This window comes from Rhinoraja longicauda, chromosome 14 (genome assembly GCF_053455715.1).
Source record: "Rhinoraja longicauda isolate Sanriku21f chromosome 14, sRhiLon1.1, whole genome shotgun sequence".
Classification (NCBI taxonomy): domain Eukaryota; kingdom Metazoa; phylum Chordata; class Chondrichthyes; order Rajiformes; family Arhynchobatidae; genus Rhinoraja; species Rhinoraja longicauda.
Genome location: NC_135966.1, coordinates 40,442,465 through 40,514,553, shown reverse-complemented (window position 1 = coordinate 40,514,553; position 72,089 = coordinate 40,442,465). Strand labels below are relative to the sequence as shown.

The 72,089-nt window shown below is 42.6% G+C and overlaps 1 protein-coding gene across 1 annotated transcript; it reads right to left on the bottom strand.

Annotated features, from left to right (window-relative positions):
• Positions 1–25,800: 25,800 nt before the first annotated feature.
• On the bottom strand, positions 25,801–70,284 carry LOC144600216 (NEDD4 family-interacting protein 1-like). Its single transcript, XM_078411745.1, has 8 exons — positions 70,104–70,284; positions 64,534–64,624; positions 51,352–51,482; positions 45,917–46,004; positions 38,553–38,677; positions 35,559–35,625; positions 29,958–30,063; positions 25,801–27,301 (listed from the first exon to the last, which is right to left on the bottom strand). The coding sequence occupies exons 1-7, from the start codon at positions 70,131–70,133 to the stop codon at positions 29,960–29,962; spliced, it is 636 nt and encodes a 211-aa protein (XP_078267871.1). The 5' UTR covers positions 70,134–70,284; the 3' UTR covers positions 25,801–27,301; positions 29,958–29,959.
• Between the last annotated feature and the right edge of the window lie 1,805 nt (positions 70,285–72,089).

The following is a 72,089-nucleotide window of genomic DNA, read 5'->3' as shown; positions in this document are numbered from 1 at the left end:
CCATGTGGGAGCTCCAACACAGGACCATGTGGGAGCTCCAACACAGGGACCATATGGGAGCTCCAACACAGGGACCATGTGGGAGCTCCAACACAGGGACCGCGTGGGAGCTCCAACACAGGACCATGTGGGAGCTCCAACACAGGGACCGCGTGGGAGCTTTCATGTGGAGACAGGAAAGATGTGGAGGCTTTGGAGAGGGTGTAGAAGATGTTAACCAGAATTCTGGCATGATTAGGGGTATTAGCAACAAGGAGAGGTTGTACACATGTGGTTTGATTTCTCTGGAATGCTGGAGGTTGAGGGGAGACCTGATAGAAGTATGTAAAATATTGACAGGCATAGATAGGGGAGACAGTCTGTATCTTTTTTGCAGGTTGGAAATTACAAAGACGAGAAGGGATAGCATTGGGGCAAGAGGGGAAAAGTTTAAAGGAGTGTGTTTTTTGGAGTGCGGGTTAAGTTTTCTACACAGATGGTGGTAGGTGCCTGGGGTGGTGATGGAGGCAGATATAATAGTGGCATTTAAGCGGCTTTCAGACAGACATCTCTGGATATGCAGGGAACAAAGGGATAGGAATCACGTGCAAGCGTATGAGATTAGTTTATCTTGGCAACATGTTCATCACAAACATGTGGGCCAAAGGGCCTGTTCCTGTGCTGTGCTTTTCTATGTGCAACAGGTAGTGGAAAGGGAAAATTAACCAGAGTGCAGAATATAGTGTTAGTGTTACAATGTTACACAGGGCGGCACAGTGGTGGACCTGCTGCCTCACAGTGCTAGAGACCTGTGTTCGATCCCGATTACGGGTGCTGCTAGCTGTACAGAATTTGTACGTTCTCCCCGTGACCATGTGGGTTTTTCCTGGGTTTCTTCCCACACTCCAAAGATGTGCAGGTTTGTAGGTTAATTGGCCTCAGTAAAGATTGTAAATTGTCCCTAGTGTGTAGGATAGCACTCGAGTATGGGAATCGCTGGTCAGGCGCGGACTCGATGGGCCGAAGGGCCTGTTTCAGTGCTGTACCTCTAAAACTAAACTAAGCTACAAATCCAAAGTAACAGATCTTGCCAGGAAGAGAAGGCGATATGAACTTAGTGATACAGCAGAACAATATCAGGACAGCATGTCCAGGGAGCTGAGTATCACTCAAATCTTGGCCGCTCGCTGTGTGGAGTTTGCATATTCTCCATGTGACTATGTGGCTTTCCTCCGAGCCTCTGGTTTCCTTTCACATCCGAGAAACATGCTGGTATGTTAAATAGTGGCAGTATATTGCCCTTTAGTGCAATTAAGTGGCAAAGTAAATCAAAAGGAGAAGTTGACAAGCATGTTAGAGAAAATAATTTGCAGGAGCTGCCAGGGTATAAGATGGGAGGGAATTGCCTCAGTAGGATTGTTCTAGCATCGGCATTATTATCATATCATATCATATATATACAGCCGGAAACAGGCCCTTTCGGCCCACCAAGTCCGTGCCGCCCAGCGATCCCCGTACATTAACACTATCCTACACCCACTAGGGATAATTTTTTACATTTACCCAGCCAATTAACCTACATACCTGTACGTCTTTGGAGTGTTCGATGGGCTGCACCTCATTCTTCTCTGTCAGATTGTACATGACTTTAAATGTGGTGCAGGAACATGGAGATTTGCAGTGTACATACACAAAGCTTTACAGGTGAATGGTCATGTAAAAAGTTGTTAAAATTCAACGTGCAGGATTTAATTAGCAGTGGATGGTACAAAAAGAATAAAAAAGGGATGTTTGGTTCTAGTGATCACATTTTTAAGAAGGATCTCAAGGTTTTGAAGTCAGCGTGGAAGAGATTTATTAGGAAGGAACCGGGCATGAGGCACCTTCGTGACAAGAAGATCCTGGAGAAATTAGAGTTATTCACCTCAACGGCAGTAATGTTTAAGAGGGGATTTGATGGAGGTGTTCAAAATGATGAATGGGTTTGTTCGCAAAGAACAAGGAACTGCTCAAGGTGGGCAGATTTAAGGGGTATGGCTAAAGGTGCAGAGGTGACACACGGAAACAATTTTCCTGTGCGGCATTTTTATGATCTGGAATTCTCTGTCCAAAATTGTAATGGAAACAGAGTCATTGAGGAGAATTTAATCAATAAAAAGAAAATCAAATACAAAATTATTGGAATGTATCAGGGGGAGTGGGGATTCATTGGAGAGTTGTCGCAGAGGGCAGGGAAATGGCCACAGGACTGAATGATGTTCTGTGCTGTATTACCTTAGTGAACACTCTCGTGAACAGGAAGCTCAAGTAACTGCATTCCCATCCAGCTTTAAAGAGGGTGAGATTGATTCCATCTTTGCGACTGCCACTCTCACTGTGATCAGGTGGTTCAGGACAGGTTGCACATTTACCAGCCGCCTTTCCTGATCTCCGGGGCTCAGTTCCAAGCAAGTGGCTGAACTTTCAGTGAACTCCTAACAAGCAGGTTCGATATGAATAATGAGCAATTCATGTAACATTTGCCCTTAAAACTAATAAGAGAAAGAGTTTGTGCCAGACACGATTCATTGGGAGCAACCTTCGAAGGTTGCGGGCTCAAGGCCCATTCTAAAGGCAGGAGCACAAAGCTGAAGGCAGCATAGGAGCTCTACATCAAGGGAAAGCTGTGCGTTCAGAAATGTTGGCTTTCTGATGAAGCATTAAAGCAAGGCCCTCTATGCCCTTTCAGTTGTGTAGAGTAAATTGCTTGCACAATTTCAAAAGATCAGAAGAATTCTTCCCAGTGTTTTGGCAAATGATGAACACTCAACTGACATAACCACAGCAGATGTCTAATCATTTACAACCGTCATACGTGGTAGGTATGCACTGTAAAGAATCACACGAGGCATGCAAGCATGTGGTATCACCTACAGTACCTTGTTGTGCCAGCCACTGCTGTTTAGGGGCCGTCGAGAACAGGGTGGGCCGTTAGAAAGCGAGATGGGCCATTGGAGAGTGAGGTGGGCTATCGAGAGTTACAACATCATGACAGCATGTCCTAGGAGCTGAGTATCATTCTAACCTTAGCTGCTCTCTTTGTGGAGTTTGCATGCTCTCTCTGTGATCGAAACTCCAACCGCAGGGCCTGTGGATTTTAACATCGTGACGCCCGCGGTCTCTGGTAAGAAGAGGACGACTCGGGAGCTCCATGCCGCGGAGAGAGTTTCAACCGCCCCGACGCGGGAGTTTCAATCACCCAGACGGGGGCTTCGATCGTCGGCTGCGGGGGCTTTGATCGCCCCGACTGCGGATGGTTCGACTCCCCCAACCACGGGAGAACAAAGAGGAAGAAGATTTGAACTTTATTGCCTTCCATCACAGTGAGGAATGTGGAACCCACTGTGATGGATGCTTATGTTAACTTTTATGTGGTTGTGTGTCTTGTTGCTTTTCACTTAGTATGGCAGTATGGTAACTCAAATTTCACTGTACCTTAATTGGTACATGTGACAATAAACTGACCTTGAAACCTTGACCTTGAGGTGAGGACTCTATTCCTTGGAGCACAGAAGGATGAGGGATGATCTTATAGACGTGTACAAAATTATGAGAGGAATAGATCAGGTAAACACACTCCTGGCCAGAGTAGAGGGATCGAGATCCATTGGACATAGGTTTAAAGTGAGGGGGGAAAGATTTAATAGGAACCTAAGGGGTAACCTTTTTACACAAAGGGTAGTTGGTGCATAGAACGAGTTGCCAGAGGAGGTAGTTGAGGCAGGTACTATCGCAACGTTTAAGAGACATTTAAACAGGTACATAGATAAGATACGTTTAGAGGGATATGGGCCAAACATAGGCAGGTGGGACTAGTGTAAATGGAACATTTTGGTCAGTTTGGGCAAGTTGGGCTGAAGGGCCTGTTTCCATGCTGTATGATTCAATGACTATCGACAGACAATGCTTGGGATGGTGATCAAGAACAGGACACATAAGACGAGCCAGTTTGTGTTACTGTATTGGTTCTCTGATACACCCATTGTGGGCAGGGTGTGAATGAGGTAGCACAAGAGATGGCCAACTAGGTAACCGACAGCCTGTAGAAGCAGTTAGCCCATCCGAAGGAAGAGCTCCTGGGTGGGACAAGTGACAAATGTGACAGAAACAGTCTTGCAGTGGAGAACAAACAGTAGTAGTACAGCACAGGAACAGACCCTTTGGCCCACATTGTCTGTGCTGAACATGATACCAAGATAAACTAATCTCATCTGTCTGCACTTGATCCATATTCCTGCATTTCCATGTGCCTGTGTAAAAGCTTCCTATACACCACTATTGTATCTGCCTCCACCACCACCCATTGCAGTGCATTTTTGACTCTCTATGCGAGAAAGTGGAGATCAGAGATCAGATTGATTCCTGGGATGGCAGGACTTTCATATGAAGAAAGACTGGATAGACTCGGCTTGTACTCGCTGGAATTTAGAAGATTGAGGGGGGATCTTATAGAAACTTACAAAATTCTTAAGGGGTTGAACAGGCTAGATGCAGGAAGATTGTTCCCGATGTTGGGGAAGTCCAGAACAAGGGGTCACAGTTTAAGGATAAGGGGGAAGTCTTTTAGGACCGAGATGAGAAAGATTTTCTTTTCACACAGAGAGTGGTGAATCTGTGGAATTCTCTGCCACAGAAGGTAGTTGAGGCCAGTTCATTGGCTATATTTAAGAGGGAGTTAGATGTGGCCCTTGTGGCTAAAGGGATCAGGGGGTATGGAGAGAAGGCAGGTACGGGATACTGAGTTGGATGATCAGCCATGATCATATTGAATTGCGGTGCAGGCTCGAAGGGCCAAATGGCCTACTCCTGCACCTATTTTCTATGTTTCTATGTTTCTATTAAGGAAATCAATATGATGATTACATTTATAATTGTTGAATGTGTATTTATATGCATATATCCAACCTGTATATGTATGTAAATAGTTAATTAATGAAATTATGGTATTTTGCAGATAGTTGTACGGAGTGGTACTTTTACAAAGACGTGTGAGATATATTGTATATGTGGATGTATGTACCTTTGAGAACAATGTGCATCATATGGAATGATTGTTGCTATTTCGTTGACAGCCACTGCTCTATGTTGAGTGCTGACTACCTTCAATAAATGGTGCTCGAATCCTTGCCACCCCTCATACTGAATAGCAACACAATAGAGTTTTAGGACATTACAGATATTAGTGGGAGCTTGCCATACCTTTACATTTCCTAAATTATAGCAGGGCCTGCACTTCATCAGTATTCCATTCGTTGTAAAGTACTTATCGATGTCCTGAGGTCTGAGAAACATTAAGACACAGAGCATTGAAATGGGCCTTTCAGCCCGTTTAATCCTTATTGACAAAGACTGACACAAAATGCTGGAGTAACTCAACGGGATAGGCAGCATCTCTGGATAGAAGGAATAGGTGACATTTCGGGTTGTGACCCTTCTTACTGACCTCCAACCACCCATTTACAATAATCCTACACTAATCCGTTTCTTGAAGGTTGGTATTTCTTTGTTAATTTATTAGTCATGTTTTGGCCTCTTTCTATGCAGCTCTGCTGATGTGATGAAAGTTCTCTTTAACTATAATGATAGATTGAGTTCAACCAGTCTTGACCCTCTCGTTATTGGTACGCATATTCAAAATCTATTTTAAACTGGTTTCTGTTGAATTAGTCAATCCGTAAATCGGGAAGTTTTAACATGCGTGACTGGAGCATGGGAGAGCATTCTCCAGAGCTATGTGTTAATCAGAAGCATTTTAAGTATATACTGGATGTAATAAAGTGGTAAGTTTTAAAATCCTATTTATATTGTCCTTCATTTCCATGAGCAAAGAAATTTGAGCTTAAGTTTGGAATATCAAAACTATTATCAGAATGACTGGGAAAAAAATGATGAGAGAGCTGTGGTCTTCAAAGTGTTAATCCCATATTGTGACATGCAAAAAGCATTATTTTAATGGAAGGAGGTTGCTGTGCATTTAATATATGCACAAGTTTGAACAGAGAGACAGCGAGAGAGTTTGTTCCATTGCTTCCCCTGACAGTCCCTCACAGAAGTGTTATCACATTACATGTATTGTATAAATAGGAAGCCTGATTTCCGTTGGCAGATATAAAATGCAGGTATCTTTTTACAAAGCTTCTACTTCAGTCACCCCTCATGCCTTTTGCAGTGCCTCCGAAATCCCACACTCTAATCCCCAACTAACAAAGATCTGTTTCTTTGCTTTGCAGAAACCACACTGCCAAGGTTGTGTGTGCCTCGGCCTGTAGGCCAGGAGCAGCCTGTTTACAATTTCCCTGTTCCTGTTTTTAATGTTGCTCTAAGAGTAGTCACAAAGGGCCAGTTTTGTCCGTCAGGAACAAGGGAGCTATTAGAGACAGACTGAGGAAGGAAGGAAGGGAGATCCAAGGGGAAATGCCCTGGAGGGATTAATGTATACTGGCATTCCCTGAGGGGCCGTGTGTTATAGTTTGTTTTCTTACCTTTTTTTTTTCTTCCAATCATGTAGTCTATTATTTTCCCCTGCATTATTTCTTTTCTTTTTTTTTTCTCTGTCATGTGTGGGAGATAAACAAGGTTTTCTCATTTCCACATGATCTTTTCCTCTTTTTTTTCACTCAAAGGCCTTGGTTCCTTGCTGCAGAACATTCCCAGCAGCTGTCCTGATGCCTCGTGGTGTTCATGTGCAATGAGGGCGATGCGCTCTTCAACCGCAGAAGCCCATCACGTCCGAGGACAATCGTACCTCCAACCCCCGTCCCCAGACAATGACGTACCACATGTGCTTCCAGCAGGTGTCTTCAAATAGGCGGGAACAGAGGGAGCCTTGGATGGATTTCTCCGAAACCGGTGGTGCTGCGGACAGTAGAAGACTCTGCCAAAAACAGCTCCCTGTAGGCCTAAGTTTGAACTTGGATTCTTCCTAGTCGGTCTGGTTTCTTGCCCACTGGATTAACCCGATGAGGCATCAAAGGGGCCCTTGTCATGTTACTTTTAATCTTATTCCCATTTGCAAAAATTCCAATTTGTCTATTTTTTCATACTGCGTTTCTGTATTTCTTTAACCTTGTCAGTGTATTTCCTTCTTCCCAAAATTCCCAAGTTTCCATTTATCCACAGTCCAAAACCATTCTTTGTGTGTGTGTGGGAGTTTAGAGTATATTCTTTAGAAATTTATTGACCATGGAAACACAAAACACAAATATCATCCGACATGATTCCCAATGCACCTTTCAGCAGGATACTGATTGTCAATAGAGAACTGCGATTAGGATTTATTTCTTTCATCCTACTCGAACGCTGGGGAAACAGGCAATTGGAAAATAGAAAAAATGTAGCAAACTTCCCAAGTGGCTCATTAATACTTTTATTTTTCATTTAAGATTTCTTTTCCCCCCCTACCACATGTTTCATTATTTTCCATTCAGCCACGCCTAAGGCCAAAGGAGCATCTTGATCTCCTGTTTAATCCCTGCTTGACAGCTCTTCAACAGCGAGAGCTCTCCAGAGCCAGCCCCCCACACTAGATGTTCTTTCAGTGGGTGTTTGACAGAAAGCCAACACCATTTGGTAAACGCATCCAAGCTCCCTGCAATAAAACCCTTCCTTCCTGCAACCCAGAAATGCTTCAAAATAGAAAATGGAAATAAGTTATGAACAATCTTCAGTAATTTCACTGAGTTGGTACACAGATGTATAAGTCAACAGCACTGTGCAAAGAACAAGTGGAATAAAGTTAGATTTAACTGTGAGCTGTCAAAGGATTAAATTAGAACTTTTTTTTAAATTCAAGGAATGTACAGTTTCTCATTTTGAAAAGTATTTAAGAACAAACCCTGTGACACTGCATACCCCTTTTTTGGGGCCTCTCAAATTATTTCACTTCCTCGCAAAGATCAATAAAATTGTAGTTGCTGTAATCTTTTGGGCGATCTCCTAAATTTGCTCTTTCCTGTGAACTCCATTTTGAAACTCGACAATTCTGCCGTGCCTCTAGGAGGCGCGCTGTGAGGAATTTCCCATTATAAAACCATCTCCTTGTTTGCTACGTTAGAACAGTGACTACACTTCAAAAGTACTTCTCTGGCCGTGAAGTGCTTTAGGACTTCCTGAGGTCACAAAAAGGTGGTGTGTAAACACCAGTCTTTTTATCCATCACACAGACACCTCTGCACTGCAGATTACCACCACTAGATGGAGGTTTATATACTCCAGATCTCCACACCTCTACCCAGAAGGACACAAAGTACTGGAATAACTCAACGAGTCAGGCAGCATCCCTGGAGAACATGGATAGGTGATGTTTCGGGTCCTTCTTTGGTCCCAACCTGAACGGTGCCTATCCATGTTCTCCAGGGCTGCTGCCTGACCCGCTGAGTTACTTCAGCCCTTTGTGTCCTTTTGTATAAACCAGCATCTGCAGTTCCTTGTTTTTACCTATAACCAGCCCTGAGATAAATTCATCATGTCCCCACTTCTCAATGTTGACTGCATGGCAGGGAGACCCCCTGTTCTTTTTAAAGCTCCCTCTAAGTTCACCCCACTTCTTTGTAGATACAAGGAACTGCAGATGCTGATTTACAGAAAAAGTCACAAAGTGCTGGAGTAACTTTCCAAACTTTTCTTCTGTATGCCCCCTGACTGCAAATGTCACCTATCTATCTTCTCCAGATGTTTCTCCAGATCTTCTTCAGATGCTGCCTGACCTGCTGAGTTACTTCAGCACTTTTTCTTTAACTTTCTTTACCGGAAAGTGTCCATGTCTTCTTTTGCTACAATTCCAGTGACCACTTTTCACAAGCGAGCTTTGACTTTAAGTTTTGACAAGCCATTCAACTCTGTAGGTATCATTTCTTAATCTGCTATTGCCCTGAACTGACGTAAATCACCACACTCCAGTATTCAACGAGAGCCACTGAATGCAGGTGATAGGGAATGGAAGACACAAAATGCTGGAGTAACTCAGCGGGACAGGCAGCTTCTCTCGAAAGAAGGAATGGGTGACGTTTCGGGTCGAGACCCTTCTTCAGAATGGTGATTGATAATTATCTCTTCCTTGCTGTCAGGAAGTGATGCAACTTCGCTGTCAAGAAAGTTGGAAAATTCCATGGGTTGCTGATTCGTGCTTATTCAATACACAATAAGGCTGTTGGCTGAATTTCAAAAAGCTAAACATTCACAGCCAATCTTCAAATCCCAAGCTGAGACTTTGTCTCTTTGTCTCTCCAGAGATGCTGCCTGTCCCGCTGAGTTACTCTAGCATTTTGTGTTTATCTTCAGTATGGTTACCAACTTGCTCACTTCGAAATACGGGGCAAGGAGATGTCACCGCCCTGCGCCCCACGTAACCTCACCCAGTCAGCGTCCATGTGCTCCCGCTCCACCAATGGCGGCCGCCCGGGCCGGGAGGCGGGTTGTTATGCAACCTCCGTTAGGTGGCACCTGGGCCGACCTAGACTGTCCGCAGCTAAAATGTCAGAAACCTAGAGTGTCAGGACATAAACTGTCAGGACCTACAGCGTCGGGGCCTACAGCGTCGGGGCCTACAGCGTCGGGGCCTACAGCGTCGGGGCCTACAGTGCCCCCTGGGCCTAATACGGTATTAGGCCCGGGGGGCACTGTGGGCCCGGACGATGTAGGCCCCGACACTGTAGGCCCCAGCGCTGTAGGTCCCGACTGTTTGGGTCTCAATACTCTAGGTTTCCAACATTTTAGCTCCGGCCAGTCTAGACCCTGAGGCTCGGGTGCCGCCTAATGGAGGTTGTGTAGCAAACCGCCTCCTGGCCCGGGCGGCCACCTTTGGTGGAGCGGGAGCACATGGCCACTGGCAGGGTGAGGTCACGTGGGGCGCGGGGCGATGACATCACCCTTTGTCCCTTATTTGGCAGTGAGGAAGTTGGCAACACTACTAATACGGGACAAGTGCGGTCCCGTACGGGACAAATCAATTTAGCCCAAAATACGGGATCTCCTGGGTGGGACGAATAAAGGAATATATTATTACAGGACAGTTGGCAACCCTAATCTTCGGTGTAAACCAGCATCTGCAGTTCCTTACTACACGATTCCAATTAGACTGATTTCATTTACACATCAGCTTGTCCCCAATATTATTACAATTGAAGGTTAATAGGCCTTTGTAAATCTCCCCTAGTGTGTAGTGATTGGATGCGAAAGTGGGATAACATAGAATGACTGTGATCGATGGTCGGTCTGGATTCAGTGGGCTGAAGGGCCTGTTCCCATGCTGTATCTATTTATCATTCAATCAATACCCCTCTAATATTGTTCATTTCCATACAGTGTATTAATTTATATATTATTTTGAAATCTGCTATCATTTCTAACACAACCATTCAAACATAAATGGAGCTGGAAAAGTTAGTAACATCTTTACAATGGAATGAGTGGTACAATAGCTCTGGTATTTTCTTTTCTGGGGAATTTCAATTCCATTTGGTAATGGAAGGCTGTCTCCACTTTACGGGAATATTGGATAGGTAGTGAGGTGGTGATTGGAGCTAGTCTTTTAGCTCTAGAACTGTATTCCGGAGTCATTCTGTGCACTGTTTCATTTGCATATCGATGGAAATTAACTTGAATGGAAGTAAGTCTGCAAAACAGCAATGTGAAAGCTACTAAGTTCAAAACTGCACAATCCGTTACTATACTGACAAAAATAAAGAGCCTTAAATTTACACTGCGCCTTTTATGATCCTGGATATTCCGCAACATTGCAAACTATGAAGACATTTTTAAGTATGGTCACTGCCGTAGAAAGAGGAATAAATGCTGTAAAGATCCTACAGGTCATACAACATCTGCTTCAGGTCTCGGACACTTCGTCAGAGTGGTTCTGATGAAGGGTCGGTGACCTGAAATCCTGTTTCTCTTCCCACAGGTGCTACCTGACCTGCTGTGTTTATAGCGTCTTCTGTTTTCATAGAACATAGTACAGCACAAAAATGGGCCCTTCAGCCCACAGTGTCTATGCCGAACATGATGCTAAGATAAACTAATCTCATCTGTGCACATGGCCCATTTCCCTGCATAGCCTCTTAAACGCCACTATTGTATCCACCTCCACCACTACCCACATCAACGCGTTCCAGGCACCAACCACCCTGTATAAAAACGGGGCACTCGAACCATCCGTTGACGGGACGATCTTGGCTCCCGTAGCTGACGGTCAGGCCTTCCGCATCGGGGTGATCAAGCTCCCACATCAGGGGGATCTCAGCTCCCCCACACCAGGCGATCGGACCCCGGGTTGGAGCTGGCCGAACCTCCTGCGACTTTGGAGCTTCCCGACATCAGTCTCTACCCGAGACTGCGAGCTCCACGATGTTGGAATCCACAGGCCATGGTTGGAGCGTCGATCCCAGGCAAGGGATCACGGGCTCCGATGGTAAGTCCACGGCCCCACGGTGGGGCTCAAAGTCAGTCTCGAGCAAGGCCGCCAGCTCCATGATGTTAGGCCGCAGAGCGACCGGAGATACGATCCGGAAAACAATCACATCTCCGGCAAGGTAAGAGATTGAAAAAAGTTTCTCCCTCCCCCCTCCTCCACCCCCCCCCACATAAAACAAACCAGAGAACATTAACACATACTTTTTAAAACACACTAAAAGTAACTTAAAGACGAAAAGACAGAATACAGAATACAGAGCTTTATTGTCATTCGATACCGAGATACCAAACAAAATTACATTTCCAGCAGTCACAGAACACAAAAAAAAAAAGAACACAAGACACATGACCCCAACACAAACATCCATCACAGTGACTCCAAACACCCCCTCACGGCAATGGAAGGCAACAAAACTTCCCCTCTCTTCCCCCATGCCCACGGACAGACAGACCATTGGCAAGGCTGCCATCGCTGGTGGTGCCACCTGGTGGAATACCCCTCTCACCTCAAAGCTATGTCTTTGATATTCCCTGGAGAAAAGATTCAGACTGTCTACCTTATCTGTGCCTCTTGTAATTTTATATACTGGCATTAGGTTGCCCCTCAACCTCGAGCGTTCCAGAGAAAACAATCCGAAGCTGTCTAACCTCTCCCGATAGCTAATACACTCAAATCCATACATTATTTGGTAAACCTCTTTAGCATTTCATTTCAGACTTCTAACATGAGCAAATTCTTTTATTTTTATTTGCTGTACTGAGTGCAGTCTCCAACTTTCAAGGGGCATATCTCCAAAAGCAATAAGATGATAATGATCAAATAATGTATTTTCATGATGTTGAACAAATATTGGTCATGGCTCATGGATATCCACTCTGTTCTGGTGGATGGCCACACGCAGAAGCAATAGATCGGGGGTGGGGGGGGGCACAGTGTTGCAGCTGGGAGAGATGTTGTCTCACAGTGCTAGCTGCTCCCACCCTATGGAACTCACTACCCCAAACCGTTAGAGACTCCCCCACACTCACCACATTCAAAACATCGCTGAAGTCTCACCTGTTCAGTACTGCCTTCAACCACTGAAGGTCACCTCACCTTCTGTCTCCTTTCTCTGTTCATTTATTTATTTACTTATTTATCTATTTATTCATTTCCCTATGTTCTCAAAATCTCTGTAAAGCGTCTTTGAGTATATGAAAAGCGCTATATAAATAAAATGCATTATTATTATTATTATTAGAGACCTGGGTTTGATCCTAACCTCGGGTCCTGTCTATGTGGAGATTGCACGTTGGAGGTGCTCCAGTTTCCTCTCTCATCCCAATAATGTGTCTGTAGGTTAATTGACCTCCATAAATTGCCCCAAGTGTGGAGCAGGAGGTGGAAGCAAAAGGGGGATAACATAGAAACAGTGTGAAGGGGTAATCAATGGTCGGCACGGACCCAGTGGACCAAAGGGCTGGTTTTCATGTTGTTTCTTTCAATCAAGCAATTAATGTATGACATAGCATTTGCACAACATGTTACATGTCCAGTGCAACAGGGGAGGTACACCACAGAAAGTGTACAGAAGAATATATTGTACTGCAGCAGCGCTCAGCATTGTGGAGCTCAAAATGGTAAGTTACAGTGTTGGTATAGAACAGCGCCAGCACATTACAGTATTGGAACAACACACCCAAGAAGTGCATGGAAATTATACTGATCTGTACAATATTCAAAGAGTATGGGATTAATCCGATTTGGCCCCAGTTGAGAGTATTGAAATCAATAATGATCAATAATTGAGGTAAGAATATTGACTGAGAAAGAATGGAACAGCAATCTGCCTTTTTTTATGTATAATTTGTTGTAATTTGAATAAAGTTTAACTTTTATGCTGTCTGAATAGTATTGCATTTTCAGGTCTTGGATTACAGGATCGCAGAATCAGAAAGACTTTTGCACAGAAGGAAGGCGTTCAGCTGGCATGTCCATGCTGGCCTAAAATGGACTTGGGTCCCATTTCTTGGCCCGTTGCCCAATTTATAGCTCATCAAGTGCCCGTCCAGGTATGACTTAAACGTGGCTTGGCTTTCACTTTCTCAGGCACTTTCAGACTGCGAGTTCTCCACACATTGGGTAAAATAATGATCTCTCAAATCCTACTACCATTTAACTTAAACAAAGGTACAAAATTCTGGCGTAATTCAGCGGGTCAGGCAACATGTCTGGAGGATTTGGGCAATGTGTCAGGTCGGGACCCTTTATCAGTATGAAATGCTGCCTGACCCATTGATTTACTCCAGCACTTTGTTTTTTTTAGATAGACACATAAAGCTGGAGTAACTCAGCAGGACAGACAGTATCTCTGGATAGAAAGAATGGGTGACATTTTACCCTTCTTCAGACTGAAAGTCAGGGTAAGTGTCCACTGACAATTGAATAGCGCTAAATGGCCGGAACTGTACCCACTACTCAAGTTGTGGCCTAACTCTTGTTTAATATGATTCTAAAATAACCTCTCCAGCCATTCCATCGTATGCTTCAATCAATAAAGGCACATGGTGAAAGGCAGCATTTCATTTTATGAAGGCTTTTGACCAGAAAGAAAGTAAAAGCCCAGGATGTCATTGCATCAGAGAGAGTGCAGAGGAGATTCCCTGGGACATTGCCTAGATCAGAATCAGAATAACCTTTATTGTCATCCAAAAAAGCAAGTCTTTTGGACGGAATTCCGTTACCCACAGTCCAACAATAAGAGCAATAAAAATAAGCAATTACGCACACAGTCACAAACCAACACAAAACAAAAAAAGAAACATCCATCACAGTGAGTCTCCTCCAGTCACCTCCTCACTGTGATGGAAGACCAGAATGACTTTTCTCTTCCCCTGCCGTCTTCTCCCACGGTCAAGCTGTTCAAGTTGCCATGTCGGGGCTCCCGACATTGAAGCCCCCGCCGGGCGGAGAAAAAACCAGCGGCCTATTTTAGGCCGCGCCGGACGGTGAAAGGTCCGCGGCGGGCCGACCCAAGCCCCACGATTCGGGGCGGGCGAAGACGCTGCCGGAGCTTGCAGGACATTGATTACAGGAAGAGATTGGAAAACTGGGCTTGTTTTCCATCGAGCGAATGGGGAAGAGAGGTGTCCTGCTGGAAGTATAAAAGACTTTGAAAGGCATGTATGGGGCAGATAGTCAAAATCTTCTTCCTCTGGTATTGGTATCAAAAACAAGTGGATATAGATTTAAGGTGAGTGAAAGGAGTTTTAAAAGGGACCGGAAAGGCAAGTATTTTTCCACAGAATGGAATCTCAATGTGCTGCCAGAAGAGGTGATGGAATCAGATACAATTACTATGCTGAGGAGCCATTTAGACAGACGTGTAAATAGGCGAGGAATAGAACGATATGAAATGTTCAAAGAATGTTCAAAAAGCAAAACTAAATGTGATTTTATTCTGAGTTTAAAGCAGTTAGTCACATAATTTTGGGGCAGAATCCAAATGTCGTAGTTCCCATTTTTATTCAGTGGAAGTATAACAGGGATATTACTGTGCTCTGCTGTTTGACTATTATAAAAATCTATGGGTTAACCTTAAAACAACAGATAGCAAAGAATGAATTGAAACATTTTACCTTAATCCAGGGCTTTAAATAACATGAAATATGAAGCAAAGCTAACGTGCTTTTGAAACATTAAGATTAGCTTTTGACCTTGAAATTAAATACAGCTGTGTTAGAATATTGAATAATATTCAATAAATACATTTGATTTTATAATTCATATTGCCTGTGCTGAAGTTTAATTCTTTATCAGTTTTTCTGAGGTAAATTGAAAACTGTGCAGTTCCGTTAATATATATGGTTTATGGAACCAAAGCAGAGAATCCTCTGGGAAGCAGACGGTTACAACGGCCCTTCCAAATGCACTCACAGCACTTCACTGCAAAGCCAGCTTTTTATCCCCTGGTACATCCTGATCTTATGCTGTTACAAAAGGCAATCTGTTCAAGAAACTGTGGTAAGTCCACTTGGAGAAGGGGCTCGTGTTTCCAGTCGTGACGTGCGTGTGTGTGTGTGTGTGTGTGTGTGGGGGGGGGGGGGGGGGGGGGTATCAGGGACTTGCTTCCATGTCCTGATTTTTAACTCTTTTCTGCCTAGTGTGAACATAGCAAGGGAGGGATTCTCATTTGATCCCTACAAAGCCCTCCTTTCACCGACTGGCGGCATCTACAACACACAATGCCTCAGGAAAGCCACCAGCATTCACAAAGACTCTTCACACCCCTGCAATAGTCTGTTAGAACTTCTACCATCGGGCAGATGCTACAAGGCCTTCTAAGCCCGCACCTCCAGACTCAGGAACAGCTTCATCCCCAGGGCCGTAGCTGCTCTGAACTGGTCCTGCTGAGTCGGATGGTCACATCGCACAGTGAACCGGCACAGACCTACTTGCACTTTATTCTGTTTTAAAACTTTCTAATTTTGTTTCACTGGGTTGTCTAAATTTATGCTGATTAATTTATTGCATCGTATGGAAGTCGCATTTCCAATCTCGTTGTATCCCTGTACAATGACAATAAAGATATATTGTATTGTATTGTATTGTATTGACTGCAAAGGTCTGTTCCCAAGTGTCCTGAGCTAATTGAGATTGCCTGCTTCTCCACTCCTATTTGTTCCTGCTGGCCAGACAATCAAATGGAAGTCAGGCAAGAAGGTGAATAAATGAGGCCTGAAGATCCACTGTGGTCTACAAATCCCTGGCCTCGGTCAAGGTCCATAACTGTTCATCTCCACAGTGCTTGCCCTCTATGAATCTTTGTATTTAGAGCTGCAGAATTTATTGGCACTCTGTCTGAAGCTAAGACAAGGGATCAAAGAAGTCTGTTATGTCTGCTGGAGAGCTACTGAGCAGAGGGTAACTAATTACTACTTCTACCTGGACTACAGAGTGTTAGATGGTTTTCTACAGTTCCGTGCCACTGATACGTATTTAAAGTTTGGTAACTGTTAATTAATGGACTGAGAAAAGCTTGCTGTCAAAGAACTGATTTAAAGGGTTAAATGTTATTCTGCCCTGATCTAAATTAAAACTAATGACCGTAAAGCGACAATCTGATGTGAATCCAGCAGACCTTGGAGCTAACATAGACACAAAGTGCTGGAGTAACTCAGCGGGTCAGGCAGCATCTCGTGGGGAAAAGGATAGGTGACGTTTCAGGTTGGGACCATTCTTCAGACTGACCCGACCCGAAACATCACCTATCCTTTTTCTCCAGAGATACTGCCTGACTGGCTGAGTTACTCCAGTCACTTGTGTCTTTCTTTGGCATTAACCAGCATCTGCAGTTTTTTTGTTTCTAGTCTTTGTAGCTTACTTCTCTGAAATACAATTAGGAAGTTAGCGGGAAGACAGCAGTAATCATTAACCAGTGTCAGTTGTCCCTCATCCGATAGACAATAGGTTTGTATAAAAGGAAGACTTGGTGCTTTCATAATGTCAGGGCACCCAAAAGTGTTTAACACCAATGGAATAGTTTTGAAGAGTGACAGCTAATTGGTGCAACATAAACAGCATTGAAATGAAAGGGAGACACTTGGAATTGCAGATGCTGGATTCTTGAGCAAAACACAAAGAAGCATGACCCTTCTTGGCAAGGTTTCTAGTTTTAGATGATTGAATGATAAACAGTCAAGATACTGGGAGAATGTACCTGACCATCCCCGAGTGGTGTCATGAGATATTTTATGCTAAAAACAACGGACAAAGACTAATTTTAATGTTTCATACAAATGATAGCATCTCCTAGGATTGCATTGAAGCATCCAGTGATTGGGTTGCTTGAGTGGAACTTATTTGAACTGAATTTGAACCCACAGCCTCTAACTAAAAAATTAAGAATGATATCTCACAGATGGCAATATCACATAGTAGCAACAAATTTTGTTATTGAACCATTTTGTATTATGGTTTCATCCAACACATGGAAAATGGTCCTTGGGCAGCATGGAGCCTGAAAGTCAATGGTTCTAAAAGAGAAGCTACCGGCCTCACCAATTGCATTCCAGTTGCCAATGAGTCAATAAAACCTAGGCTGGTGCTCCAATATGAGAATGGGGGAGTGCTGCATTATTGTATGGTCCTCTTGTGTGAGACTTGATACTAAGGACCTCTCTGATCCTGCAGCTCCCAAGGCATTTTTACAGAGCAGAACGCTTGAGACATCCATAGTGTCCTGGCTATTATATCCCTTAATTGATTTTTTAAAAAAGTAATATTTATTATCACATCACTAATTGTGCAAGGATGCTTGCAAACTGGCTGGTGCTCATTGACCTTGCCTGTCTCTGGATGGTAAATAGTTAATATGTGCCAAAAGCAACAGATTATTGTGAATCATAGTGCATTGTAATCATATTACTTCGACCCCCGGCCTCTAGTAATAATAGCTGCCAAACACAAGTCAGATTTTGATATAATGTGGGGCATGAAACCCCAACAAATGGTGAAGTGGGTCACAGGTTGATGATCAGACCAGACTCAGGAAGTGAGTGGGTAACAAATGGACGATTTGCTTGGTTTCTTGCCTGAATCATCTGAGCTACTTTTCTCAGTGGAGCAGGCTACTGCTTACCCTATAGTATTCGTATGCCTTCAATAATGGCAGCAGTGCCACCTGCCCTGCCATATACAGCCGAGACGTGGACTATCATCTCAAGGCTCTGGAAGCATGATATCAATACAGCCCTTTACCAGGCCAATATCCCCATTTTGAGGCTTAATTATTTTTGATCAGCCCCATTGTTGTTTGTCATCTGTATCAACCATTTGGATGAGAATGTACAAGACCTAATAAGTTTGTAGTTGACACCAAAATAAGATGGTATCAAGTTTCAGCAGGATAGTTTTTAGCTGGGCAGGCACAGACTTTATTCCTTGGAGTGCAGGAGACTGAGGATCTTAGGGAGGTGTATAAAATCAAGAGGGGAATAGAGGGTGAATACATACAGTATTTTTCCCCAAGGTAGGTGAATCAAATACACAAGGCATAGATTTAAGATAAGATGGGAAAGATTTAATAGGAACCTGAGGAACAACTTTTTCCACCAGAGTGTTGGGTATATGGAATGAATTGCCCGATGAAATAGTTGAGGCAGGTAGTATAACAACATTTAAAAACAATGTGGATGGACGCATGGCTAGAAAGGTTTCAAGAAATATGGGTCAGATATGAGCAAATGCGTCTAGCTTAGATGGAGCATTTTGGTCAACATGGGCGAGTTGGGCCAATTTCCATGTATATGACTTATAACTCCATCATGGAAGGAGATTGTCAGGTGGATAGAGATAAGATTCAAGGATGCACTGAAAGTTTCCATGACGAAATGCAACTAGCTCCCAGGATCTAAGGCCCTTGGCCTTAATTGCATCTTCCTCATAGACGATGGGGGGTTCTTTGTCAGCAAAATAGGAAAATTTGCATGTCACTCTTTATGTGCTGTTAAAGCCATGTAAAGGGTTAACCTGGGACTTTTGTATGTCAGCACTTCCAGTATGCAAACCTACAATAAAGATTTCATTCATTCATTCACAAATTTCTCCTTCCCCTTCCATTATCCTCCCTGTTGTCTCTGAAATTCCTGTGGGTTTCCACCATTTCCCTGAAGAGGTGCCAACTATCACCTTTCACTCAGCCAAGCAAATTTCTGAAAAGGAAAGAAAGCAGCCAAATTGCTTAACGAGCAGGTGAACTGTGCCATGGGAACACTGGGCTTCTTTAAAACCACCCAGCCACGCCATCCTTATTCACCTGGGGCTAGAGCTGCTCACCTCCTCGACAAAAATGTCTGTCTGTTTAAGGCTCTCCTGCACAGCAGCCGGTCTGTGCTCCATGTGTAGTGAATGGGCACTGTTGCTGTGTTCACTTCCCCCAGAAGTGTGGTAGTTTTAATGACCCGGTTTGGAGGAATGTTTCTCCACCCAAAACATTAAACTGTCCTCTTTTCAGATGCTGAAGGACCTGTTCTGTATTCCCAACATTTTTCTGTTTTCATTTCAGGCTTTTGATAGCATTAAGATTTCCTTCTCGTTTCCCTCCTTCTAAAGCTGGCAAATTATGCTCCAATGCAGGTTCACACCTATCAAGTCTTTGTTTACACAGGTAGTTCTGCTATAACACTAAAAATACATTCCTAAGAAACCTTGTGTTATAGAAAACTGAATTAGAAAAATACTTGCGTTAATGGGGAAAAGGGGGTTAGGGGCTGAGGAATTTGTTTTCTTTTCCTGCAAGTTTTTCAAAAATAAAGGTCTTTTAATAGCTTTAATTTTTTCTTGTTAGTGCAAGCTAAAAATATTAAAGGCTGTACCTTACATTATTTAATAGAGCATCCTTGAACAAGTGTAAATTGAAGCAAATTGCTTATCAATTTCAATGGCAGCCTGCAGCGAGACCGAAGATAGTGTCTATTTACTGTAGGGAGGTTACACGATAACGGGCTCCCCCCAAAACTGTTTTTTTTGACAAGGCGACTTTTTTTTCTGCCTGTCAATTTCCGAAGTAACTTAAGTAATTCTCTTGTTCCTGATTGGAATGCCATTATAACACATTCGTCCCTGCATAATACAAAAAGTGTTCCCGAATTCATCAATCACATATATCTAATATGCGATATGGAAACATGTGTAATATCATAATGATCTGTATGTGTTCCAAGCAGTGGGTGTTGACAGGACTACCACATAGAGGTAGACCATGCAGCCCCTTGAACATATTGCACCATTCAGTTAATGATTTTTTTAAATTAAAACAGCAAATGCTGGAAAGCAGGACAAAAAATCTGGGAATACTCAGCAGGTTAGGCAGCATCTGCGGAAAGGGAAATGGAGTTAATGTTTCAGGTGTTAATGTTCCCATCAACAGAAATGGGAAAAGAAAACAAGTTTGTTTTGGTAGCAGAGAAGGTGGGGGGAAGGGCAGAAATAATGGCATATCTGATTTACGGAGTGTTTCTTGCTATTTTGATGATTCAGAATAGACTGATTGGAAAATTGGATTTGCATCGTTTTTTTGTGAGCAGAGCACATGGGCATTTTTACTCTTCATCAGGCAGCTGAACCAAAACACACTATTTTAAAGAGCAGGCAAACAATCTGCATTGTCTTTGTTATTTATCCCTCAACTGAAATAAAACAGTGAATATGTTAAAGTTGTACAAGACATTGGTGAGGCTGCACTTGGAGTACTGCGTTCAGTTTTGGTCACCCCACTCTAGGAAAGAGGCCATTAAGCTGGAAAGAGAGCAGAGAAGATTTACGAGGACATTGCCAGGACTCAAGGGCCTAGGCTGTAGGGAGAAGTTGGGAATGTTAGAACTTTATCCCATGGACCACAGGAGGCTGAGGGTTGATGTTACAGAAGTGTATAAAATCACAATAGGAACAGGGTGAATGCAGAGTCTTGTTCCCCAGGGTAGGGGAAATCAAGAACTCGAGGGAATAAGTTTAAGGTGAGATTTAATAGGAACCCCAGGAGAAACATTTTCACACCGAGGGTGGTGGGTATAAGGAACAAGTTGCCAAATGAAATAGTTCAGGCAGATACAATAACACCATTTAAAAGACATTTGTTCAGGTGTACATGAATAAGAAAGGTTTAGAGGGATATGGGCCAAACTGGGCATTTTGATCTGCATGTACAAGTTGGGCTGAAGGGCTTGTTTCCATGCTGTATGATTCCATTATTATTTTGCTGTTTTATGAAACTTTCAGCAGATTGGCTGCCATTTGATAACAGTGGTTACACTGACAGTAATTCATTAGCTGCAAAGCACCTTGGGGTTGTGAAGATTATTTTATACATGTCTTTTGTATCAATGGGCGTCATATGTACTGAAGAGCTTTTTTTCCTGTTCCATCTCCTGAGAGGTCAATGAATAAATAAATTCAGAACTGCACAGTAGACACAAAAAGCTGGAGTAACTCCGTGGGACAGGCAATATCTCTGGAGAGAAGGAATGGGTGACATTTTGGGTCGAGACCCTTCTTCAGTCTGGTTAGGGATAAGGGAAACGAGAGATATAGATGGTGATGTGGAGAGGTAAAGAACAATGAATGAAAGATATGCAAAAAAGTAACGATGATAAAGGAAACAGGCCATTGTTAGCTGTTTGTAGGCTGAAAATGAGAAGCCAGTGCAATGGGTGGGGGAGGGATCGAGGACTGATTAATTGAAAGATACTGCTTGGAAACAGGCCTTTTGGCAGTGTCCATGCTGACCATTGATCACCCATTCACACTAGTTCTATGATAAAACCACTTTCACATCCTCTCTCTACACACTAGTAGCAAGTAACCTATAAAAACACACGCCTTTGGCATACGAGGCACAACTGAAGCACCCAGAGGAAACCATGCTGTCACAGAGAGAGCATGCAAATTCCACACAGACAGTTCCAGGTTAGGATTAAATCGGGCCTCTGTCGCTGTGTGGCAGCTGCACTAAGAGTTGCTCCACTGTGCCATCTCTTTAGCACTGAACATGGTTTCAATTCAGAGCCAAGCTGACATTCTGACTTGATTGGGCTTTGTATTACTTAATTCTTTTTTTCTATTGCTTTATACCTTTTGCACTCCATTTCCCCACTGCACAGGGAGCCACATTCCATCACCTTGGGCAAGTAGTTAATTTTGTGTGATACTGGTCTGAACTTCAGCAGGCCATTCCACTGAGAAAGGCATCACAGCGCATTTGATGCTCAAAGCAGTAGCACTCCCCAGGAACATTGTTTCCATCTTGCCATTGGAGGCCAACGTGTACCAAAAGGAAGAACCATTAGTCCGACTATCATCAAATAATTAATGATGAACTAAGGAAGGATTAAATGCAAGCCCCGCCTGCTTATTTGCTGGCAACACAATGGTTCAACTTAAATGAGTCATGGAGAAACAAAATATAATGTTATTCCTTTCATCATCTTTCATTAATGTAACAATTATATTAAACTTCTAGTCTGAATGGCATCATATTCCTGAGAGATGCATTGAGGCGTGACATATCTGGATTAACTGTGTTTACCTGGGGGAAATTAGAATTCAATACAAATTCGACATCGTGGGTTCACAATACTACTCTTTCCATGATATAGGGTAGATTAGTCTGATGTGGGTCATTAAGTGCTGATTTACACAAGAGAAAAACACAATTCACATCACATAAATCTGAACACTTGGTAATTCCTACTGTATCTCCAACTTTAAGGATGTTAGTTGTCCCCACTCTAACCCACATTGCCACGTTATACTTGTACGTTTTTGAAAACCTATTCCTTTGAGAGGGTAAGGAGAATTGTGAAATACATTTTGAATATCTACAGCAAAGCTCCAACTCAAATATTGGTGACTTAGCATTAATCACAATTTCGCCAACACAATCACATAATTGTGAAACCCTTATTGCATCTCCATTAACAGAATACCAATAAGAAACTAAACATGGTTTATACAATGGTTTATACTGGCCATGTAGTCAGACAAAAATTGAACTAAATTTTATCACATATTCCACCAAGAACTATTAAAGCCCTCAAATTTGTCAATATATTAGTCAGTTCATGGTCTCAGATTTTAAGCATTATTTACTGTTTCAACCTTAGGGACCCACTACCTCTATAGCATGATTCAGAATTTCTCCATTTTGGAGGAGTCTCAGGCACAATTCCAAAATCACACATGCAGTCAACAGCGTACAATCATCCTAATTCATACCACAGCAAAGATTGAGTAACTTTCATTTATACAGTACTTCTACCATGGTAAACTGTATCAAGCTGTGTTACAGAAGCAGAACAGAATTTCAGTCATGTAAAAGCTTGATCAAAATTATATTGTCAGAAGTCAGAGATGTGAATAGGTTCAGCAGATTTAGAGTGGAAGTCGAGTGCTTAGAACCTAAGAAACAATGAAATATACACAAATGCAGAGGTTTGAAGGCTGAAGGTTTATTGAGCATGATTGAGTGCACAGAGGCACTTAAAATCCAAGATACAAACTTTAAAGTTGAGCTATTGGTAAGACTGGAATAAAAATGTTGTCCTGGGACAAAAGTGGTTTTATGAGAAAAGGCTCATCCTTTCTGTGAAATTTAGAGATGATCTTAGTGGTCTAAAAGACGCAAAGGGCTTGGCACGGCAGGTGTCAGATGTTCTGAGGGGGACATCTTGAATCAGGAGGCAAAGGATCATCATTATGATATTGAGACATGTGGAATTTCCTCTCTGAAAGGTCTCACATTCCCTCTCCCAGAGAAAGGAGGAGGCTAAGTCACTGAATATATTTAAGGGCAACAAAATAAAGACACAAGGACCTACAAATGCTGGAATCCTGAGCAAAACAAAATGCTGGAGGAACAGCGGATCAGGCAGCATCTGGGGAGGGAATGCACTGCCGATGTTTTGAGTCAGAACCCTTTTTCAGACTGATTCAAGTGCAAGGTAGATTTTTAGTTTGTTGGGGAGAAGGAAGTGATGGGGAATGGGCTGAACACAGAAACCGAGGTAAAGATCAAATTAGCCATTATCTTATTCAGTGACATAAGGGATCAAGTGTATTTGTTTTAACGTTCTGATTAGGAAGACTTAATTTAAAACAGCAATTTTTTGATCAAATTCAAGGCAAATATTGAGCTTGCCTTGCTCTTAAATCTTTACATTTGCTCTCAAATTCGAGAAGACGTTATCAATATAAACATGCTTTTGTTATCAATATAAACATGCTTTTGTCCTCTATGCACGCATGCCAAGGTGTGCAGGAACACATTGCATATATTTCTTACGGCACCCCCACTTTCCAACTCAACATGACTTCACCAGGCTCCTCTTAGTTTGGTATCCAGCCATAGTTTAACAGAACTCAAAATCTTTTTTTTTCTTCCAGTGCTAACATAGTAAGCAGATTGGCGTACTCTGCCATTCAAACCTAGCCACATGCTTCCAATAAAACTTTTTGCTTTCCACAGAAACTATCATTATCACAACAGGTGCACCTTGTGCCTCTCATCACTCCATCTCACTTAAGTAAAGCTTTCTCTCAATGTTTACATGGTGTTGATAACATAGGCCTCTCCGTAGCTATCCAGATAAGCATAGATTGTTTTAACTCCTGGGCTGGAGAATAAAACATGAAACCATCGGTGCATAGGGGCACAACCAGAGAACAAAAAACTCCATTAACACAACGGAGTTCGTACCACAATGAAAGGAGCACTGGGACCATCCCAAAATACAGCTGGGTCTGTGCTGTGCTGGCATAGAGCTAGAATAAATGAATCTCCAGTACTTTATTCCCTTTCATTTTTTAAACTTGCAATTAATCCATTGCAGGTAATCCAATAGCAGGGGTTGAAAACAGGATTCTTAAACCAGGCTTCAATTATCACCTTATATAATTCGCTGCCTTTTCCCTCCAAGGAATTTACCTCGTGCATGTTGCAGCAGCGGCATCATTCGGAGCATGAGAGAAAGCGCTGAGATATGCTCACGGATCCTCTCCAACCTTGCTGCTTTCTGAAGATGGCACTTTTCCAGGCGATGAGCCGCCTCCATGGTTCTGGCACCTTTAGTAGGCAAGAGCTTATCACCACATTGTAAATGAACACTGCAGGCAAACCAGATTTTGCCGTGACTGGACAGACACCATGTGTCAGTATACATCAGCAGGGTTTACTTTATCAAAAGAGTTAAACTCACATTGGTATCACTTGCTATTCATGTTCTACATCCAAGACTTATGAGGACAAGTTAACAATTTCACCATCTCCCATACTCAGTTGGGCAGCAGGCATACGTCAAAGGATGTCCCGCAACATTGCAGATGGATGCCAAACCATGTTGGTTAACGGTCCTAACAGGGCCCCAGCTTCTCTGTTGAAATACTTGATTTTAAGTCTCCAGCAATTATATTAAAGTCGAAAGCTTGTAATAGCACAATCCAGCTCAAATAGGTACCAACTTCCTCCTGGATCGGTAGTTAATGCTAAAGCTCCAGAATACCAGGATTAAGCAGATCTCATGCTGATCTGTATTAAAATATTTCCACATCCTGAAATAAGTGTGCAATTTCCAGAATATTTGTTTTGCCAAGTATTGTTGTATCCTACGAATTAAATGCTTTCTTCCACTCAAGTAATTATCTTGGTGTTAGTTTAAATTCATTGCTAAAACAACCCAAAAACCACATCCTCTATAATTCTTGTAGGGTTCAGCAGGCATTATATTAATAGTCAAAGTTTACTTCTGGGAAGGTAGCAGAAGAAAAGTACGTTTAACCCTTGAGGCACTTCAAGAAGCAGCATAAGTTATGCAATATTTCGTTTAGAAGAAGGAAGAACCACCTGTTTGAATTTTTATTTTTGTTCTGTAAACAAGTCTTCCCCAGAGACAGCAAAGACACAAATACAGAACAATATCCACATGCCACAGACCATTCAGTGAAAGATTCTAGAGAGGATAATATTAGATCAGAGCTGCACGCCATACATTACAACATCAAACTCATCTAACTGATTGGCATTTTCAAACCTGCGCTTATTCAAGTATAACACATATGGCGAAGAGTAAATGAAAAAAATTCAGCTTCAAGAGCACTGTGAAATTTAGTTCAGCCACACTTGTGGCAGTCTTCATTCTCAGTGGATGTTCACTCAGTTTAACATGAACATTAAAGCAGTAAAGGGGGACAGTGATGCTGCGGTACGGTGAACTCGATTTCACTCAATTGAAGGTGCTGAGTTGTGGCTTTCTTCGTGTCCTTGTCCAAAGTATCCATTATTCTTGCTCAAACCTTAATAACACTGATGATGAACTGAATGGTTTTCTTTGTGGCACAATAATTTCAAGATGATAGGCGTAAATGCTGACAAGTTTCACTGTCAGTAAACCGCTAAAAATTAACAAACACTAGTGTGTGTGTGTGTGTGTGTGTGTGTACACACTCATGCAAAGCAATAAACCGAGGTACCCACTCTACTTAACAAGAGTCTTGCACATCCAGCTACAACACAACAGCGGAACCTGTGAGGATTTGCCAAGAATGCAGTTGGGAATATCTGGCAAATGGAAATCAACGAATAAATAAGGATAAGGAGAGAAGTAAATGAATGGTGACATGTGAAAGAAGAGAAATCAATGTAAAAGGGTTTGTCTGTTTCACTGAATGGGCACTGATTCTGAAAGTGCCTATAGAAGTCACATTTATTAAATCATCTCATTTATTTACAGTCATATATTTTAGAATATAATAAATCCCAAAGGTACAGTCCAATACCTCTTGACAGAAAGCACAGAATGTGCATTGCTGTATTCTTAAAATGCAGAAGAGCTGTTCTGCAAACAATAACATATCATCTCACCATTTTAGAGATAGTAAGCTTCAAGAAGTACATTATTTTAAACATATCATGACCAGCATCATTTCTATACTATGTTGCCTTTTCTTTAAACCCATTGACAATAAAACGTGGAGGGAATAGTAAAGCAATTTTGCCCTCTATTGGCTAAAAGGGCAAAGTGCATGCTAGGTAAAGACTACAAATGAATAAGGCATTGTTAGTACATCACAGACCAGTTTTGCAGTAGCACTTCAACAGAAGCCACTAAAACAGTTTAATGATTACAAGTTTTCAGCATTCACTATTAAAATTGTACATCTAAAAACATAGATATGAAACACTGCCCTCACTTTCCATTTTAATGCAGTGAATTTTCTCCCGCCCAACCCACCCCCACGTCCCTCCTTTTGTTTCACGGTCGTGTCCACTTCCTGCAGGTGTCAGTTGCAAGTGAACGAGCTGTTCAACCTACGGATGCAGGAAATCACTCTCCAGGAAACCATCTGGAGAGAAGAAAAAAAAAATCCAAACTATAATGAGACCATTCTATTTTCCGGGCAAAACAGGAAAAAAAATTGCAAGATTACAACAGCACTGTCAGACATGGAAGGATCCAATGTTATGTAGAACGAAGGACTGAATAATCTAATGCTATGAATAGATGAATAATACATAACTTCCTCTTCCAGTCATTTAGTACTCAGATCTTTCAGCTTAAAGCTGGCATCATTTTACGTGTCATTTGACTTCAATCACAAACCACACAACAGGGACATTAAACGGAGAAAAATCATGCTGGCTGCTGCCTAAACTCAAAATCAAGCACATGTCATTCTAAAAAGGGAGGATGGACAGAATAGCTTACTGCAAAATTGGTCAATGTGCTGCTACCGTTACCCCAAAGGAACTGAGAGCATGAGTAACAGCATGGCAACAGGCCCTTCAAACAACCAAATCCACGCCATCCATGAACTACCCACTTACAATAATCCTTCATTTGGTTAATTTTTCTTCTCCAATAATATCCTCCCTAAATCTCTCTTTCTCTGTCTCACTCACTATTTTCGAATTGTTCCTTAAAACTCATCATCGTGACAACATTTCAATTTAGGGCGTTTGCGTCAAATTTTGTTGCCTTTGAGGATTCAGGGTAAGAGTCTTAAAACACACGACTGTGTTTAGGATGGGTTATAAATACAACCGGTTGCTGCTGTTGAAGAAAGACATCTGTGTTATAACTGCAGTATTTTTAATTTTTCATTTTCTATTTCTTTTCAAAATGACAGCATTCCAGAGTAATTTAGAAAAAAATATTATGGCAAATAGAAAGCATTACAGTCACACTCAACATCATGCTGGTTAGATTCAATTTTACACCAGTATGAAGAATGGCTTTGACCATATTGAAGTATCTCAATAATTCCATACTGCTATAATCCTAAAAAATACACCTATGTGCCCACATAGCACAGAGAAATCCATTTCTTAGTCTTCTATTTGCTTACAGGATGTAAGCATCGCTGGCAATGCCAGGATTTACTTATCATCTCCTCACTGCCCTGAACCCAGTGGCTTACTTACTATTTCATCTGGCAGTTCAGTTAGTCAATTGTTCTTAAATCACATACACATCATCATATCATATCATATATATACAGCCGGAAACAGGCCTTTTCGGCCCACCAAGTCCGTGCCGCCCAGCGATCCCCGTACATTAACACTATCCTGCACCCACTAGGGACAATTTGTACATTTACCCAGCCAATTAACGGTAAATAAGAGTAGTAGATTCCCTGGTCAAAGGACATTTGTGAACCATCCAGTCTTATGACCATCAGGTAATTTAAATGGTCAGAATTACTGATTCTAGCATGCTATTCTGGTTATTTCAATTAAATTCCACAGTTGCCAGGGTAGGATTTGTCTCCAAATTAGTGTAGATTGCTGGGTCCCTACTCCAGTAATATAACCAGCAAGCATAACCACACTGTTCCAACATAAATACAAAGGGTGCGTGGTACAGGAATCAGACACACCCAATGTTCACAAATCAATAATTCCATAGTGAGGCCCAATGCAAACTAGAGGAACAATATATATTCTGCCAGGTTAGACTACAACCCAAAAGAATGTTGAATTTTCACTTCAGGTTATGTTTACCTCCTGTTTTTCCCATCGTCCCCTTCTTCCGATTCTCCTCCGATTCCCCCATTTTTGTTCCCTCCCTCACACCCCACCTCCAACCCTCCTTCATCCATTTTTGTCCTCCTCCTGGTTCCAATGAGGACATGTTATCCACACATTACATTCACCAATTTCCCCCTTCCTCCATCTGGGTTCTGGTTACATCTGCACTTTACTGCTTCCCTAATGTTTTCCATCATCACCTTCATTACTTTTCTGATTCCAGCACAGGTAGTCTTTCTGTTCCTGCTTATCACCCTCCCAGCTGCCTCCCCTTTTATTCACCCGCCTCCGTTTCCTAACTCCATCTCCTCCTGTCCCCTACTTGGCTCCTTCTGCCCACCATAACCCTTCACCCCTGCTTGGTCCACATGTCTCACCACTACCCCCCACCTTCTTTATGCTAGAAACTTTTCCTTTCCACTCTTTGTCCAGATAAAAGGTCTCAACTGGAATCATTGATATCTCTACCCCCCCACCCTCACCCCCTTCTCACTGAGTTCCTCCATCCGTTTGTTTGTTGCTCAATTTGATTACATCCCATTCAAGATTTCTAATACTGAACTTTTTGTTTAAAAACCACTGAAATCCAGTCGCAGTTCTCCCACCAGTCTTACTGTCTCCAACTACATTCTACCTTGGTCCTGCCCACTACCCTGACATCAGTCTGAAAAAGGGTCTCGACCCGAAACGTCGACAATTCCTTCTCTCCAGAGATGCTACCTGTCCTGCTGAGTTACTCCAGCATTTTGCGTCTACCAAGTTAAATTAACTTGTATATTCACTGGTAATTTATTCAACAGCTATATGTTTAGCACACTTTCATGTAGCTATTCTTCATTCTCTCTTCAGGTTAAAAAAGTTATGCAAGTCTCAGCACTGTGGAAAGGTATCCATTTTGCAGCCTGAAGAGTGTATATTAATAATAATAATAATGCGATCTTTATTGAATATCAATAAGCTGGAGATCATTACCCTTAATAGATGAAAAGGACCCGAGTCCTTGGCAGGGAAGCAAGAGTATCTGGCATTTTCCTAACTTTTGCATAATTAATGAATCCACGGAGGAACAGCAGAAATCCTGTAAAATAGACAACAAAAATTAGCACGTTCTTTTTCTTGAAAAAAAACCCAAGACTAATTGTGTCATTATTCAATATATGATTGAATATAGCAATGCTGAATCCCTCAATATTGTACCATTCAGCCAACAAGTTTCAATTTGTATACTTTTAACAAGATACTTATGTAATACTGAAAATTGTACTTCAGAAACTTCCATTTAAAATATTGGACTCAGTTCCAACCAAAACGCACCAACAAACTCTCTGGACATTTCTATGAACTGTATAAATTAGATATGCAAAATGCAAATGCAAAGTAATACAAAGTTAGTTCTACAATGTACCTAAACGCAAATACTGAACCAGAAGATCTGGCAAGCTGATCTAGCATTTTTTAAATTAAATAACGGTCAGTTAGGATTTAGGAAGTTGCCAACTTTTGTGGCAAAGTTCCAAATAAAAGACTATTAACAAATAGAACACATGTGTGCTGCACAGTCGTGCAGGTGGTGGAGCTGCTGCCTCACAGTGCCAGAGATCCAGGTTCGATCCTTAGGTGTAGTCTGTATGCAGTTTGCACATTTTCCCTGTGATCGCGTGAGTTTCCTCCGGGTGCTCCAGTTTCTCCCCACATCCCAAAGACGTTCAGGTTTGCAGTAATTGACCTCTGTAAATTGCCGTAGTCTTTAGCGAGTGGATGCAAAAGTGGGATAACAGTGAACTCGAGTGAACGGGTGATCGATTGTCAGAGTGGACCCAGTGGGCCAAAGGACCTGTTTCCATGCTGTATCTTTCAATCAAAAAGCTTCTAACAAAATTTAAAGTAAATTTAAGGTCAATATGGGACAATTAATAAAAAGGATAAGTAAATGCTGGTGCCGAGGACCAAGTACCACATGGTCCAGCCTTTTGGCTCTTGTTAATGCATTAAAGCTCATAAAATTTGCAGACAATGCAGAATGAAGCAAGCACTTACATGTCCTTGTAATTTAGAAAATACCTCTTGGGACTAAGGGAAGAAACAAACTATATAATAGAACAAACAATGGACACCAAGCCATTAAAGAATGGTGCCCAGTATTTGTCCCTTAACAAAGATTTGAAAATGTTTATAACGGAAGAATTTAAGGAGAGCATTCTGAAGATGAGGAATCCAATAGATCAATGCTCTCGCATTAGTGGAGCAGAGATTAAAAAAGATCAGTCAGAATAGCAAATTATGCGACAGGAGATTAAACCCGAAGGTGGTTGTAGAGTAAGAGTTGGTCCAAACTGTGGATAAAGATTTCAAGTGCAACAAGATAGAGCCAGGTGCTACAAAGAAAAATGAATGTTAACTAATTTAACTAATTTAATTTATTGCGAATACAGAGATTCAATTATCAGTACATTGGATTAAATGATAAAGTTTTACCGGAAAAGCAAACTGGGTAGGGGGATAAAATTAATGATAGAATCTGAATATGGTGGTTTCAGTAGGGGTTGAGAAGACAACTGTAAATTGGATCTGCTGTACAAAAGGGCAGGCTTATGGAAAGCTAGTTTCATCATGGATAAATACAACCACATTGTGCACCGAAACAAGAATGAGACATCAAGCGGAAGGAAGTAAAAGAAATGGCATAAAAGGTAGTTTTTACAACATTCAGTGAGTGGGAGATACTAAGACAAAGGCAGTGGAACATAATTCACCAGAAGAAATACTGAGGCTTGTTATACTTTATAAGCTCACTTAGAAAACCATCTGCAATTCTAGTCTTAACATTCAAGAGAAATAAATTTTGAAAAGTTTAAGAAAATGATAAGAATGATTCAAACTGCCATTTATTTCATTTAGCAAGTGAGCCAACATTAAAAACTCAGGAAAAAATATTTTTGATAGATAACCAGAAATAAAAATAAAGTCAATGAGACCTGTAAGATCCTGAAAACACGGAGTGATGTTCAAGTAAAGTCAGCAGGTAAAACATTTAAATACCTTCTATTACCCATAGATAAAGCGGGTGTTCTCTAGCCTCATGAGAGAAGATTGCAACTTCGAACCCCAGACCAAAAGATTTTAAAGACAAAAATATAGGCTGACACTGTGGTACAGTACTGTAGCCATGCTACACAGAGATGGCATATTTAAAGTAAGACATTAAAACATTTAAAAGACATTTCAACAGATACATGGATAAGAAAAGTTTAGTGGGATCTGGACCAAACGTGAGCAGGTGGGACTAGTGTAAATGGGACACCTTGATCGCCATGGGAAAGTTGGGCTCAAAGGCCTATTTCCAAGCTGTATGACTCAGATTTCATTGTTCAATTGCCAGTGTATATGACAATTAAACACTCTCGACTTGGTCCTTTGTTTCCCTTAGGCCCAAGGATTTAATGTCAGTCTTCAATATACTCAATGATTGACAAATCTTAACCCTTTGGTCACATGCATTCAACTGCACCTTTGCACTCATCTCTTGCAAACATTAGCAACAGCAACATATGCATTTGATTGCTCAATACCAGAAAGTTTAACTCAGCTGCTTTCATTATTTTCCAATTTCCTTATCTTCTTACAATTCTCACTTAGAATCATGCACAGCACAATGTATTTTAGTAGATCTTGAAATTTTGTTTCAAACATACTTTAAAAAAAATTGATATTTAAGTCAGTATCAGAGAGACTATGCTTCAGAAAAAAAAATCATTGGGTATGTTCTCGATGTATTAAAAAAAATGGACTGGAATATATTAAAACTATAAATCACTAAGAATAATTGCATTTATTTTTATTCCCTTCTCAACCCAATTTCCATTCTTCCTTAAGCTAAGCTTTTGTATATTCCATGGAGTCCCTCTGCGAGCCCAAGTACGGCTAACATTATTTCAAATGCAGATGCAAAGGAAAGAGAATATTAGTTGACTAAAATCCCAATTTGGCCCAATATCCGTAGAGGTGGACTTCCAACAATAGTCGATGAATAATAAACATTAGGAAGATGTTGGTCTCTGCTCGCACTCAAACATGAATCACAACCCTTTGCCATTGAAGGAGGTAATCTGAAACCAACTGCTAATACAACTACTGCAACTCCCTATAATTAATTCACCAGAGATTGGAGACATAAGGTGGATCAGAAATGTTCCAGATAAAGTTGCTCGTCCATTGGACCAATCAGAAATATTCTTTTAAAACCAAACTTCTGGCAAACCATTGAGGCAAAGTTCAAAGGAACAACATTCTCCCTAAATTTTCAATGACATACTAAACAATTATAAATAGTAAACTGTGCTTACGAGTATTCAGGCAGGTGAAAGAGTCTGTGTAGGAAGGAACTGCAGACGTTGGTTTAAACCGAAGATAGACACAAAATGCTGGAGTAACTCAGTTGGTCAGGCAGCATCTCTGGTGAGAAGGAATGGGTGACGTTTCGGGTCGAGACCCTTCTTCAGACTGCACAAGATTTCTTCAGTCTGAAGAAGGGTCTCGATCCGAAACGTTATCCATTCCATCTCTCCAAAAATGCTGCCTGTCCCGCTGAGTTACTCCTGCATTTTGTGTCTATCTTAGGTGAAAGTCTACTGGGGTAACATATTGGCTTTCCCCCCCCCCCAAATTTCATAAGACAGTTTGGTTACATTCAGTATGATTTACTTCATTTGGGTTTTTTTTTTATTTAAAAAAAAAGTGATTTAAAAATGTCAAGCCCAATCTGGAATGACTATTCTACAAAATTATCACAGTGATTGTTTTTAATAGACAGTGGTATCAAATGAAACATCATACATTTGTACCATTTGTTCTCCTTTCATTCCAGAAACAAAGAAAGTCAGTCTCTTTTAAGAACAACAAATGGTTTCATTTCAACGACTGTACAATATTAAGATGCACAAATTCAACAAAGATTTGAAGTGCAATCAATGTCCAGATCTTTTCTGATGGTGTTAATAAATGCAAATCGTTATTTAAGATTAGAGAACAATACTGTAAACATAAAATCTTAACGCAAGTAATGCTCAGCTCAACACTGACATCAAACTATGATCAGTGTCAAACGTGCACATCATTGTTTATCCATGCCACTTATAGGAACAGATCTCTGGTTCCAAAAAATTGAAAACTGAAATAAGATCACAGCCTGAAGCAATCAAAAACTTTCCTAGCTGTTTTTACAAATCCTGCTATACAATTATCAATAGGATAATTATCAATATGATAATTGCTAGAGCAGACAGATCAGACACATTGAAAGGAGACACATACACTAATTTACTTCATCTCACTGGACTTCTTCTTGGACTATGATCTACAACAATGTCAGAGGCCTCAAATTCTCCAGGCCAGGGTGCTTTTAAGCAGTCCCCAGTGTGCAGAAGAAAAGCATGAGACTTGTTGCTACCAGCCGCCACTTGTGTCAGTGAAGACCCGATGAGCGGAAGAGCACAAGACTTGTGACTTACTTAATCCTTCACTAAACCTTTTACTGTATTTCTCTATACTTTAATACATTTAGCTTAAGATCCCATGAGCAGAAGGGCTTGACTTCTGATTTATTTAATATTTTACTAATCATTTTACTGTATTTTACTATACTTTAATAAACTTAGTTTCTTTGTAACCTTAGTGTTCATTCTCTATTATTGATCCGAATCCTCAAAACCTGCTTGTATCATTGCACATAGCCATGCAATGCTTTATGGCCTCAAGCAGAACGCCATAGCAGATAACTCTGGAATTAGTTTAGTTCCTCATACAAGTGTTCAGTAATTTATTCTACAGATATATTTCACACACATCCCATCACAATCAACCACATGATTTCTAAGAGTGATTGGGAAATTGTGCTCCGGGCTTATCCCAATTTCCCAATCTACCTCATTGCGGCCCTTCCACGCTTGCTTTTATCTGCACTTTTTCTGTAGCTGTACCGCTGTATTCTGCCTGGTTTGATTGTATTAATGTGTGGACTCTTTACTTGGATAACACACAAAACAAAACAATAATAAATCAATAGCAATAACATTATCTCCTCATTCTGAGCATTCATCCCATGTACTGCTTTCCCATGCTCCTAGACTTTTTTGGCTCCTCAATATTCTATAACCCAGTGAAATATGCTTAATATTCACAACTTTCCTGCACGCCAACATTACAGTAATTCTGGATGCATCTGCTTCATACACTGCACCACTAGTACCATTGCCTTCAGCTGGTGCATGAAGGCATTACGGAACTCATTACTCAACCCATCCACATGCTAATTCTCTGATATGAGCTTCTAGCACTCCCTCTTTCTTTGATCTGTACAAAAGATTGGAGTGGTTAATCACATGAAAGCTGCTATGGTGAAAATTATTGCATTTAAGACAAAGGGATTTCAAATGCACTGCAGTAATTCTTAATGCAGATGAAAAAGCTTTTAAAAAGCTAATCCAATTGCAGTTTCATTCAAAACTTGTAACTCCTTGATTTAAAAATGTTCAAAAGTGATATATTTCTGAAAATATAATGGGAAATCAGACTTACCCAGCACGAGGAAAACCCACCAGAGCCAGTATTGGCCATCAAAATATCCAGGAAAGTAAGTGGAGAACTGAAAATAAAGTTTATTTTTACTTATTATCCACAGATGTAACAGAATATGTAAACTTATATCTTTATAGTTCTGCTAATTTCATATCACTACATTCAGTAATAATCGGGGGGTTCAAATAGCAACCTCATTTTCTTCAATAGGACCAATGAGAGGTAGTTCAATGCACATAAGCTCATTCCTCTATAGAAATCCAATATCTTCTCGAATCATATTTATTTTCTATACTGCAATAACTGCATTCCAATGAGCTTTGCGAATTTCCTTAGCATTAACCAGAATTTTCATCTATTTCAAAGACTAAAGGGAGACCAAAGCCTCTCAAGAGCTTGGAAGAGAGAACAAGCAGGGGAAATACTGAATAATCCAAGCACACAAATCTGTTTGGCACTTGGTGGATCAGAACCACAAGTGTGGTGCCACGTATTAAGGACCACCGGTAAACCAACTGTTCTACCTAGTGCTACTAGAGAAGACCATTGCTTTAAAAGATCTGAAGTTTAATTTTATTACTGCTTAAGAGTTTGCATCATGTCAGAATACTAGTGATTTTATTTTAATACATAAACATAACTTTAAGAGCTCCACTTAAGCATTACTAATACACTTACAGAATTACTTGGACAGAAATAAAATGCATTGAGTGCTATTTTGGAACCATGCAACCCTTGAAGATGCTTCATCTTAGAAGGAACAAATTATAGAGCTTCAGCTTCTGAATTGCAAGAATCAAGGGAAAATTTGTGCAACTATTCATAAAGGAAGTACCCAGTGAAGCAACTTTATATTGCATCAGTAAATGAAAGTAAGAATTGCAGATGTCAGAAATCTAAAAGCAATGCTGCAATGACTTAGCAGGTCACACAATATTTTTGGAAAAATAAATAATTAACATTTCTGGCCAAAGACCTTTCATCTTAACAAAAAATGATGCAGGATTGTCAACCCAAAGCATTATGTGTAGGAAGGGACTGCAGATGCTGGTTTAAACTGAAGATAGACACAAAAAGCTGGAGTAACTCAGCGAGTCAGACAGCATCTCTGAAGAAAAGGAACAGGTGACATTTCGAGTTGAGACCCATCTTCAGACTCAGACTTGGAGATTGACAGGCATATCGCTCTTGACTCAAGTAAAATACCTTATCAAGCAATGGATAAGGAATATTCAGAATTTGCACCAATTCAACCACAAAGGAGGAGACAATGACTAAATGTTCATCAACCCTCACTAAAATCATAGGTTCTGGTTCATGAAAAAAAAAATGAATGGACGGTTCTCAGGATCAAAACACTTAAGTAATCTGAGAACTGCCTGTGCTTGCCTTTATCAGTCGGGTAAGTCATATTGTAGCCGTATAAAATATTGGTTAGGCCATATTTGGACTATTGTGTGCAGTCTGGATGTCGCATTACAGGAAGAATGTTGAGTCTTTAAAGGGGTTCATCAGGATGTTGTCTGGATTAGCAATAAGAGATTGAACAAACTTGGACTGTTTTCTCTTAAGTGTTTGAGGCTGAGGAGAGACCTGATAAAAGTATATAAAGTTATGATGCATAGAGTCAGTGTTTTTCTCCAGAGTGGAAATGTTAGATACTAGAGAGATTGGTGGGTGCCTATGGAAGTGTTGCCAGGGGAAGTGTCATAGAGTCATAGTGTGGAAACAGGTCCAACTTGCCCACACCGACCAACATGTCCCATCTACACTCGTCCCACTTGCCTGCATTTGGCCTATATCCCTCTAAACCTGTCCCATCCATGCACGTGTCTAATTGCTTCTTAAACGTTGCGATTGTCCCTGTCTCAACTACTTCCTCCAGCATTCTAAATGCGGCCTCACCAACGACTTATATAACTGCAACATGACCTCCCAACTTCTATACTCAATACTATGACTGATGAAGGCCAGTGTGCCGGAAGCCGTTTTGACCAACCCATCTACCTGTGACGTTTTACCTTCAAGGAACGACGTACCTGCACTCCTAGATCCCTCTGCTCTACAACACTTCCCAGACCCCTACCATTCACTGTGTAGGTCCTGCCCATGTTAGACTTTCCAAAATGCAACACCTCTCATTTCCCTGTATGAAATTCAATCAACCATTCCTCAGCCCACCTGGCCAACAATTCAAGATCCTGATACAATTTTTGACAACCATTTGCAAATCCGCTCATTTGTATCATGTGCAAACTTGCTAATCTTGCCATGTACATTCTCATCCAAATCACTGATATAGATGACAAACAGTAATTGTGCCAGCACCAAACCCCGAGGTACACCACTAGTCACAGGCCTCCTGTCCGAGAAGCAACTTCCACCATCACCCTCTGCTTCCTTCCATGAAGCCAAGTTTCTATCCAAGTGGTAGAAGCAGATACAATAGCAACATTTAAGCAATATTTAGACAAGCATTTGTACAGGCAGAGGATAGAGGGATATAGACCACATGCTGGCAGATGGGATTAATTTAAATTGGCATAATCGTTCACAGAAATATTGTAGCTCAAAAGGCCTTTTCCTGCATTGTATTGTTCTATATTCTGTGCTTTTGAGGCTGTACACAAAGCTTCAGTCTTAAAAAAGTTCAAGAACTGAAACTTCAATTTTACATCATGCAAACTTTGATTGCGATGGTTTCACCTTTCTCATGAGAGCACCTCTTTCAAAGAAATAGACATTTCATTGTGCCATTGCTGAAATGTTCTATTAAATTGGAAATTTCAATCGTACTGTGTATGCCAAATCACTGTGTAAATATGTACAGAACACTTCATAGAATACTGGATGGTCACAAAAATACAGGTTCTAAAATTTATAATATTTAAGAGATCTTCATTTGGATTTTGTAATTTAAAGGAAATCTCCCTGTGATTTTATTTTACATTTCATAACATTGGAAATCACAATAAGGAGAAACATTTCACCTACCCGAACAATGAGGATCCACTTAATCAGAGAGAGGCCAAAACCAGAGATGGCCCCATACCTGCCGGCAGCTGAAGTAGTCAAACAAAATGATAAGAAGAACCCAATCCAGTTGAAGAAAAATGCCACTAGGATACAATGAATAAGGGAAAAACATTATAACATTTGATTTTATTTTTTTGTAACTTCTGTCCTTCACAGACTGCACCCAATAACCTTTCCTCCCAAAGTTAATTAACCATGTTCTGGAACATTGACATTTAAAAGCCTTGAAGCCCCTTTCATCAACATTAAGTAGTTCTGACCACACGTCTGCTTCAATTTGACTGTGAAGCAGATGCACAACCAGGAAACAGAGTAAGTGACAGTGGTATTTCTTATCATCTTTAAGCATCCATTCTGTATGGGAGCAGGAATTTCATTGTAGTCATTTTATCTTTTGGAAAATAGATTCTAATTCTGTCCATAATTTTAGGGAAATAATACATTATGTTTTCTAAATCACATTCTTAATTGGCACTGACTGCTGTTAAGAATTTGAGTCCGTGGGACTGTTTGCTCTGCTGTAAAGTATCATTCAGATGTCTTTAGATCCAAGACAATGCAGGTAATCCAGACTATATTACACCTCTGAAATGAGGAAGGACATGTTGACAGGAGAAGAGGACAGAACTAACTTCTTTGATTAAAAAAGGGGAGGAATACACTGACTTGACTAAAATTTAGCTATTGGACAGAAGCAAATGAACACATCCTTCTCAGGTTAGCAGGCTGTAATTTGCAGGAATCAGTGCTTGGATCCATTTGGACACAATTAAATCGACAATTTGGCTAGGTGGGGCAAATGTCATCTTTCATCTTGATAATTCTAAACAAGGTGGATACAGAGTACAGAGGGGTTCGTAGGGAGGCTTCAAGAGGATGGAGATAAATGGAGCAAGTGAATGACAGATGGAATAAGGAAAAATGTGAGGTCATTCACTTTGGTGTATTAAGAATAGGTTTTAAAATGGTAAGATATTGGTATAGCTGATATTTAAAGTTGGGTACTGTTGATTGTAAAGCAATCTTTTTAAGACTTCCTGACTCCTGTGTTCAAATTTGTTTGTGATAGGCTGATGTACCATTTGCCTTTCTATTGGCTTACACCTGGCTTTCAGTAACAATAGGGTTTTGATTACACAAGGTCTCCATTATCACTGAAAGCCAGGGAAAGCCAATAGAAAGGCAAATGGTACGCAAGCATTATCAAACACAAATTTGAACATAGGCGTAAGGAAGTCTTGAAGAGATTATTTTACAATTTGTGTTTCCATACTTAAGGACTTTTTTGCCATAAAAGCAGCAAATATTCACAGGACTGGTTCCAGGGATTGTGGGTTTGCTATACGAGGATATAACGAGCATACTAAGTCCATATTCCCCTATGTTAGACGTGTAGTGAGTCCAGACGAGTAGTATTATCCAAATACTTTATTGGTATAAAACCCGTGACAAACGCAACAGACTTCTTTCTGGACGAACACTAACTTCACTCACTAATCTAATCTCTAATCTAACGTTTGGCGCCAAGCATTTAAATACCCCGCGCTTCCTCACCCCGTGACCGTAACCCAATCCGAGGGTTCTATTACCTGGCCAATCCCTATGTCCCTACATGACCCCCCCCAGAACCCTCGAAACCATACCTCACGGGCGGCCGAACCTCCCGCCCAGAACGTGTACGGATGGGGGAAACCGATACCCCCAGCGTGACAGGAGGCGGGGTGGACGCCGCCGCTGGAGGCGATGGGGGGTCCACTGGAGCGGAGGGTGCAGGTGACGGGGGGCACTTGATGAACAACGGCAGCCCGGGACCAACCATAGGCGGCGGAGGCCCAAGAGGTGGTAAACTGGGCGCCGCTGACGGGATCAGTCGAGCAGCCACAGGCCGGCCCCGGCGCGGCGGCTGAGCCACCGACACGGGGAGATCCTGGTCTAAATGGGCCGGCTTGAGACGGGACACTGAAACCAGCTCCTGACGATTTCCTACCTGCAAGGTGAAGGTTACAGTCCCTCTTTTGAGCACCTGGAACGGGCCTTGGTAAACCGGCTGGAGAGGGGGACGGTGGCAATCTTTCCGAAGAAACACGAAATCACAGCTCCGCAATTCCGAAGGAACGTGAACTGCTGTGCTTCCGTGACTAGAGGTGGGGACTGGAGCCAGAGAACCCACCCGTTCCCGGAGGGAGCCCAAGACTGACGTGACGGATGGCGGCAAGGCGGGAGTGGAAGGGAGAATGTCGCCCGGCACCCGCAGGGGCGAACCGTAGACGAGCTCGGCCGAAGATGTGCCCAGCTCAGCCCGCGGGGCCGTACGGATGCCGAGGAGGACCCAAGGCAGCTGGTCAGCCCAATCGTAGCCAGTCAGGCGAGCACAGAGGGACGCCTTCAGCTGCCGATGGAAACGCTCAACCATCCCGTTGGCTTGGGGATGATAGGCGGTGGTCTGCTGTAATCGAGCACCATACAGCTGCGCCAGCGCAGCCCAGAGAGACGAGGTGAACTGGGCTCCCCGATCTGTAGTGATGATAGCCGGGACCCCGAAACGAGCCACCCAATGCAACGCCAGGGCCCGTGCACAGGAGGCCGCCGAGGTGTCCGACAAAGGGAGCGCCTCCGGCCAACGAGTGAACCGATCAACCACCGTCAGTAGATGAGTGTAACCCCTAGAATAGGGCAATGGACCCACCAAATCCACATGGATGTGGAAAAAACGGGCGGGGGGAACCTCGAATCTCTGGTGTGGGGGCTGGACATGACGATGGACTTTGGAGGTCTGGCACGGAATGCAGGCGCGTGCCCAGGCTGCCACCTGCTTTCGCAGGCCATGCCAGACAAACCGGTCGGCCACCATGGCTGAAGTCGCCCTGATGGACGGATGTGCCAGGCCATGAATGGCCTCAAAAACCTTACGCCACAGAGCGGCAGGCACCACCGGGCGAGGGCGTGGGAGAGTAACGTCGCACCACAACTTGGTACCTGTGGGGCCACACGCCACCTGCTCTAAACGCAGTCCCGAGGTTGTGGAGGCGTACACCGCAGCAGTTCCTTCCAGGCGCTGAGCCTCCGCTAGCTCCTGGAAATCCACATGTTTACCAACCACGGCTACGGAGGGAATGGCAGGCCGGGACAGGGCATCAGCAACGGCATTCAGCCTACCCGCAATATGACGGACATCGGTCGTAAACTCCGAAATGAGGGTTAGGTGCCGCTGCTGGCGAGCCGACCACGGATCAGAAACCTTCGCAAAAGCAAATGTCAAAGGTTTGTGATCCGTGTAGGCCACGAAAGAACGGCCTTCTAAAAAATAACGGAAGTGGCGGACTGCTAAATAAAGGGCCAGGAGCTCCGTATCGAACGCACTGTACTTGAGCTCCGCTCGAGAGAGCTGCCTGCTGAAAAACGCAAGAGGCTGCCATTCACCGTCAACCTGCTGCTCCAAAACCCCACCCACCGCCACGTCTGAGGCGTCCACCGTCAGAGCTGTGGGGGCGGAGGAGCGCGGGTGCACCAGCATGGTGGCATTGGCGAGGGCCTGTTTGACCGCAACAAAAGCCGTCTCCGCAGCTACGGACCATACCAACTCCGCGGGGTTACCTGCGAGACATTGAAAAAGGGGGCGCATAACCCGAGCTGCTGCAGGCACGAACCGATGATAGAAATTGACCATGCCCACGAATTCCTGCAAGCCCTTGATGGTAGTCGGGCGGGGGAAAGAGCGGACCGCGTCCACCTTAGCTGGTAAAGGAGTGGCACCGGCCGGAGTAACCCGGTGACCCAAAAAATCCACCGCGGACAGGCCGAATTGGCACTTGTCCGGATGGAGAATCAGGCCATGGTCTTGCAGCCTCTGGAACACCGTGCGGAGGTGGACCAAGTGCTCCTGGACCGAACGGCTGGCAATCAAAATATCGTCTAGATAAATAAAGACAAACGGCAACCCTCGACCCACCCGGTCCATCAAACGCTGGAATGCCTGAGCTGCATTTTTAAGGCCGAAAGGCATACGCAACCACTCAAACAGTCCGAACGGGGTGATGGTCGCTGTTTTCGGAATGTCCGGCGGGTGGACCGGGATCTGATGGTATCCCCGCACCAAATCAATTTTTGAAAATATTGTCGCCCCCTCCAGGCTAGCTGAAAAGTCCTGAATGTGTGGAATCGGATAGCGGTCCGGCCGTGTTGCCGCGTTGAGTCGACGGAAGTCACCACATGGTCTCCACCCCCCAGATGCTTTGGAGACCATGTGCAAGGGGGAGGCCCACGGACTACTGGAAGGCCGAATAATTCCCAACCTCTCCAAGTTTAGGAACTCCTCTCGCGCCCTGGCCAGCTTGTCGGGTGGGAGGCGCCGTGCCCGGGCAAATACCGGCGGCCCTTCGGTTGGAATGAAATGGACGACCCCGTGCTTCTCCGAAGGTGAATCAAAACGCTGGACGAGGAGCTGCGGGAAGTCGGCCAGGACTGCATCGAACTGACCGGGAGCCGTGGTAATGGACTGGATAACTAGGCTGGGTGGGGCGGCGCTTGTAGAAGCCTCTGGCCCAGTACCCCGAGGCCGTACATCAGCCGAGGGTTGTAGGCCCCTCCCTCGGACGTCTGCGACCAAGGAAAACGCCCATAGGAAATCTGCCCCCAATATGGCCTGGCCCACATCCGCAACGATGAATTCCCAACGGTAAGTCCTGGACTCGAAGGACAGGGACATGGTCCTTTTACCGTATGTACGGATGGTGCTACCATTCACTGCAATTAGGGGCGGGCCCTTTTCCCCCACTCGAACTTCACAGTCATAGGGGGGCACAATACTTACGACCGCTCCCGTATCCACTAGGAAAACGATCCCGGTACTCTGATCCGTAGCGTAGAGGCGGTGGTTACGGCCAACCGAGACTGCCTCTACAGTCGATCGGCCCAGGCGTTTCCCGGAAACGAACACGGGGATCTACAGCTTCGTGCCTCGCTGCCCCACCGCCGATGGAAAGAGCACCAGCCACGCCTATCCGGCTCTGTTGGTCGAGCCCGCTGCCAATGAACAGGCGCCGCCGCCCTCTCTTGGCGGGCCGGCTGCGCAATAGCGGCCGATGCGTCGCTCTCCCGGCCGCACCCCCGACTGCCGCTGGGCCTCGAGACCCGGTTAACGGAGCCGTCTCGGGCGTTGCGTTCCCTAACGAGCGTGTCGGCCTTCTCGGCGAACGCTACCGGATCTTCAAAAGGGACGTCTGCCAACACCAACCTGACGTCCCCAGGTAGCTTCTCCCGAAAGGCCGCTTCGAATATCATGCACGGCTGATGGTCGCCCGCCAAAGCCAGCATCTCGGACATCAGCTCCGACGGCAGCCGCTGCCCCAGGTCTGGCAAATGGAGGAGCTTCAGAGCCCGCTGGTTCTGGGCCCAGCCGAAGGTCCGCAGCAGGAGCTTCTTGAGCCCCACGTACTGGTTCGTTTGGGGTGGACTGGTCAGGTATCGGCTGACCCGCGCAGCCACCTCCGCCTGCAGACAGCTCACCACATGGTGGTACTTCTCCTGGTCTTCCTCCACCTTTTTAAGATGGAACTGTGATTCTGCCTGCACAAACCACAGGTGCGGCTGATGGGCCCAGAACGGCGGTAGATGGATTTGCCCGCGCTCGCTCCTGCCTGCGACATGCTGCTGCTTTCTTCCTACGTTCGAGGTCACCAATGTAGTGAGTCCAGACGAGTGGTATTATCCAAATACTTTATTGGTATAAAACCCGTGACAAACGCAACAGACTTCTTTCTGGACGAACACCAACTTCACTCACTAATCTAATCTCTAATCTAACGTTTGGCGCCAAGCATTTAAATACCCCGCGCTTCCTCACCCCGTGACCGTAACCCAATCCGAGGGTTCTATTACCTGGCCAATCCCTATGTCCCTACAGACGAATGAAAGAAGCAGCTTGATGTAAAAATGGTGCAGTCTCTCAGAATAAGAGAGAAATTTATTCAAGGAATTATGATGAATCTTTGGAAATTTACAAGGATGTTGTCAGGACTTGAGGGCCTGAACAAGAGGAGGAGGTTGAGCAGGCTAGGACTTCATTCCTTGGAGCGCAGGAGGATGAGGGGTGATCTTGTAGAGTTGTATAAGATCATGAGAGAAATAGATAGGGTAAATGCAGTGTCTTTTAACCGGAGGAGGGGGATGCAAGAACCAGAGGACATGGGTTTAAGGCGAGGACGGGGGAAAAGATTTAATAGGAACCTGAGGGGCAAAATTTTTTTTTACACAAAGGATGGTAGGTACATGGAACCAGCTGGCCGAGGAGGTAGTTGAGGCAAGTACTATCACAATGTTTAAGAAACAATTAGACAGGTACATGGATAGAGAGATTTAGAGGTATATGGACCAAACTCAGGCAGGTGGGACTAGTGTAGATGGGGCATATTAATCGGTGTGGGCAAGTTGAGCCAAAGGGCCTGTTGCCAGGCTGCATGACTCTATGACCCTAAATTTGAGGTGGCTTCACATCTTTGTTTCACCCACCTGAGTACAGGAATTCAAGTCACTAATATAAAACCCACTTCAATAATTTACACGCATTGGTGAAGCAGGAGTAGGCCTACAAGTCCACCTTCATTCCAGAGAGAAAAGTGATAAGATCATATAAGAAAATTGGTAAATGGGCATCAATATCATCAACTTTGAAATGTCAATTTAGACTCAGAAACATTCAAATATTAACTGCCTTTTGGAGCTTCTAATTCAACACCATTATAAGTAAAAAAAATCTTTGCATTTAGTATAATTATATCAATTCATAGAAATACCATGTAATGATTACATAACCACACTCAAAACCTTTGCTTTACAAATTGCACAGTCCATTCTGTATCCACTGTTTGTTGTTTATGTGGACAACTTCACTGTTGGCTAGTTAGTTATGTAATTCTCAGACGTGTTTATTTTAGTATAAAAGCCACCAGCATCCACAAAGACTCTTCACACCCCTGCAACAGTCTGTTCGAACTTCTACCATCAGGCAGACGCTACAAGGCCTTCTACGCCCGCACCTCCAGACTCAGGAACAGCTTCATCCCCTGGGCCATAGCTGCTATGAACCGGTCCTGCTGAGCCGGATGGTCACATCGCAGTGAACCGGCACAGATCTACTTGCACTTTATTCTGTTTTAAAACTGTTCCAATTTGTTTCATTGGGTTGTTTAAATTAATACTGACTAGCTAATTAATTTATTGCATCGTATGGGAGGCGCATTCCCAATCTCGTTGTACCCCTGTACAATGACAATAAGGATATATTGTGTTGTATTGTATTGCATGTAATTTAAAATAATCCTTACTGAAGAATGTCAGCATGAATATACCATCATTCCCAATCCTCAGTTGATCAGTATCATCAAAGTCATCCCGTCCTGAAAAATCATCATCCTGTTTGCGGAAAGAAAAAAACATTTTAGGTTTGTCCTCCTCTTTTCGGAGGATGGAAACATACAAAAATTAACAATAGAATAAATAAACGTCAAAAAATTGCAGATGCTGGAAGTCTGACAAAGATTCTCAGACCCACAATATTAATCTCTTTCCAGAGATGCTATCTGAGCTGTTAAGTGACTGGCATTTTCTGTTTTATTAGCAACATAATGTTGAAATTTCTTCATTCTACCTGGCGTAACTCTCTACTTGCTTTCTATACTCTTTCGGGCAGCTGCCCCTTTCCAGCAACTGCCAAGCTATACATCGTTGACATATGGGAGGAAACGAGCACATGACAAAAACCTTTGCAGCCACTGGAAGAATATGCAAACTCCACAGGCAGCATTGCAAGTCAGGATTGAACCTTGTTCACCAGATCTGTGAGGTAGCATCTGTCGTCATTTAGCTATTTGGATATCCACCAGCTACTTTAACGATGCGTAAATTTTTCCCCATCCAGTCGAGCTACTTATAGGTCATTCAGCTCATTAAGTCTACTTTTAAATAATGGCTGATATATCTTTCCCTTTCAAACCCATTCTCCTGCCCTCTGGGGGGGGGAGGGGGGAGGAGGGAGAATAAGGGGGTTGAGGAGGATGAAGTGGGGGGGAGGGGGAGTGGAGGGAGGGGGTGAAGGGAGGGAGGATAAGGGGGTTGAGGGGAGGGGGAGGGGATGGAGGGGAGGAGGTGAATAGGGGGGAAGGGGGAGGGGGGGAGGAGAGGGTGTTGCACCAATGCAGGACAGGTTTGGGCCCAACGGGTCCACTTGGTCTAGTAACCTTTAACAACTCAAATAGACAAAAAAACATCTCACAAAGGAATAACTTAAAATTTAAAACTTGGAGGATAAACAAGGCATAAATCCTAAAAACCGATTCCAACTTTTAAAAAATCATGGAGAAGAGTGGATGTCAAGTTGTTGAATGTTGCTAAGAAACCTCTGGAGATTAATTTCCTAATCTTTCCAAGTATTTTCAGATCCAATGCTAAAATTGCTAATGGATCTTTTTAAAATTGTTTCTGGGTAACATGAGCTTGTGGGAACCCACCTTTGATTCCCCAGACCATAAAATGAGTTAAATACAGCTCTTGCAGTGACTCAGTACCATTTTCAGCACCACAGTAATATTGTACCATAAAGCAATAGAAAAATACAGAAAATTAAGGATAGATTTTGAATGGCAGAGAATCAAACATAAAACAAAATTGCCACAACAAAATGCTGGAGTAACTCAGCGAGACAGGCAGCATCTCTGGAGAGAAGGAATGGGTGACGTTTCGGGTCAAGACCCTTCTCCAGGCTGATGTCAGGAGAGTGGGTGGGACAGAGATAGAATGGAGTCGGAGACAGTAAGACTGGTGGGAGAACTGGGAAGGGGGAGGGGGATGGAGAGTCTTCTGTACATCGGCGAGACCAAGTGCAGGCTTGGCAATGGTTTCGCTGAACAACTTCGCTCAGCCTTAACCTACCTGATCTCCCAGTTACTCAGCACTTTAACTTCCCCTCCCATTCCCAATCGGACTTTTCTGTCCTGGGCCTCCTCCATTGTCAGAGTGAGGCCCAGCGCAAATTGGAGGAACAGCACCTCATATTTCGCTTGGGTAGCTTACACCCCAGCGGTATGAACATTGACTTCTCTAACTTCAAATAGCCCTGGCTTTCCCTCTCTCTCTCCATCCCCTCCCCCTTCCCAGTTCTCCCACCAGTATTACTGTCTCCGACTACATTCTATCTCTGTCCCGTCCACTCCGACATCAGTCTGAAGAAGGGTCTCGACCCGAAACATCACCCATTCCTTCTCTCCAGGGATGCTGCCTGTCCCGCTGATTTACTCCAGCATCTTGTTGTGTCAATCTTCGATTTAAACAAGCATCTGCAATTCTTTCCCTAACAGTATGTTTTCTATGGTACGTCTACAGAAGTTGATAAAAGTCATTGGAGACATAGTCCTTGGAGACAAAGTGCATTTCCTCAGTCTCGTGAGGAAGTGGAGGAGTTGGTGTGCAAAAATGAGTCTGGCTGAGTTTCAATATTATATCCCCAATTGAAAGCATGTGGTGCATAACCTAAATAAGTTGAATGCACTGATAGCTGCATGGACCTGGAATGTTAGTTGGAAATGTGGAGTAAAGAGAGGCAGGACTGTAAGATTAATGTTCCTGATTACAGGGTTTTCAGGGGAAATGGAATGAGAGATTAAAACAGGGATGAAAGTGTGGAGATATTAGCTAAAGAAGCAATCAGAGCTAAAAGGAAGAATAAAATGTGAAGATTAGGACATGAGAATATATGGATTGAACTAAAGAATAAGCAAAATGGTGCTTATTCATAAGCAACATAATTGGAATTGTATCATAAACCACCAAACTATCAGGGGGAAAAGATGTCACTTGTATGTAAATTATAACAAGGGCGGCACAGAGGCACAGCGGTAGAGTTGCTGCCTTACAGCGCAGATGACCCGGGTTCGATCCCGACTACGGGTGCTGTCTGTATGGAGTTTGTGCGTTCCCTCCATGATGAATTTAATTTAGGGAATAGAGCTGGACAGGTTGGGAGCATTTTAGTGGAATTGCATTAAATTGGTAGTGAGCATAATTCAATTATATTTAACAGAGTTCTGGAAAAAAAGACAAAATCAAAGTAGGTGTATAAGGTTCTCAACTAGGGTAAAGCCATCTTTACTACAGCGAGAAGTGATTTAGCCCAAGGAGTTAAGCATGATTAAACAAAAGCAAGGCTTTTGATAAGGTTCCACATTGCAACGTGTTAAGAAAGTAAAAGAATAAGGGATACAAGAGAGAAGTGCAAATTGGATCTAAAATTGACTTAGACCCCTTAGAATATTATTTAGCAGGTGTCGTAATTGGCAAGCTGTTGCAAAAAAGGTTCCAGAGGTCAGTACTTAAATCTTTTGCTATTTGTGAAAAATCCATTTCATTCCCCCAACATACAGTTATGTAGGTTAATTGACTGGGTAAATGTAAAAATTGTCCCTAGTGTGTGTAGGATAGTGTTAATGTGCGGGGATCGCTGGGCGGAGTGGACTCGGTGGGCCGAAGGGCCTGTTTCCACGCTGTATCTCTAAATCTAAAAATAAATCTAAAATCTTATCTTCCCTTTGCTTTATTTCCATTCTGTTATAATGGAGACAGCTCTTAATTGCATCAACTTCATTTTCCATGATTCTGCTCTCATCTACTCTCCTCGCAACTGAGTAAAAAAAAAAGGTTCTCCTTATCCTCACTGTCCACCCAGTGGCTTCCACATCCAAAACGTGATCTGCTGCAATTTGCCAGCAAACATGTCCTTTTGGGTGTGTTGAAGATTAGTGGGATCTAGAAGTACAGGTATAGTTCCATGAAAGTGCTATTACAGATAGATAGGATAGTAAAGAAGGCTTTTGATATATTTGGTACATGGATAGGAAAAGTATAGGGAGATGTGGGCCAAATGGGGCATCTTGGTCAGCAAGGACAAGTTGGGCTGAAGGGCCTGTTTCGTGTTGTATGACTATGACAATGTGCAAGAGTTGGAGAAAGTATAGCTAATGTTTCCTTGGCACATTCGTTAAGCTTATATAAATCTGACTGAACCAGAAAAAAATACAGCTTTGAATGTAATGATTAAATATCTGAACACTGTTTTTATTGCAATGGAATTAACTGGACTCACTGGACCCACATCAATTTGCATACAGGGCAAATAGATCCACAGAGGACGCCATCTCTCTGGCTCTTCACACTGTCCTGACTCACCTACAGAGACAGGGCACGTACGTGAGGATGCTATTCATAGACTATAGCTCCGCCTTCAACACGGTCATCCCCACCAAGCTCATCACCAAACTCCACCAGCTAGGCCTCAGCTCGTCATTATGTGACTGGATCCTGGACTTCCTGCTGGAACGACCGCAGGCAGTGAGAATGGGCCCGCACCTGTCCTCCACTATCACCCTGAGTACCGGCACACCACAGGGCTGTGTTCTGAGCCCCATGCTCTACTCCCTCTTCACACACGACTGTGTTCCTGCATTCGACACCAACACCATTGTCAAGTTTGCAGATGACACAACGGTGATCGGGCTGATCACCAACGGGGATGAAACAAACTATAGAGCGGAGGTGCAAAACCTGGCGGACTGGTGCTCGGATAACAACCTGTCCCTAAATACCACCAAGACCAAGGAGCTGATCATCAACTTCCGTAGGTCACATAACGGGGAATATGCCCCGATCTCTATCAACGGGGACAGTGTGGAGAGTGTGTCCAGCTTCAAGTTTCTGGGCACTCACATTTCGGAGGACCTAACATGGTCCAATAACACTGCTGCGCTGGTCAAGAAGGCACAACAAAGACTGTTCTACTTAAGAACACTGAAAAAGTCTGGTCTACCCCAACAGCTGCTGACGACCTTCTACCGCTGCACCATCGAGAGCAGCCTAACGCATGGCATCTCTGTGTGGTACCTCAGCTGCACGGAGGCAGAAAGGAAAGCTCTACAGCGGGTAGTCCATAGAGCTCAGAGGGCCATCGGAACACAGCTACCAGACTTAGAGGGCATCTACAACACACGATGCCTCAAAAAAGCCACCAGCATCCACAAAGACTCTTCACACCCATGCAACAGTCTGTTCGAACTCCTTCCATCGGGCAGACGATACAAGGCCTTCTACGCCCGCACTTCCAGACTCAGGAACAGCTTCATCCCCAGGGCCATAGCTGCTATGAACCGGTCCTGCTGAGCCGGATGGCCACAACGCATAGATCAACTTGCACTTTACCCTGTCCAAAACTGTTACAACTGTTTCGTTTCGTTGGGTTGCTGCTGTCTAAATTACTTAAATTATTGCATCGTATGGAAGGCGCATTCCCAATCTCGTTGTACCCCTGGGTACAATGACAATAAAGATATATTGTATTGTATTGTATTGTATTGTATTAAAATATGTCTGATTTCATGATCAGTGTAAACAAAATTATAAAATGCAGAAGAACACTATTATTTTCCCAGAATTACTTGATATCATTCAAATTGAAGTTGTGCTGTCAATTAAATTTGGGTTGGTTTGCTGTCTGAGTTGTCATAAGAGAACTGTAAAAGGCACATTCACAGAAAGGGCACATCACTTTAATGTACCTTGTTAAAGTCAGGATGAAGTTGCAGGTAGTCTTTGACATCAGGTTAGCAGTTTTTATTTTTTCGAGAAAAACATTAGTGGATAAAGCGTTAAGCCAATCTACTTATCTTTCATAAATGGTTATTAATTAGGGAGATACTTGTGCACATTAGGTACTCACCCTTCCAGACACCAGAGGCAAGGTTGCTTCAACTTTCGTTCGTTCAGCTTCATCATATGAAGGGAGGGTAGTTGCTACACTGTAGGACGGGGGCTTTGGAAATGCAGAATCCTCTTTGTAATCAAAGAAGGCTGGAGAAAAAGAAAACATTAAAAACATACATAAAGCAATGCAGTCCAAGAGCAATATTTTGTCTTTTTTACATTATACCACCTTTGCAAGCCGATCTGCATGGAGAGCTCCAGAACCCTGTGAAAGGAACAATGTGTAGGAACAATTGCGATCCAAGATTCTTCAATTCCACAGCATTGTGATATTGCCAGACATTTCTCAAATTCAATTAATCCCACTATATCCCCTCATAAATTTAGCCTAATGTATAACTTTATAATATTGCCACATAGTGCATGTTTTAAAGGGTACTAGCCACTGCTGGGCTGGAACAAACATTTTATTCTAAGTTACTGTTAACAATGTGATGAAACATAAGCTATCCATACTTTTGACTACTGTGAAGTAACAGCAAGACCAGCGATCATTCTCGGCTTTGCCTTCCATGGTACCATTAAAAGCATTTAAACTGACAGGTGCCAAAATATTATTTACTTTGGGCACTTGGCTTTACAGAGTTCATTTTATGACTGCAATCCTGCACCATGGTGTTTCCTCCTTAAGAGGGCCTCAAGGACTGTGAAATAAGAAAACAAATTACTGCAAAAACCTCTAGGTTATTTTCAAATTTATGAGACTGTAGTCTTCACAGCTTTAAAAATATCAATCAGGAGGACTTGAAATTTTTAAAGATCTAAAAATTAAAGATTACTGGTTCACATGCCATTTATCCTACTGTATGGCAACAGGATGATATTTGTAGGCAGTGGACACAGATTCATTTGGTGTTAAAGAGGTTAAGGTATGCTTCCAATGATACCAAACAAGCAGAACGAAGGTCAAGCTTGCCATAATTCAATTTTATGTCCTCCAAGCAACTGCCACCAAATTTCAGATACATTTAATTGGCTTTCAACGGCATTGGGAGATTGTGATATTCACCATAAAAAAGCACTTTTCAAAATTATTTCAATGAAATGGAAATCTAAAGTTTCCACAGAAAATTAACATGTACTTTGTCAAAGTCTCTTAAAATAGATTACAACTGCAATGAAAATCCACGAGAGATCCAGAGTTAGCTCCATGATTTGATTATAAAAAGCAGTCCAGAAACCAGGGCCGAGCAGAAGACTGAGCTTTGGGGTCATCAACCTGCAAACTGGAGCAAGGGTTTACCTCGGCAACGCGCATTGGAGCCTATTAAAAAGTCAAATTTAAAGTACATGGGCAAATGTTTGCCATTGAGCATCAACCGTCCCATAATCGTTATCATCTTCAGCAGCCATGTATGGCTAAAGAGGTCTTGCTTCTACTCGTTTGTAGAAAGGAAAAATATTTCACATATGGACATCTTAATGTGTATTGGCCATTGCACACTATCCAACACATGATCTTGATCCAATGGCAAGTCATTGAAGATAGGCTCGACTGCACAGATATGTGCATGTACATGCGTGCCAGAGCCATATTCTACACATACTCTATACAGGGTCCCGTTCATACCCTATCGTTCTTTCTTCCCACCCTCCTCCATCCTTCAACCTTTGCCATCTTAGCTCACTTCCCCTTCAATCTCCTGTGGGAGTGCTGAAAGAGAGGGAACGGGTACAGTTCAAATGATCTAGCAAGTCAGACTTCTGCTCAGGCACAGAATTTCAGCACTCAATGTGCATGGATACAATAGCAAATAGAAAATCTCCATCATAGCCGAGGACTTCAATAGGATTATGTTGAAGAAGTCACTTCCAAACTAGCATGTATTCTACAGTACCAGAGGACTAAACACTGCTACTCCACCAGAGGCGCCTATCACTCCATCCCTCGTCCTTTTGGAGAAGAAAAAAAATGGACAACCTGACTGCACTCTTTTTATCTTCCAGGATTGGCAGATCCTTGGCATGCTGGTTGTAGATCGTTGACTGTTTTCCTTGCAAATCCTTCATCTTTTTCCTCTCTTCTGTGAGTATTTCCGCACCGCGTGGTTTGAGGAGGTTTGATGTGGTCGGAAGTGTCGTTCTTGTTCTCCTTCCATGTAGTCTTTGTGCTTGACTACGGTTCACTCCTTACGCCGGGGTGTTGCGCAGTCCCAGTATCGCCAAGTAGACATCTGTCTTGGAGTGAGTGGTTTTCTTCAGTACTCGCTTAGCTGCCTTGACTGCCGATTCCACCTTTCCGTTAGCTTGGCTATGTCTTGGAGCAATTGTATCGTGGTCAAATTCCCATTTCCTGGCAAATTTGATAAACTGTTTCTCTCTGTCACTTACAACAGTGCTGGGAATTCCATATCTTGCGAAGTGGTTCTTGAGTTTGACAATGACTGTCCTGCTGGTCAGGTCTATTTCCCAGAAGTTTGATAGTCATCTGTGATTAAGAAATTCTTTCCCTCAAGTTCGAACAGATCGGCTCCCACTTTCTCCCATGGTCGATCTGGGAGGTCATGTGGCATCAGAGTTTCTTTCTGATTCTGTTGTTCGTATGTCCTGCAAGCTTCACAGGTTGAAATGAACTGTTTCACATCGGAGTTCATTCTGGGTCAGAAAATGCACTCTTTAGCTTGTCTGAGGGTTCCTTCCACTCCTAGGTGAGAGATGTGGAGTGTCTCCTTCATCTCTTTGCGTAGAGTGATAGGGATTACAACTCTCTCTCCTCTGAACACTAGGTCGTCTTACACACTCAACTCGTCTCTGACGTTGAAATACGGTTGTGACGTTGAAGTACGGATGTGCTGCCTCTGGGGTTTCTGATTTATGACTGGTAGTCCGTGGATCTCCCTTTTCAGGACTTTGTTGAGGGGTCTAGGATCTATGCAGAACCTCAACTCTGTGCTGTCCTTTGTCCCTGTAACGACCAGCCTGCTACACCACTCAGTTGGTTCTTCGACTTGAGTCAAGATGTCCTGCTCGACCAGCTTCACGAGACCATTTTTGCCCTTCACTTTCATGGCTTGTAGAACAGTGATGGGGTCACATCCTCTGTCTGCGATACCAATTTGACCTTGCCTGGCATTCTCCCAGGTCTTTCGTCGTCAAAGACATTTTTGTAGCTCTTGATTAATGAGTCAGCCTCGCTAATAGCATTCAGGCTCTTGAAGTTCTCGTAGTGAACCGTGATGAGTTTCATCTGCTGAGCAGCTTTGCTGCTGAGGAACGGTGTGAGCCAGCCTTCCTCTGCCCACTATGAAGTGAACACGGTACTTCTTGTTGTTCGTCTTGTTCCGGGAGTATAACTTTAGACCTACCTTCTGCCAGCAGATTGGATCCGTTGTATCTTTAAGACGATTTTCTCTCGTCTAATGTCCTTTTTGTTGGGGACAAGATCTTTGGAAATCACATTAACACTGGCACCAGAGTCAATCTGTAGCTTGATGTCTACAGTACCAACCTGCACCTCAGCAAATAGGCCTGAAGAGGAATTGGTTCCGGCTGCATTGACTCCAATGCAACTCAGACTCTGCGTCGGAAATGGACGGTGTGTCAAGATGTCTCTACGACCTTGTGCAGGCGAAGTGGTTTTGTCGTCCGCATCTGTTGCAGTCCTTACCATACGTGGGGCTTTCCTCCTTCCTGCGCTTGTGCGTCCTCACACAGAACTTGCACTTGACTGGTCCCTGATTTATCCTCTGCGAAGGAAAATCAACCCTCTTTTCCCTCGATTTGTATCGTTCCACCCTGTGTATTGTCGGGTCTTCTTCGACGATCTGCATTCTTGTCGCTGTTACCTCCGAGGATCCGCATATGTCCACAGTATCCTACAGTTTCAGATTCCTCTTCTGAAGGAGTGTCTTCCTAGTTAACTGGTCTGCAATACCAAGGACAATGCGATCCCGAATGAGGCTGTCTTTCAGGCAATTGCAGAACTTGCATGTCTTAGCAAGCTCCTTCACGATTCAATGCTGTCACCTGGTTTCTGGTCTTTTATTGAAAATGAATCTTTCATATGTTTCATTTGTTTCCCCTATGATGATGGTAGACGTCTTGTCGATGATGACTTTCTCATCTGTCCCATCAGCTACTGTTTCAAATGTCAGGGTATTGAAGATTTGCAGTCCTTCCGGTCCAACAGTACGCAGGAATACTGCTTTTTGATACTCTTTCTCCTTCTTATCTAGTTCTGTTATCACTGCATAATTTTCATACATTTGTTTAAACATTTTCCACTCTTCTACCCTGTTCCCTTTGAACTTTAGATTGGGTGGTGGAACCACGTGGAAAGAAGAATTAGTCTGCGCCATTTTGAGATATCAGCGTATCCCATCGCTCTCAATAGCTTTTGTAATGTTCAGCTATACGCCTGACGACTGCGTAATGTTCATTAATATCTTCTATTAATAGCGTAATATACACTAATATCTTCAATTACTCTCGAAAATATTATCAAACTAGAACACAATTTTTTTTTTCTGTTCCACACACAGCCTGCACAATCTTAGGGGGTCTCTTTCAAGTTTCTATGGTAAACAATCGTACTTCAGTTATCAAGTTAGAATTCAAAACATCATTAAATTTGAGATTTCCAAGGTCCCTTGTTTATGTCTTCCTTGGTAACAGTCGTTTTCAGTACAGCTTATCTCGAACATCTTTCTGCTTATCTCGAGACCATTTTCCATACATAGCTTTTTCAATACTGCTTCTGCACCTTTTGCTGTTTTCAATACTGCTTCAGCAGCTTTTAACTTTAAAGCTCTTAGCTTTTAAAGAAAATACAGCCTTCAACTGTTCCAAATATGACAAAGTAGCCATTCTTACTCATCTGTCCCTGAATCCACACAGCACTGATTTACACACTGCCTCTTAGCCTTGTGCGCACACTGACCTGCATACCGTTCCTCTTTATGCATGCAGCTAGTCCGGTCGTTGAACGTTGAAACACTGACCTGAAAGCATTTCAAAGCATTTTGGATAATCATCATAGCCTCCTTTTGTTTCACAACTTTTCAATCCCTTTACTGACACCATGTTTTGTTTTGTGCCCTCTTATGATAAAGGTAAACTTAGCACATATTAGTCGGAGAAGGCTCGAGTCCACTCGTGTTGGGAACAAAACCAGTGCCGTCTTTATTTTCAAGTCCCAGGATATTGCCTGATTTACATAATTATATGCACGTCTGAGCATGTGCAAAAATGAGCACAGCTCATATGCATAAATTACATGGATATTGTCACACTTCCCACTGCTAAACATCCCCACCCCAGATTCAAGGTCACTGCAACCTCAGTAAGTTACATGATGTAACTCAGTATGTTACTATTACTCAGTAAGTTACTACGCATTTGGAGGTGGCTCTCAGTCATTATCAGCTTATTCACTGAAGAACAGCTCTGCCCTTCATTCAACCACTGCACAAAATAAAGCCCTTTATCAGCCTGACCTGCTGTACATCATCCTCCATTGATAAAGATCAAAGGCAAGATCCTGAAAAATGACTCATATCATATCATATCATATATCATATATCATATATATACAGCCGGAAACAGGCCTTTTCGGCCCTCCAAGTCCGTGCCGCCCAGTGATCCCCGTACATTAACACTATCCTACACCCACTAGGGACAATTTTTACATTTACCCAGCCAATTAACCTACATACCTGTACGTCTTTGGAGTGTGGGAGGAAACCGAAGATCTCGGAGAAAACCCACGCAGGTCACGGGGAGAACGTACAAACTCCTTACAGTGCAGCACCCGTAGTCAGGATCGAACCTGAGTCTCCGGCGCTGCATTCGCTGTAAAGCAGCAACTCTACCGCTGCGCTACCGTACCGACTCACATCTTATTAGTAGCCTTCATGCAAAGCAAGCATTAAGAATGAAATTCACCACCTGAGAAAAGATCAAGTCCTTAAATATTGTACTGTGTTGGAATCAATTAAGAACATAAGTCATCACAGTTCTGTACTGCTGTGTTTGCAGATCTCACACCGAGAGCCCTTTGGCACTATTTTAGCTAGATGCAACGAAATACCTTTTAGACATATGGAAATCTGTGAAAGTGAGACAAAGCCCATTATATTTTTAAGTTAGTAATTCCTCGGCACCAAAAGATATACATCTAGTTTACCTTTTATCAGCCTAACAATTAAGTGAACAATAATTGAGCTATTGGCAAATCATGGCAATCGTTTTTTTAAATCAATAAAGCTTCAATATACGGACAAGATAGAAACCTAGAAAATAAGTGCAGGAGTGGGCCATTCAGGCCAGCACCGCCATTCAATATGGTCATGGCTGATCATCCAAAATCTGTTCCCCGTTCCTGCTTTTTCCCCATAACACTTGATTCCGTTAGCCGCAAGAGCTAAATCCAACTCTCTTGAAAACATCCAGTGAATTGGCCTCCACTACCTTGTGTTGCAGAGAATTCCACAAATTCACAACTCTCTGGGTGAAAAAGTTTATCCTCATTTCAGTCCGAACTGGCCAACCCCTTATTCTTAAACTGTGACCCCTGGTTCTGGACTTGATCTTGGACACCAGGAGTCACCTGCTTCTTCCAAGTACAGCAAAACTAATATTTTTTTTATAATAAAACCTACCTTATTTCTAGGTTGCATTCATATTTTTGAATTATCAGGGATATTATACTGTAACCCTACTTGTGAGCACCAAAAGGCAGAATTACACCTAGAATGCACAAAAGTCCAAATCTTACCCTGATCTTCTTGTTTGCTCTCTATGGTGCTCCATAGCCAGTTACATTGAAACATTTAAAATACTCTTCATTATACTGCTGACTAACTGGCATGAAATCGCAATCCAAAATTACTAAAGTTCGTCACAGTGTAAAACTTAATAAACAAAAGCTTTCGATTTTTTTGTTAAGTTTACCTTCAGATGGAATCATCTCATTCGCATACACCCTGCAGGCTTTTAAAATACTAATGTGAAAATGTGTAGATGAAAAGGCAATTAATAAAAAGTACGGACTTTGCTGCTCTCTTTGTGCTTTAGTAGATTCCGCAATGAACATTCCCATTCTGAGCATGTTACTCAACTAAAAAGTCTCAGGATACTTGCCTGTCTCATACCAAAAAAAATTACAGGATATTTTTTTAAATACTTATGCTTTATCTTTTTAAGCACGTAATATATTTTAATTGTGTAATGGACAACTCCCCAATTCAATTTCTTAATGCAAGAACCATTGTGAATAATTCCTCAGGCAGTATTTTGTAAGAAGCACAATACAAGAGTAAAATGTGCAGTGTTACTGCTCTCTCATCATTATGCAAATGCATTCATTTCCATTAAAAACATTGGGAACCCATTTTGTTCAAGGGATGGTTACAGTTCATAGCATATTTTACTGATACCCATACTACGTTTTTTTTTCTTTTAGATGATTTTTGCACTAAATTTAAATTAATTTAAACTCAATCCTATAATGTGAAGGACAAAGCTTTTGGATTACTTGTGTGTCAATAGCAGTGCACTCGCCACCAAAGAATTATCATCAAGGTGCACCAGTAATATTTTGAACGAATAAGGTCCGGGAAAAAACCACGTAAACAAAGAAATTAAACTGTATAGTGTTATCTATTTCAGTGCGACATAATGGAAAGTATGCTTGCATGAGGTGACATGTAATGATGCCCGTTTCCCATTAAGGTTCAAAACCAGATTCTAAATTTTTGAAGTTAATTACAAAAATACTTGAGGCAAATGGATACATTGGGCTAACGCTGCTCAGTTCAGAGAGATCACAATTCAATAATTGCACAGAGATGTATTCCAAGTTCTAATGGATGCATACAAGCAATACAGATTGAAATTCAGTCACTGTTCCTCCCATTCATTTGCTATACAAACAAAAAATCTGTATTTTTCTAGCATCTATCTATCTATCTATCTATCTATCTATCTATCTATCTATCTATCTACCTATCTATCTATCTATCGAAAACTCTCTATCCGTGTGTATGTGTGTTTGTGCACACCATAAATTTGGTGCTTCGCACAGCCAAAACGGTACATCATAGGCCACAGTTTTTGCACCACGTTACTCACCATTATCCTGGGCATAATGTCTAACAACTCTCATTCAAATTGAAGCTACATTTTTAAAGCTACAGACATTTTAAAGTTTAAAAATTCACTTTCTAACCCATTTCCTGAAACTCCTCAGCGTCTGATGTCACAATGCTCCACGTTCGACTTCATTTGCTCCTCACTCGCCAAAACAAGATGGCCACCGCCCGCCCGGCCTCAGTCGTTCCCTCGCCCCTCTCTCCCCTCGCACCTCCCCCATCTCCCGGCCCCACCCCGGCAGAGACTCGCACGTCGCCAGTCAGCGTTGAATGCACGGGCACTGGTAAGTGCCTTTCGCAGCCAAAAGGCTCCACGGAGGGGAGTCGGTGTGGCGACCGACTGGGTGGAGGGTAGGGGGGGAGTGGGGAGGAGGGGGAGAGTGGGGATGGGGGGAGGAGGCAGTGGGGAACAGTGGGGGTGGGGGGGACAGTGGGGGCAGGAGACAGTGGGGGTGGGGAGGAAGGGAGAGTGGGGGGGAGGGAGGTGGGGGTCAGGAGAGGGGATGGGGAATAGGGGTGGGGAGGGGGGAATGGGGTGGGGAGGGGGGAATGGGGTGGAGGCAGGGGAGGGACAAGTGGGCGTGGGGTTGGGGGGATGGAGTGGGTCAGTGAGGGGGGATAAGGGGGGGGGGGTTGAGGGTGCTACACTAATACAGGAGAGGCTTTGAGTCCAGGGCTCACTCAATGACGACACCCTCTCCCCTGTTCCCCCTCTACGAGGAATGGGCCCAACGGGTCCACTTGGTCTAGTATATATAACTAAAACTCTCTGTCCGTGTGTATGTGTTTATGTGTGCATCATAACTTTTGTGGTTCGCACAGCCAAAACGGTACACCATAATGCCACAATTTTTGGCCCACCAAGTGGGGGTGGGGTCAGGGCAAGTGGGGGTGGGTAGGGGGGATGGAGTGGGTCAGTGGGGGCAGGAGGGGGGATAAGGGGGAATGAGTGGGGGGGGGGGGTTGAGGGTGCAACAATACAGGAGAGGCTTTGGGTCCAGGGCTCACTCAATCACACCCTCTCCCCTTCCCTGTCCCCCCTCTACGAGGAATGGGCCCAACCATTTACCACTTGGTCTAGTGGTAAATAAATGCATTGCTCAGATTGGAACACAATTTTTTAAAAGATTTGATTTTTGATCTGACCCAAATTCAATGCTCTACCTAAACTGGAATAACACAAAGTGGTTTTGGTATGCCAGGCTTGGGAAGAAGTGGAGACAGAAATCCACAAGAATTCAATTACTCATTGTATTCTTTGGCTCATGCTGCAAAGTGTATGCATCCTTTAAGGATGTTTATTGAACCCAGGATTAGCTTGCAACGCTCTGCTCATGAGTAGAGACTGCTGACGTTTGCTGTGTCAGCTTGTGGTGAATTGCCACGACTACATTATAGAGAGCTGCAGTTACAGATCCCAGCATTAGCTGTTGACTTCAAGAAAGCAATACAAATTTTTTTTAAACTGACATTTCTCATTTCAGAAAAGTAAATTGCTGTAAACTACTAACATTTTGCCGTTATGTAGGACAGTGGTTCTGAACCTAATAATGAAAAGAGCATTATTAGGTTCAGAACCACTGTCCTACATAACGGCAAAATAAGTTTTATGGCTTATTTTAATGTTTTTCATTAAAGTTAAAGGCAACACAAAATTATATATTTTTGGGAAGAGAAAGGTGGTGATTTAATGGCTGACCATGTCACTGACTGTTTCTTGAATTGATGGTACAACTATTTAAAATATTAATTGTGGTATTAAGTGTGACATGCTTCTGGTTTCACAGGAGATTACATTACTAACTCTCAATCCATTTAATCATGTTAAAAATCAGTTATACAACTTTGAAATACCAGGAAGTGAAGTCATAGCGTTTTGCCATGGAAATAGAAGCCTATCACACCACTTCCAATCACAGTGATTATCTTTTTATCAGATAGGATTTTTATTTTTTTTAACTACACCATTGTTCATTATGACAGAAAACAACCTAATTCAGCAGTTTCACTTGAAAAGAAAATCACTCATCAATAGTTGTAAGTGGTGAAGTTAAAGAAAATGGTATCAGGAGTGCAGCCAAAAATGCAAGGAAAGCAATGATGCCACTGATCATGTGATCAGATTACTTGTAGTACAGAAAGGCTTTCTTCTGAGAAAACTGTTCATATTATGAATTTCTGCATTGCAAACATCCTTTTCCCAACTAATGACCCCCACGCTGTAAGTGGAGATGTGTTCCTTATGGGTTAGTTTTCACTCACATTAAGGTCTAATATCAGCCATGACAAAGCAACCCCCCCACCCTCCATTTATTTTAAAGTTTAGAACAATATTAGATCATAGGGTGGACAAAACAAAAGCAAGCACAAAATTTGGTCAATTTTTATTTTCAGTCGAATAATAACATTTGGACATGACGCAGCCTTATCAAATGGATAGGCAGTGAAAGCAGAGTTCCTCCTTTGCCATGCCCTCTCTAGTCAGAGTACATATGAATAGGCGTCTCACAGTGCAGAACTGCTGCGGTCTTTGTGAGGCATCTACTCTGCCGTGCAAGGCTATTAGATTATAAAAGGGTTTAGGAAATAGAGATATCAGGGAAATGGATAAGATTAATGATCGGGTTTGTGGGAGAAAGGTAGTGCAGAAGGATTTCAGGAGACAATTGTATTAAAGCATGGTGACTTAATGAAAATTGAATGAATGCCGAGGTATTGCTACGAAGGAGCTGGCCATGGCTACTGTGGCTCCCCACAATGCAGCATGTCAGAGAAAATACCTCACAGGTATGGAGAACGGCAGTACTGGACACAGTCTTCACATGTCACATGGAGAGGAAGTGGCAAAGTAGGGAGTTGACCATAACTGCCAATCCATTCGGCGAGGTACATCATGTCCAGATCTTATCGCCATTCAGATTGAACGACAAAACATTTAAAGTGATGTAATTTATTGATTTGTTCGCATTTTGTGTTTATTTTTTTCCCCTATGGAGGGAGGGGCGGCAAGGTGGTGTAGCGGTAGAGCTACTGTCTTACAGCACCAGAGACCTGGGTTCGAGCCTGACTACGGTACTTGTCTGTACGTTCCCCAGTGACCTGCATGGGTTTTCTCCAAGATCTTCAGTTTCCTTACACACTCCAAAAACGTACAGGTTTGTAGGTTAATTGGCTTTGTATGAATGGAAAATTGTTCCTCGTGTGTGTCAGGTAGTGTTAATGTATGGGGGTCACTGGTCGGTGCAGACTCGGTGAGCCAAAGAGCCTGTTTCCGCGCTGTATCTTTAAACTAACCTACAGAGGTTCCATGAGAGCAAATTTTATTCTGCATCTCAGGTTGTTCGGTAGTAATTAGTTCATTCCATAAGGGTGAATTTCCATAACCCGAACAGCCATAATGTGGGATTTTAATAAGCAAGCTATTACTATCATTACTCTCAAATTGAAGAAAACAAATATATTCCAAAAAGTGCACTAAAAATAAGCTATCTTGGATGTACCTGGGACAGTCTGTCAAATCCCATAGCAATCAAGCAAAACCTGCAGCTTTGAATTGATCTCTAATTCATTTAATAAATAATCATTGCTTTCTTCCAATATCAATCACAACTTATGATTTTTCAAGGAAGAAGCATCCATTAAATAATATCCACATGTCCATAGAATTAAAACAAAACATTGTAACTTGCCAAACTGGGAACAAGTGATTGCAAAGATGACCAGATACCTGGAATCAATTGGTTATGGAAAATAACAACATTTAATTCATTTAATTTAGGTATACCAATTTATCAAGTCCTTTGTCAATCAAAATAAAACCAACAGCTGGTGGAAATCTGAAATAAAAATGAAATGCTTCAAACGCTCAGCAGGTCAAGCAGCATCAGTGGAAAGGAAGAATTATAATTAGTTGTTGTGGGTTACAGCATGACGACAGGCCTTCAATATGCCAAAACCACAGAGGATAATTCACCTATATACAATAATCCCACATCATTCCCATTTTTTTTTCCTGATAATGACTTCCCTAAATCTCTCTTTCTCTGCTTTATTATTTTCTTGTTATTTTCTTAAATTGTTCCTTAAAACTCATCCTTTTGACCAAATCTCAATTTTGAACTATTGCCATTAAATGTTCCCAGTGAAAATTCAGGATAGGGGGCTTGGAACACATGACTGGGTTAAGGATGGGTTATAAATGCAAACTGTTGGTGCTGCTATTGATGAAAGATTCCTATATTACAATTGGGTTTTTAAAAAATCATCATTTCCTATTTCCCTTTAAAATTCCAACATTCCAGAGTAATTAGTTTTTAATTAAAAATATCTTTACTTTGGCTAATGGAAGGCATGACAGTCACACCCCAAATCATGCTGGTTAGATGCCATTTTATAGAGATACAAAGAATGGCCTTCACCATATTAACACAATATCCCAATAATTCTACACTGCTGATAGCATTTCAGGTAGCCATCTCTTTCCAGAGATGCTGTCTACCTTGCTGATTGCTTAAAACACTTTCTGAATTTATCAAGCCTTTACCTTTATTCTTTTCATGCTCTTATCAAGAATTGTTCTTATTTTGTTCATTGGCCGCTGGTCAGGAAAATGATCAGCAGGAAATCTGAAACCATGAATGCTGCAGGTGCTGAACTATGTTTTAGAGTTTTGGTATGGATAGGTGACATTACAGGGAGATGATGGGTGCAATCTGTCGTTAAGAAAAATATATGGAGCCAAAAATGGAATATTGTTGCAAATATTGAAGAGGCGGAGAAAGGATTAAAGTTTCTGGCACAGTACACAGCAATAACTTAAATCATTACATTGTTTCCTGGAAGGTAAACTCCAAAATAAGCCCTTGGCTCTTGGATTAGGTGAACAAGAGAAAATAGAAAAGTTTAAATTAAAATGTCATCTCAATTCATGATGGTGAAACATTTTCCAAAATTTAGATCATCATTCCAAGCTTTAAAAACTGGTGAGCTATTACATACCCATTTTGATCCAAGTATGTTCCATCCAGTTCCTACACATTTCTACATACCTGCACTCTCTACTGCAATGCTGCTATATGGTGGAGGAGCAGCCTCAGCCCCAGATTCTGACACTTCCAAAGGCTCTTCCTCATTCTGCAACTGCACAGACAAAATAGTAGATACAAGTTAAAATTCACTCTTTAACAACATACCTCTAAAATAGAAAACTTTAAAAACAAACTTCAGGAAATACTCATGTAGTAAAATCAATTTGCATACAAATGATTTTTAATCTACTTTTAATGTAATGCATTTTCATAAAACCATCTATTTTCCTCTTTCCTTATGTAATATAGATTTAAACATACTTGAACCAAACTACAAAATTAATGTTATTCATTTGAGACCTTGTTGAACTGCAACAGAGCATCCTGCTGAATGCATGTGATTGCAACTCAACTTAACACTGGACAAAACACAAAGTGCTAGAGGAATTCAGCAAGTCAGGCAGCATCTGCGCAGGGAATGGGTAGACTGTGTTTTGGGATGGGACCCTTCTTTAATCCGAAATGTCCGTACATTTACTTCACAGATCCTGCCTGAACTGCTGAGTTCTTCCGGCAATCTGCAGTTTCTTCATTAACACTGGACAACTTGTGATGATTAAGGCCAGTGGCAACAAGCTGCCCTGTTTTATGGGAAAGATAAATTCTATCATGAATCCTGAAAACGGTTCTTTTAATTGAAAGCAAACTTATTTACCTTTGTGGCATTACTGGGTATCCCCAGTTATCAGTTTCCCAGATTACCATGTGTTAAATTTGTAATAATCCAATGATGCATTAAAAATTATGCCACAACAAAATAATTTACAGAGATCAGCACAACAGCAAGCTGAAATAATGACACTCAATTCCACCCTAGTAATTTAAGAAATGTCATTTTTATAGCACAGCTGGCACTGAACAAATGTAGGAAATGCAACATTGTCTCACATTTTGAAGTTTTCAGAAAGTATCTGTGAAAAGGTTACAGGGTATTTGAACATATTCGTTTCACACTTTGCCTCAATACTTAATGAATGGGGCATAGAAGGAAGCCATTTAGTTCATTGAATTCACACAGGCTCCCTACACAGCAATCCCATAAGTATCATTTCTCCTTTCCTTTTCTCTATAACTCTGCAACTAACTCACCCATCAACTCCCTTTTGATTATTTGACATTTACCTCTACCAAGAGCAATTACAGTATGCAATTCAATTATAGAGCATAGCTCTGGGATGTGAAGGAAATCAGAGCACCCTTGAGCATCCCACATGATCACAACATGCACACTGTGCAGAGGCAGCGCCCAAGATCAGGCTCGAACCAAGTCCTCTGAAGCTGTGAGAGGGCAATGCTAAGTGCTGTGCCACTGGGCTACTTAGCATACATTCAGTCAAATACTCATTGGAATTGACGCCAACAGTCAGATTACTCATCAGTACTGTATTCTGCTTGTAATACCAGGGCAATTTTCAGAGATCATTTGGCATACAAGAAAAAAAGATCTGACAAACCAAAAATGTCCATTATATAATTTCACATGGAGAAAAACGTGGGAATAAAAATGTTGCTAGGCATTAAAAGCTTCTTCAACAAAATCTTCCTTGTTTATCAAGAGGAATGCCCACGGGCATTCAGATACTTGCCCCCAAGAATGACAATAGCCCAAAGGTTATCATGCTTATTCAATCAAAGGTTTTTTTTACAAAAAAGGCTCGCCACATGTAGCATAGTTCTTATCATATCAAATCCACCATGAAGTGAAGATGTTACTGGGGAGAGAATCCAAGTTCTAGAAAATTGATTATTACTGCCATTTTTGCAGACAAATTTGAATAATTACACAGCCCACAATTAATGTGAAAAAGCAATAATGTAGAAGCACCCCCAGTGCATAATGCAATGAAAATCAAAAAATACTTCAGTGCTCAATTTGTTTTGTAGCACCTAATACAAAACTATACTAGCAAGCATCTTCCTCTGAAAGAGAAAATAAGATCTAGCATTTTAAGTTTCGTGGGGTGCACTCAGTTACCTCGTATAACCAAAACATTGAATTGCAAAATGCAAGAGTATGTACGGATGAGAGCCGGGAAAACAATGACAAAGCAGTTGAGAGGCTACCCTAATACCAGTCGTGGTCAGCATTTAGGATCAACTTCAATTCAATCACATAATTTGAACATCACATAGTTCATACTTCTCACCATTCACACCATCTACACTTCATGCTGCCTCAGAAAAGCAGCCAAACATAATCAAAGAATTGGCCCATTCCAGTCCTTCCTTCTCCTCCATGCTTCCATCCGGCAGAAGGCACAGAAGATTGAAAATGCACACCACCAGACCCAGGAAGAGCTTCTTCCCCTCTGTTATCAGGCTTCTGAACAGTCCTTCAATAAGCTAGGGTACTTTCCAAGTCACCTCAACCCCACTGAGGATATTAGAGTTTGTTTATGGAACCAATGCATGACCACGCTGAGAACTAAATGCTGCACTCTCTTTCTTCCCCTTTGTTCCATCTATTGTACTCAAGTTTGACTTGATTGTATTTATGCATGGTATATTTAATGTTTGGATAGCATGTAAACCAAAGTTTTTCACTTTACCTAGGCACACATGATAGTAATAAACCTAAACCTCAATTATCATTTTGTGGCCAATAATTCTTTATCTGCAGAGATATCTGCTGTCTTAAACATCCAGATTCAGGAACAGCATCTGCCCTGCAGCCATCAAGCTATTAAACGCTACAACCTCTAAATAAGCTGAACTATATGGACTTGGGGGCATTGGTTTTGTCTTTTTGCACCATTATTGTTTGTGTATACACATACACACACACACTGAACTTCTTTTCATTTATTATATTGTTTATAAATATTATATATTTATATTGTGTTTACATATTCTGTTGTGCTGCTGCAAGTAAGAATGGCATTGTTCTGCTTGGGACATATAACAATAACACATTTTAAGTCTTGAGATGGAGAAGAGTAATCTCAAATGTACACCAGGAACTAAATCTGCAATTTTGCCTACTTGTACAGATCTATATTCTACACACCATGGACAAGCATCAAACAGAAAATACTGTGTTCCCAAGAGATACCCTTACTACTTAGGAACTAATCTTACAGTACATTATCTATCAAAATATATAGAGCTGCCAACCACTAATGGCGTGAATGTTTCAGGAGACAAATTAGTGCAATAATATACTTTCCTGAAATAATGTGCATGGGAATAAAAATAGGGTTACAAAAATACATCCATTTTGATTTCTATTATGATAGAATGCAAGTGCATAACTCCAAATACAGAGGTTTTGCTCTATCCCAATCCTTACTCCTCATTTCAATTCATAGATTTGCAGATTTTAACAAGAAAGTTATTCTCTTTTGTCCTGGATCATGCCCATGTCCACTTGCTTTTAACAGAAAGTTTCCAACAAAAAGCAACGCAACAAGTCACAAGTTTGCATTGAAGCTGCATAGTCAGCTGCCTGGATGGATCATGTAACTATTCTTTCCCTTCCCCCATCTCAGAAAAGTGTATCCTGTACATGCATCCAATGTTACTTTGCCTGGAATTCTTCTCAGGTGCCTAAAAATGTTAAGCATGCTTAATTTTAAACTACAAATTTTAAATCTAACCTCTTTAAAGCACAGCCCATTTTCCAATGTCATCACTTTCTACAGCTGTGACAATTTATCCAGCTACAACTGTTGGACAGGAGCCAAAATAAACGAAATCCCTTCATATTCAACCTCCAACTAACTTGGCTGTTAAGTTTTAGAAGTTACATCAGCTTGTACCGATGATAGGTTGCATATATTGAGCAGAATGTAAACAAATCTGCCCTCCAATTTATACCATAATTCTAAAAATGTTGACGAGAAAAGTTTATTAAAATATAATTCTGCTGCATAAATTAATAAAGTTAATTATAAAATAAAGAATGTTATCTGTTTAATTTGTTTTTAAATCTTCGTTATTCAGGAAATCTCCAAACTGAAAAACATATTTACAAAATAAAACATCCCAAAGCAATTCACCAAAATATTTATGACAGACACCAACAAATTAAGTAACAAGTTTTCCCTAATATTTCTTATGAATCCATTGGTTTTAGGGAAAGGTGCAGCTATGAAATAACATTGGTCCTCTCAAAAAGCTAATCCAATCAGCTGGATAACCTGAACGGCATTACAGACTTTCCTCAGATGAGCATTTGCCATTTTACCAAAAACGACTGGTATTAATATTATTTTGGATCATGTACTTTGCTAAAATGAGAACACAAAAACCCTTTAGTTATTCATCTTTAAATTAATACTGAAAATAAGTTTTTGAGGCAGAAATGCCACCTGTGAGTGCCAATCACTCAATTTACAGATTGATTAGTAGGACTAGATGTTACAATCCCTAAGGTTTGCACTACAATTGACTGGTGTTGTTCTTGGGGGTGACCACTAGGCGATGTTGCTACCATTCAGACACATCTTTAGTTGTGTACCTCAACGTCACTGGGTGTTTCAGCCTTTTATCACAAGACACCCTTAGTCGAGGCAGGCCCACTGCAGGGTGATCAGACCTGGGTGTGTGCCTTATGGTTAGCCTCTAGATGGTCACGTGGCATCCCAGACAGCATCTCTTCTTTTCAGTCACAGCCAGTGACTGTTCCGTTCGGCGGCATTGATTGGCCTCCTTTGGGCCTGCCCTCTGACTCCTACTTCCCTCAGGAGCCTTGCAGTGGAACTGGCTACAAAGCCCCTGCACCCCACCTCCACTGGACGCACCCTTACACTCCAACCTCGCTCCTCTGCAAGGTTGGAATATCTCAGCCTTTTCCTTTCATATGCCTCGTCCACAGCCTCCTCCCAGGGGACCGTCAGCTCAATGAAAATCTTACTGTAGGTCACTGTCAAATGCAAAATGGAACTTGTGTGCTGAAATATTTGCAATTCCAGTCACTTTTCTGATTCTTTGCATCACACTCTGACGTTGACACATTTTCCATCGCGTCCAGCCGTGCTGACCTCCTCCAAATGTCGATTCAGCGCTGTCAATTGGAAATGGGGCTCACGTTTGGTTAAGACAGGCCGAGCCTCGCAATCACCTCCACCCAATCTTTAAAGCCAGCCCTCTTCGGACTGCGATTTAAGAAAGCTGAATACTGATGTTATTCCAAAAACAAATGGTATGGCTGCCATCTCCCCCCGGTGAACGCTGTCTGTTTCCCCCACAACACCGTTTCACAACAGATCGTGCACCCTCTCCTTGCCTTGCTTTGTTTGTAAGGCATGATTTAACGAATGGATTCAGTTTTGACTCCTATTGTTGTACAGTAAGTATTGGCAGCTGGCCTGTTAAATCCGATGGCAAGGCTGCCGTCAGTCCCCGCCGCCGCCTAAATCTTCAGCCCCCCTCTAAGTTAAAGCCGGGCGAGGCCCAGTGGAGGACGCGAAGCCTCGGCGTTGCTGGGCAATCGCACCGGCGGCGTCCCTCAACCACCCGGGAACACAGACCCAGCTCCTCCCCATCCCCGGGAACCGTCTCACCGCGCCGCCGCCACAGCCGCCACTCACCGCCTGATACCGGTTGTTGGTGTCCGCCATGGCGCGGGGGTGGGGGAGGAACAAGCCGGCGACCCTGTTGTCGGGGAGAGCAGGAGGCCTCCGCTCTCTATTTTCCCGTTGGCTTTGCCCTCCGATCGATAAATGGAGCCCGTCGCAGCCGCAGCGGATGTGAGCGGCCGAGGCGAGAGACAGCGCCCACCAGCTTGGCGGCCTCGCCACTGCAAGTGCCAGCGACAACTGGGAGAAGAGCGCTCTCAGCTGATCCCCCCCCTCACCTGTACCACCTCTCTCACTGCTCCCCCTCACCTGTATCCACCTCTCTCAGCTGATCCCCCTCACCTGTATCCACCTCTCTCAGCCGATCCCCCTCGCCTGTATCCACCTCTCTCTGCTGATCCCCCTCACCTGTATCCACCTCTCAGCTGATTCCCCTCGCCTGTATCCACCTCTCTCAGCTGACCCCCCTCGCCTGTATCTCAGCTGATCCCCCTCGCCTGTATCCACCTCTCTCAGCTGATCCCCCTCGCCTGTATCCACCTCTCTCAGCTGATCTCCCTCACCTGTATCCACCTCTCTCACTGCTCCCCCTCTATAATTCCTCCTGCTCTCCGGTTCAATGCTGAACCTTTTCATACCTCTAGTTTCCCTCTCCCCTGACTATCAGTCTGAAGAAGGGTCTCAACCCAAAACGTCACCTATTCCTTTTCTCCAGAGATGCTGCCTGACCCACTGAGTTACTGCAACATTTTACGTCGATCCATCTATCACTTGCCGGGTTTTGTCGGGTCCCCACCTCTCTTTTCAAGCTTTCTACCCCCTACTAAAATCAGTCTGAGGAAGGATCCCGACCTGAAGCGTCTGATTTACTTCCTCTACCATCGAACTCTTACAACCGATGCACTCTTCCCTCTGGATGGCTGCTCTGGGGAAGAGTGTGTTGCCTACCTCTTTGCAGAGTGTGGATTTGCAAAGAGGATCTGACAAATGATGCAAGGGTCCTTGTCATGGTTCATTATGAACAGATACAGAATAGAAGACTCTCTGATTTCCGGGCTGTTTCCAGGACACATAGGGAGACAGACATCAAATGCTGCTGGAAGACGGTCAACTCAGTGAAAGATGCTCTTTAGTCTGCCCACAACTTGTTGGTATCCCAGCATAGCATGATGTCCACTACAGAATGTTATTGACTGGCCCATTCCAGACTGCGGGGATTTGTGCTGAGCAATGCACTGGAGGCAGGACACCATAGTTGAGGTTCCTTGTCCTGCTGGTCATTGAGGGGGAAAGTCTAGTGAGGATACCCGCTAGGGAAAGAAGGGAAGGGATATCACCTACAAACCTGCAGTTCTTTGGAATGTGGGAAGAAACCAGAACGCCTGGAGAAAACCCACATAGTCACAGGGAGAATGTCCAAACTCTGCACAGAGAGCACCGGTTGTCATGATTGAACCAGAGTCTCTGGTGTTGTGAGGCAACATAGCTCTGGTGCTATGGCTGGCAACAGTTCAGTGGCTGTGCTGTGCCACCGTGCTGCCCAAAACAATGGCCCTTACGGAATATCTTTTATTACGAATAAAGTTTATTTTTGAAATAACAAAAGAGGTGCAAGTGAAATCCTACCTCTGAACCTTGGTACTGCAAATGTTAGAGAGCACCAGGAAATCCTCCCAATGTCCATCTCACCTCATTTTCATAGTGAGAAGACATTGGGAAAGATCTAATTTTAAAAGGAGGCACAAAAGACTGCCGAAATCTGGTACAGTAAAAAAAAAACATTTTTTCCTGCTGCAAGAACTCAGTGGGTCGGGCAGCATCTGTGGACGGAATTAGACTGTTGATGTTTTAATTCGAGGCCTTCCTCTGGCAGCCCATAGTCATTTTCTCAGGGTAGAAATCTCCGATACTATGGGCACAGATTCCAGGTGAGAAGAGGAAAGTTTAAAGAAGATTCATGAGACATGTCCTTTTATATAGAGAGTGATAGGTGCCTGG

What these genes read in the sequence shown, in the direction of transcription:
- LOC144600216 (XM_078411745.1), bottom strand. Translation starts at nt 70,133, where the DNA reads ATGGCGGACACCAACAACCGGTATCAGGCG. An exon ending in AGTGGATCCTCATTGTTCGG is followed by an intron (nt 35,626 to 38,552) that starts GTAGGTGAAATG and finishes CTTTATTTTCAG; the next exon opens with TTCTCCACTTACTTTCCTGG. An exon ending in GTGGGTTTTCCTCGTGCTGG is followed by an intron (nt 30,064 to 35,558) that starts GTAAGTCTGATT and finishes TCTATTTTACAG; the next exon opens with GATTTCTGCTGTTCCTCCGT.